This window comes from Balaenoptera physalus (genome assembly GCF_965194825.1).
Source record: "Balaenoptera physalus genome assembly, chromosome: 15".
In the NCBI taxonomy this organism is placed as follows: domain Eukaryota; kingdom Metazoa; phylum Chordata; class Mammalia; order Artiodactyla; family Balaenopteridae; genus Balaenoptera; species Balaenoptera physalus.
In genome coordinates this window covers 91,070,476-91,133,939 of record NC_138894.1, presented here as the reverse complement: position 1 = coordinate 91,133,939, position 63,464 = coordinate 91,070,476, and the positions used below count along the sequence as shown (strand labels likewise).

The 63,464-nt window shown below is 49.6% G+C and overlaps 2 protein-coding genes and 1 long non-coding RNA gene across 4 annotated transcripts in view; 1 reads left to right on the top strand and 2 right to left on the bottom strand.

The window, feature by feature from the left end:
* Positions 1-3,020: 3,020 nt before the first annotated feature.
* Positions 3,021-29,518, bottom strand: CYS1 (cystin 1). Its single transcript, XM_082425879.1, has 3 exons — positions 29,044-29,518; positions 10,452-10,504; positions 3,021-5,818 (listed from the first exon to the last, which is right to left on the bottom strand). The coding sequence occupies exons 1-3, from the start codon at positions 29,377-29,379 to the stop codon at positions 5,713-5,715; spliced, it is 495 nt and encodes a 164-aa protein (XP_082282005.1). The 5' UTR covers positions 29,380-29,518; the 3' UTR covers positions 3,021-5,712.
* Positions 15,517-21,677, bottom strand: LOC309643265. The gene is made up of 2 exons (XR_014253662.1): positions 16,616-21,677; positions 15,517-16,378 (listed from the first exon to the last, which is right to left on the bottom strand). It is a non-coding gene; the product is annotated as an uncharacterized lncRNA (long non-coding RNA).
* Positions 29,519-62,394: 32,876 nt separating the features above from the next.
* Positions 62,395-63,464, top strand: part of RRM2 (ribonucleotide reductase regulatory subunit M2) — a 7,616-nt gene continuing 6,546 nt past the window's right edge. The window contains exons 1-3 of one of the 2 annotated variants that reach the window (XM_082427078.1): positions 62,395-62,695; positions 62,781-62,855; positions 63,210-63,356. In XM_082427078.1, the coding sequence (XP_082283204.1) occupies positions 62,468-62,695; positions 62,781-62,855; positions 63,210-63,356 (450 nt within the window). In that variant the 5' untranslated portion in view covers positions 62,395-62,467. The remainder of the gene's footprint in view (positions 62,696-62,780; positions 62,856-63,209; positions 63,357-63,464) is intronic. The other variant, XM_082427079.1, reaches the window with a different exon arrangement.

The following is a 63,464-nucleotide window of genomic DNA, read 5'->3' as shown; positions in this document are numbered from 1 at the left end:
TCCCAAGCCAACCATCCTGGAATGTGATTCCATAAGCCACGCTAGACCCTGTTATGCGTGTGTGTGTGTGTGCAGGTGTGTGGGGAGGCGGTAAAGGATCACAATGCGCTTTGCATTTAGCAATCCACTTAGAAAAGTCTCTCTAACTCCAAGCCCCTTTGCGCCTAGGTGCCGGCCACACGCCTGTTAGCCTCAACTTTGTGACTCTACCTGCCATCCTCCCTCTGTGTCACCAAGATTTTACTTTCTGGCTGTAATATCCACTGTTCTTTGCTTTCAACCTGCCTCTTTGTTTAGGGACTTTTTAAATTAAGGACTTGAGACATGTTGCTAACACCCAGGCCCCATCCTGGGAGGAAGTCCAGGTACCAAGGACACCGCACCCCAGGGGGGTGAGACACACTCAGTCCCTGCTAAGTTAGGGAGGCTCATTCTCAAAAGCCTCTCACCACTCTCTAGGAAGCCTAGTTGTCCCAGAATTGCCCAGAGCTGGCTCTGCAAACAGGTTTCCTCTCCCCAGCATGTTCTCAGCTCAGCAGACAAACTGGTCAACAGCAAAGATGATAAGAAACAAGTTATAAAATAAACGTCACAGGGATGTAATGTACAGCATAAGGAACATAGTCAATAATACCGTAATAACTTTGTATGGTGACAGACGGTAACTAGACTTACCAGGGTCATCATTTCGCAGTGTAGAAAAATATCAAATCACTATGTTGTACACCTGAAACTAACATAATATTGTAGACTAATTATAATTTAATTTAAAAAAAAGAAGACTGTGTTTAAAAAAAAAGAAACAGGATGCTACAAGTCCAGTGGTGCTGGGGCAGGAGATGCACAGGCAGAGTGAGATGATGAAAAGGTGGGGCAGTGGCAGCTAAGCTCTCACTGCCCAGCTCTGTGATAGCCTCTGGGAGCCTCCCCGGGGGTCCCCTTCTGTGGACTCCTTTAAGACTAGAGGTTCTAACCACTAGGAAGAACTTGCCAGTTTTATTGAATTTGATTGTAAGTCTTATGGGTCCCACAAGACTTGTGGATGGGTGGGTAGGGGTATAGATGGATGGATGGATGGATGGATGGATGTGATACGATTTCTATCGCAGGGCAGCTTACATTTTAGCAGGTAGATTAGACTTGCACTGTTCAGTAAAATATGGCAAGTTCCTACTGGAGTGGTCAGAACCTCTAGTCTTGAAGGAGTCCAGGGAAGAGGGGCCCTGGGAAGGTCTACAAGACTCCTGCCAGGCTGCTTTGTCAGGTAGTGTTGACTTGGCCCGAGACAGGCCTGGGTGCATGTGTGACTCCATCTAGCTATGTGTTGCTGAGAAAGGTACTCTACCTTTAGTCTCCTTATTTATACAGTGAAGACTAGGTAGAGACAGCAGGTAGTGTGCCTATCTCAGGGTCTGGCACTTTTACTTTGTACGTGGAAGAAAACCTTAGTTGTTTTCTACCAAAGGGAGCTAGGGCACAGAAATAACAGAATGGGCTTAGAGTATTTATTCTTGTGTTGCCGGCTGCCATCAAGAGTGTCAGGGACTGTGCTAAACGACACAGGGGCTCCCACTGGCCAAGTTGTGACAGTTTAAACATTAAAGTGCTATAGTATGAATTCCACTTCTGCCCATGATGGAGTAACAGGAAACAAATATACTCTCACACCCAAAATAACGAGACAAAAGGTATCAAATGAGAGTTTTCCAGGAGCTGGACCTTAGGTCATGAAAGACAGTGACCCTGAGAGACAGGAAATAAGTGAATCCTGTGACTGCCCAGATTTGCTGCCTTGAGGAAGTTTCCAGATTGTGATGCAGCGACAAGAACTCAGCAGGGACCCAGAGGAGTCCCAGAGTTGAGGAGATGGAGCTGAGGGTCCAGGGACGCCAAGCTATTGGGGGTGAGAGGCAGACTGCCAAGAAAGAGAGGACGGCCCAGAAAACCCTGGAGATCTCCAGAGGGGGTGCCTGGGGGGAGGGGAACACCCTGAAACCGAAGGCAAGTCCTGTGCGCAGGGGCGTGTGTCCACCTCTGGGCTGAGAAGCCGTCTCTTGTATCACTTCTCACAGGGCCACCCGACGTGGTTAGAGGGCCGCTCTAGAGGATAAGGCGCTCGGAGAGAGCATAGAGGGCGCACGCGGTGGGCCAGGACGTTGGCGGGGCGTCGGGCTCAGTGTGCGCCGTCCCCGACCCCATGCCCACCTGGCTGGATGTTGGAACCCAGGGAGATGGCTCTGTGTGTGGGAATTACACGAGCTGTGACAGGTGGTGCCCAGGCGGTTCTGCTGAGAGACACCCCTGCCAAAGGGCCACAGCGGGGCAGCAAGTCCGCACACGCACCTCTGGGCCCCCGAAGAACCCGGGACCCGGGCTTCAGCAGCCGCGCGGCCCGCCCACCGGGCCTGGGGGCCTACGGTCGGCCTCGAGGGGGCGCAGCCGAGCTCGGCTCCCCGCGCGGGGGACCCAATCCGCAGAAACCGCTCCGGGGACCCTCAGAAGCGCTTCTGCCGGGGCTGCCGGGAAAATTCCTGCCGGCATGGGGCCGGGCTGGAAGCCAGGGTCCCCTTGAGAGTCTACAGACCTGGGTGGGAGCCCCCCCGCCCCCCCGCCCCCAGCTCCCTCCGCGCGATGCGCGCGGGCTCTGCACCCCCGCGACCCGCCCCCCTCTCATCCACGTGGCCCTGCGGGGGCACAGCGCCCGGCGGCCGTTTGTCCCTCAGGCTCCCAGCGACCGGGGCAGAGGAAGAGGCGCCCTTGGGCAGGGAGAAGCTGCAGGGCCTCCCCACGCAGCCCGGTCCCCGCCACCCAAGCTGCCCAAGGACGGGGAGCAGCGAGGATGCTGGACCCCGACGGCTACGGCTCTTCCCACCTCACTCTGCTCACTCGCGTCACATCTTTATTTTATCCCCCAGGGCCCACCTGTCACAGGGCCCGGCCTGGAGCCCGCCCTCTTCTAGTAGATGTTGGCTAAATTAAAAAAAAAAAAAAAAAAGTAACGTGTCTGTAACCTGTGCTACTAAGGTCATATTATTTTTATTTTTCACTCAAATCCTCTCCTCACCAGATTAGTAGAAAAGTCAGCCCCTCCCTCTACAGTTTCTCCCCTTCCCTGCAAATAGTCCTAAACCTCTCGGGCTTAGTTATCCCAGGCTGGGGTCTTTGTATCCACCACTTTCCAGGGGCAGAGACACCCAGTCCAAGCGGACACCCTACTGTGTGGACGCCTTGCTGCCACGTGGTGCCACTGTTGACAGCCGACCACAGGCCCCTGATTTTGGTGGAGGTTTGGACCTTGAAAGCGCAGCCGGGTGCCCTCAGTACCACACGAAACCACACGCTTCTTCAGTCTCGCGTGCACACCCCGGGGCTCCAGCTCCACAGGGTGTCCATCGGATGTCATCTACCTCTTGAGGACTTAAAATGTGTCACCGCTCCTTCCCAGGGTCCACACGTCACAGAAAAGGCAGCTTTTTGTTTCCAACGGGGTTTCATCACACCAGAAAATTGAGCCCCGCCCACCTGTTAAGGTCTGATTTGGTCCCAGGGGGTCCAGATGTCACCACCCCAAAGGTCTGGTTTTACATTGTCTCCTTCCTAGGGAGAGCACAGGACTTCAGAGCCTCAAATGTTATTTGTCCTCTCAAAGGCAACCAAGAAGGCTTTTCTCCTGCCTAACTATCGCCAGCCCAGAAGAAGAACCACATCCCCACTCCACATAGGCTAGATCTTCAGAGGGCTTTTGGCTACAGTTCTTTGACAGCCTTTAGCTTCTCTGGAGTGAATCCATGTTTACAGGTGCGCCACTAGAAACAGCATGTCCTCGCTAGTGGAGACCAGATCTTGCTACACGAACCCTGGCATCCAGCAGAGGGCCGGGCTCACAGCAGCAGGGACTCAGAAGGTGAGAACGAGTGGGGGGGGTTGAACAGAAATTCCCCAGGGGCGTCCACCCAGTGGTGCTATCTCACTGGATGGCAGCCCAGTGAGAAGTGGCTCTGAGACTTTGGAACATCAAAGGGGAGTGTCTTGGAAAAGCTCACCTTAGGTGAGGAGAGGGAGCCTGAGCCAGGCGGGACCCCTTTGAGAACTCGTGCGAGGGGCAGAAGGAGGGCCGTGGCCCGGCTTCTTCCCCAGGAGGACGGACACAACATTTCTCAGAGCTGGGAATGGAGCGTGTTTTCTAAATTCCTGGGCTTTGTAGCATCTCAGAGGAACTCGCCACCACAGAAGCCAGGAGACACGTGTGTGGCACTGAGACTTTTCCAGACATCGATGTGTCCTTGTCACCTTTGACATGGAGACGTTTTTCTTCCTGCCTCTATTTCAGCCACATTCCCCGCCCCCCCTCCCCCGCCCCCCTTCATGAGCAGGTTCCACACTCAGCTCCACAGCAGAAGGCTGGGGCTCAGAAGCAACACCCAGAGACCAAGAGAAGGCCTGGAGCCGCGCTCGGCACCCAGTAGGCCCTCTGTGCACGTCTAGTGCAAGAAGCACTCGCCTCCAGGCCCCGCCTGATTCTCAGGGTGTCAGCTTTCTCATCAGTCAGCTGGGAATGTTCTAAGGCTCTCCTGGCCTCACTGCTGTGATTTTCTACCTTCTACCAGGTGGGAAGAGCCGGCGGCCCTGAAGACCCTTTCCAGGTGTGGCCGGTGCTCACCCGCAGCGGGGAAGGCAGTCCCGTGCCCCCAGGGGACGAGAGACCAAGGAAGCCTGGGGTTGTGCGATCCCTGATGGTCAGAGCTGGGGGATTGGGCGCGCTTCCAGGACTCACTTTCTAGAGAGGGACGCTGAGGACCAGAGGGGGGACGTGACTGCAAGTTAGTGCAAGAGCGAGGATCAGAGCTGGGGTCTCTGGCTCCTGTCCCACCACACCCACTGCAGGGGCACAGGCCTCTCTTTGGGGAGGCGGGTGGGTCGTGGCTCTGGGCCGCCTCCAGCATTGGGGAAGGAAGAGTCAGCCAGGCCTAAAGCTCAGACACCTTGTCCCTGCTACTCCAGGCATGGCCGGGATCCAGCAGCCTGGGTATCACCTGGGAACTGGTTAGAAACGCAGACTCTCAGGCCCTGCTGGAGACCCACAGAATCAGAATCTGCATTTCAATAACATCTCCAGGCGACTCATTTGCAGAACAGAGGGTGACTCCCTCCAGCTCGGTAAGGCATACCTCCTGGGTGTGCCCTCCAGAGCGGAACCTCCCTGGGGCCCTCTGGGACGTGTGTTAGAGTTCCCAAAGTGTCCAGTCTGAGCCACACTCAGCTAAAGAGGCTTCTTCGGAGCAGGTGGCAAGTGGGCCTTCAGAAAGGGGAAGCATTTCAAGATCCAGGAGAACCTTGTAGACGGATCTCCCCAGAGACTGAGAGGAGGGGCAGGTATCTGGCAGGTCATCTGCCCATGCACCTGCAGGGCAGCACCTGTGCCTTCCTTCTGGCCTGGATCTGCACAGCTGATCACCTCTTGCCAGCAAGCATGATGGCCAGCAGCCGGCCACGTTCAGGACTGTGTGAATATGGATTTGAAGAGGGCAGTTGTGAAAGATCTGGGAGTAACTGCATGTTGGAGGTGGCTAAGCTCCAGCTAGAGCCCTGGGCGGGGAAGGGGGATGTGTGCGCCCAGCCTAGGTTCCTAAGAGACCCAGTCAGCTGGGGCTGGGGCTGGGAGGAATGGCGCATTGGCCGCTGGGTGACCACGGGGCTGCTGCAGCACCAGCCTTAGCAGCAGTATTCCTGCTCGATGCTGGCCATCAGCTCCTCCTCGGAGTAGTCGTACGTGATGGCTGACTGCCTCTCAGGCCTCTTGTGGCAGCTGCCTGGGGCTCTGTGGGTGAGAAACATGGACATGGGAAACAAGATGTTACCTTCAAACTCCACATCTCTACTGGACAACCACGGTGGCCCCTGTATGGAATTCTGATCCATCCTAAAACCAGAACTGAAAACCTCTGCCCTGGGAACACCTCCTCAACCTCTTCCATGAGCAGGCCCCTGCCTGATTCTCTGGTTTCATCTCCCCGACGTTACCCAAGACCTTACGCTGTGAGGAAGCCAGTGCCTGTGATGCTTAAGGGTGAGGGCCCGGGGGTGGAAAGACCCAGCTTGAATCCCAGCTCTGCCACTTACTAGCTCACTGATAATTTTCTCTAAAATGGAGCTGTATTCCTAAATTCATTCTGAGGCATAACTGAGATAATGCGTGGACAGCGTGTGACACCGAATTTTGCAGCCTGCACAGCCCTCAGCAAAGGTGAGCTCTGTCTCGACTGTCCATCGGCCTGACTCACTCCCTGTGCCTGCCCCTTGGGTGGGCGGGGGTGTCTCACAGGAGCTGCCGCGCTGGGACAGGATTGGGCGTCAGGAGCCCGTCAGGATCCTGGCCGCTCCCCCAACCTGCTGGGCAGTGTGTCAAGCGACCAAATCCCGGCTCCTCACCCCGCTGCCTGGGCTCCTGGAAGTGGTTCCCACCAGCCTGGACCCGGCTGCCCACCCCCGCTCCGGCTTTCTGGACTCTGTTGTGCCCCCGACTTCCCTGTCCTGCAGGCTGTCCCACGGCGGTGTCCACCTGTGCCTGGCCATGGCCTTGCCCCCTTCAGCACCTTTGACAGGTGGGAGGGTGTGAAACCTGGGCCGAACTGGGTGCTGCCAGCCTGAGGGGCTGCCTCTGAAGGAGGAGTTAGGCCAGAGCTGCCCACTGCCAGGTACAGGACCGTGAGCTCCCACCTGCCAGCCGGAGACGTGCTGCCATGTGAGCTGGGGGGCTGGGCTGGATGATCTCTAAGGCCCACCTGATCACTGCCGTCGCGCTCCTGACTGATGTTCACAGCAGCCTCCAGGGCCCTGTCTGCTGCCCCGGAATGCAGGGCAGGAGCTGGGCTCTGGGCCACCTGACTGTCACCTCAGGGTGTGTGCAGCCTAACAGGCCCCCCAGCGCTGAACAGCAAGGATGAGGGTCTAACGGCGGGACTCCACCTCCCCAAGCCCAGAGATGACACGTGCCTCCCGCATAGCCCTCTGGGGTCAACCAGGCCAGTCCCCTCTCTGTGGATGGGGGAGAAATGCCTTGCCCACAGTCCCATGGTGACCTGGCTACAGACCGTCCTCACCTGGTCCCACAGCTCAGCAAGGCCTTTCTCTCTAGGCACCCAACGCTCCCTGCAGTTGGGACATGGGGGAGAAAGGCGGTGAGGAGGCAGGGCCAGCAGGGGAGGCTGACGGGGAGGCTGACGGGGAGGCCGGCAGGGGAGGCTGATGGGGAGGCCGGCGGGAGAGGCCGGCAGGGGAGGCTGATGAGGAGGCCGGCAGGGGAGGCCAACAGGAGGTGTTGCAGCCCTAGCAGCCGGGGCTCCACTCGGCCTCACGCCACCCTTGCCTGTCTGACGGGCAACACTGTCCACCAGCGGCCGTGGGGCTGCCGGCCTGGGAGCCTGAAGACCGAGATGGGGTCTCCTCCTACTTGGGGGAGGGGAGCACGACATTAAAACGGAGAGATGGTTTCTAGAGGTTCTGAGGAGTAAAGAATTGAATGTTTGTTTAAATTATACTTCACTATGTCAGAGATTCCTAAAGTCATGCAAAACAAAAACCCATTACTCTTCCCCAGAGAGAGCAAATCAATTATAATTGGGCTACAGAGTCACATGCGAAATGAGGCCTGAGTCGTTTGTACTATCTGTTGGGTCTAGAATTTACTGGCCCTTTGACCATGGGCAAATCATACCTTGTATCTGTTTACTCATTAGGAAAATGGGGTGCCTGGCCTAGGGCCTGGCTTATAGTAGTATCCCACAAGCATTTACAGAACAAATAATGAGCAAATTTCAGAAGCAGCTGCAGACAGAAGGCTCCTGAATCCCTGTTTCCCCTCCACAGGCCCTAGGCTTCTGTTACCCAATCCTCACAGACTTCGGGTCAGGCCAGGTCAGGCCAGCCCAGCCCTGTCCTCAAAGCCAGCCCGGCTGGCTCAGCTCTGTTGCTTCCACACCCCAACCCGGGGGGAAGGGCGTGGCCGACATCGAGGATGGTCAGGACTCGGGGGTCAAGGCCCACAGGCCCAGGTTCACACCGAACGTTCCCTTCAGCTGCATCTGTGAAGCACCTGCTCTGTGCCTGGTGCTGTGAGGGCCCAGAGATGTGGCTGAGAGTGAGAAGAGGTAAGACAGGCTGTCGCAGGTACCCGCGGCGTTACAGGTACAGGCGTGGTGTAAACTGGAGCCGGCACCGCTGAAGGAGGGAGACTCCCCAGGTCGACAGGGAGGGAGGGGAGGGTGAGAGTCTCTGAGCAGGAGATATCTGAACTGAGTTTGGGAGGATTTTCCTCTTCAACCTTTTATTACGAAGACTTTCAAGCATACCGAAAAGTTGAAATCATGGATTCAACAATTAAGTAAATATTTTTCTGCTACATTTTGCTGGGTTTACTTTATCACATGTCTACTATTTTATCTGATTTCTGGATGCATTTCAAAGTAAACTGCACGCATTAGGACACTTCTCCCTGAAGCGCTGCTTTGAGGGGTTCTGGCGGCAGAGAAGGGGACGGTGGGCTTGTCTGGGGCAGGAAGGACGGGCGCTGCAGGAACCAGAAGGGGAGGGTGCTGGGGGCTGCGCTCTGCGTGCACTCGGTCTGGCGGGTGGGGATGGAGGCGCACGCTGGGTGTGTGCAGGAGCCCAGGGCTGGCCGCTGGCGGTGAGAAACCACGGTGGACGTGGCGGCAGGACACCCGCCGCTGCCGCCTCAGAGAGGTTCCCCTACAGGCAGGGGAGCCCGAGTTTGGGGAACAGAGGAGGGCGGCTGCTGCCAGCCCAGACCCTGGGGGAGGCCGGTATGGCTTCAGAGGCTGCTCTCGTGAGGCACAGCCCTGATCTTACCTTCGTGACTCTCTCCCCTTTGCAGCCACTGAGCCAGGACCAGCCTGGGACCCACCCAGCCCGGAGTCCAGGGCCTAGCGTGGTGCTCAGGACGCTCCCACTAAAGTATATTGAGGGAGTGAATGAATGAATGAATGAATGAAGTACTCCTGGTGAGGGATGTCCTGGAGTTTGCATGTGAAGTGAAGGGACCTATTCATTTAAAAATAAGAAGAAACAGCTAATTTGTTCGAGGCAGAATGTAATCCTCCTAAAGTCCCTGGGGTGATGAAAACTTAAGAAAGTCACTGCCAGTTATCTTTACAAGCGGTAGAAATGTGCAGGCGGGACTGAGCTCTGCTGGCACCGCGCCGGGCCCAGGTCCTCAGCCGCGCCACGTGCTCGGGCGTCCAGGTCAGTGGAGCAGAGCCGGCCCTGGCGCCTGGCCACTGCAGCGAGACACAGCGCCCGGTCCGGCACGGGAGTGCCCGGGGGCGCTGAGCCCACCCAGAGGCAGCTGTGCTAAGCGGAGCCTGTGATGGTTTGCAAAACAAGTGAAGAGCAGGGGCTGTGAGGGAGGACCGGGAGGGACGCTGCGCTCTGCTGAGCAAGGCTCTGGCCTTGGCAAGGGGCGGAGCCCGCGTGCACGTGCTCGCCGCTTCACCTCCGCGGCCGCGGTGGAGTCCCGGCGCCCAGAGCTGACCCCAGCGTCCTCTGACTGGACGGCAGTGGCCCACGGTTTCAGCTTGGCCTTCAAGGCCCTCCTTCTCCCCCCAGACCCTGTGCTAAATGTCGCCAGCCTGTGCGTGGTGTCCTGTTCAGACCTCTGTGTCTTGCTTGTGGATCCCACCACCTGGAACGCACCTGCCCTCCTCTCTCCTTGGTGAGAATACGTGTCCTGCAAGCCATTGAAATGTCAGCTCCTCCACGAGCCCTCGGCAGTTCTGTCCCCTTTCAGACCTCCCTTGAGCCCATGTGAAGAGACCCCAATCTTCAGGAAAAGGTCTCCTCAAATGTTTGTTAAATAAGGGAAACCCGGCAAAGTTCTGGCCCTGAAGCCGTTTGGAATTGGTAATAAAAACAGCTGTTGAGCCAGAATTTGCACATCTCTGGTCTTGAGCACGACAATCACCTACCTCCCTGTGACCCAGGGCCGATCAGTGACCCAATTAGAGATGAGGAAGCAAGGGCAGGATGAGCCAGAGGCCCAAGGTCACCCCAGCACAGCTTCCTGGTGCCGGCTGCTCCTGGGGCCCTGGAATCCTCACACAGCCCGGGCCGTGCAGACAGAGAAGGCCTGGTCTCGGGGCCTGGCGTCCTCGGCTGACACTTTCCGGGGCTTTTAAATGTGTTTTCCTGCTAACACTGTAATGGGATTACGGGGGACCCACCTGCCATCCTTCTAGGCTGCAAACTCCTGAAGGCCAAGGACTGTGCCTCATTCACAGATGAGCCACTGCAGGTAGTTTCTGAGTGAATGAGTGGGGCCAGGGCCGGGGATGGGGAGCATCCAGAAGGGGCATGCGGAGGCGCGGGGAGGGCGGGGGGTAGGGTGGCTGTGACTCTGGTAGAGATGTGCTTCCCCCCGGCCCCCACCCCGTACTTACTCAGACACACTGCTGCTCTCTGGGTGGTCTTCAGTGCTCCGTTTTGGGGACACCTTGAGAAGGACAAAAGGAAGAGGCATCAGAAGGCCGTCAGTGGCGCAGCCTGCCTTTGCCCTGGCTTTGTGCTGACAGACGGCCGCCACATTCAGCCCAGGGCTGAATAAACCAGAGCTGGAAAGTGGAAAGGCTCCCCTGCCGTCTAGTCCCATCCGCCTATTCTGCGTGTGGGAAGCTGAGGCTGGGAGAGGGGAGTGACCTACACAGCTCGCACCCAGAGACTCCCCACCTCCCCGGCAGCTAACGGCCAGCATGTCCCCATCTCTCACTCCAGGAGTCGAAGTCCTGACCTCCATCTAAGCACTGCCTGGCAGCCTGCCCTGCAGCTCTGCTGTGCCTTCTCTGTTCTAAGTCAAGGGTGCACAGATGTCGCACGTGTCTGTCTGCAAACTCTTCCAATGGTCCATGCCTGTCCTGTGCCAGCACCACCCCGTCTCAGTTACCACAGCTTTAGAATAAGCCTGGACTCTTCCCGGTTCTTTGCACCTCCTTATATGTGTACTGCAGTCAGTTTGTCCCCCTTGGGGATTTTGTTGGGGTTGAATTAATATACAGATCATTTTAGGCAGACTTGATATCTATAATAACAAGTCTTCCAGTTTATAAACAGGGAACATCTCTCCATTCATTTAGGATTTCTTTAATGTCTTTTAAGAAGTCTTATCGTTTTCCCTGTAGAGGTCATAGATATCTCTTTTTAGACCAATTTCTAGATACTTGATATTATCCTTTCTTAAATAAAATTTTATTTTCTTCCTGTTTGTTTCTGCAGATATATGATTGAAATATATGCATTTTATGTTCAGCAGTCTTACTAAACGCTCTTATTCGTCCTAATAACTTATTTGTAGACTCTTCTGGACTTTCTTTCTTCCCGTTCACATTATCTGAGAAAAATGGCCATTTGATTTTTTCCCTTCTGGTCCCTACACACTTTTCACCTAGCCCTTCTGCACTGGCTAAGACCTCCAGTACTACCTTGAAAAGAAATGATAACAGGCATCTCTGTCTTGTTCCTATATTGAAAGGGAAAGTTTTCATTATTTCAAATGTAATATTAGGTTTGCTGTGGCTTTTTCTCAAGTTGTCCTTTATCAGATCCTGTGTAGGTCATTTCTTCAGCTCTGTCCTCCAGGGCACTGATCTTCTCTTCATCTCTGTCTAATTTCCTGTTAATCCAAACCATCAGAATCTTTAATTTTGTTTATTGTATTTTTCATTTCTTCAAGTTCTATCTGGTTCTTTTTAAAATATGCTAGGTCACTTTCTAGTGGTCCTGGTCCTTCACAGGTATTTCCCTTAAATAAGATAAAATAAACATAGTTGATTATAATCTGTGTCTGGTAATCCAAATAAATAACTGAAGTCTTCATTGGTCTATTTTTGTTGTCTTTATTTCTTCTAGTGTTCACTTGGTTCTCTGGCTGATTGGTTATTTTTTCTTGTTTGATGCTCATTATCCTTGAAAACACTTTGTTGGTGGTCTCTGTCCTGAGAGGAACATGCCTTCCTCCAGAGAGGACATGAGCTTGCTCTGTCCAGGCACCAGGGGGCACTCCTGGTCTGGGGCCACTTGAAATTAAATCCATGCATTCAGGTATATTGGACCACCTAGGTGATGGGAACTGGGGCTGCAAACCTTAAGAGGCAGCTAGACTGTGCCTTTTCTACCCTCCTGCACTGTTCTGTGCTGTGACACTTTTCCTTGCAGTCCCCCGAAGGTCCTGGATTTATGAGGGAAGGATCTACTATTACTTTCATTGGGCCCTAAATTCTGTTCCCTTTACTGCTGGACACCATCAGACCCAAAGCTCAAGTTCACCTGAGGCAAATGCAGCCCAATGTCCTATTTCCATCTCTGATTCTGCCTTTCTTAGATCTGGGCTGGTAATTCCTCACTATCTCACCAGCCACTTAATGCTTCAATGACACTCTTACTACATTAATTATATCCAGTATATTAAGTTGTTTTCAGCAGCAGAGGGGTCTGTCTGAATAACCTTCCACACTGTGTTCCCAGCATAAGGCACTTGAGGGCACTGTGGACACCAGCCTTTGACCCATGAAGCTGAGCAAAGCCATGGCCCAGCCAGATGTCAGCCTGCTTTGTGCACGAGATCCCCCACTGGCACAAGCAGTGCCCTCCAGGACAGGCCATGACTGTCAAGAACCAGTCTTCAAGGAGCTCACATTTCATGGGGAGAGTCTCATAAAAATGCAATGTGATGCTATATGATAAATTCTGTAGCCAAGTTATAAAGGGCTGGGAGAGGAGGGGAAACCAACTCTGAATTGGAAAAACACCATGGGAGGTTTCCAAGAAGAGTGGCAAGAGTGACATTTTAGCTGGAGTTTTGAAAGAGTAGGGGTTTACCAGGTGGAAAAGAGGGGAAGGGCACTTCAGATAAGGAACAGCATATGCAAATACACGGAGTCGTCAGAGGTCATGAATAAGCATTCATCAAGTCCATGTGCCCTGTTGTGCGCCATGTTCTATCACCCATACAGGATATGGTCCCTGCCCAGAGCACCTCACAGCTGGGCAGAAAAAAACTAGCGTGATGACACAACTAGAGAAAAATCCAATGCCAGACCCCGAGGTGTGGACTACAAGTGCACAGGTCATCAGAAGTCGTGATTACAATGGTAAACCAAACATGCAGGCCTGCTTCCCGCTTCCATCCCAAATCCTTAGAAATGACAGAAGACACCATAAGCAAAAAACAAAAACAAAAAACAAAACAAAACAAAACAAACAAAACTCACAAATCTCTAACAGTACTGCAAGACTAGAAAGTAGTAGGGGTTTTTTTAATAAATTTTTTAATTTTAATTTTTATTTATTTTTTGGCTGTGTTGGGTCTTTGTTGCTGCATGCGGGCTTTCTCCAGTTGCGGCGAGCGGGGGCTACTCTTCATTGTGGTGCACGAGCTTCTCATTGCAGTGGCTTCTCTTGTTGCAGAGCAAGGGCGCTAGGCGAGTGGGCTCGGTAGTTGTGGCTCGCAGGCTCTAGAGCACAGGCTCAGTAGTTGTGGCACACAGGCTTAGTTGCTCCGTGGCATGTGGGATCTTCCCGGACAAGGGCTTGAACCCGTATCCCCTGCATTGGCAGGCAGATTCTTAACCACTGTGCCACCAGGGAAGCCCAGTAGTAGGGGTTGTTGGAAGACAGACTGGGTTAGATCGATGGAGGAAACCACAGCCCCCAGCACACACAGGAGGGGACTGCTGGACAAAGCAGCAGCTTTGGGGCTCCAAGTTCAGAGGTGACAGACACCAGAGCAGGAGAGGGCCTTGGGGCAAGGGTCAGAGAGGAGCGGCCTGCTTGTGCAAATGACAGGGCACAGAGGTGCATCCCCCAGGCTGGGGCAGGAGAAGGGGGTGTAGCATGGGCAGCCGCTGACACCAGGAAGCATGGGAAACTGTTGCCAGACCACTAACAATGGCCACACTCACCAGGAGCACATCCTGACCCTGCTCTGTGATACATGGAGGCAGGAACCAAACTCATCAGTTCAAAGAATTAAACCTGAGGAAAGAGTTATTAGAGCAGACTGAAAGTGACTTTAAAAGGAGAATGATTCACAGTCTCAGCCAAACAAGAATAAGCTGTTGTGCAAGATAACCAGCTAGAGATTTTGGAAATGCCATCTATGATGGAAGAAAGTAAAATCTCAGTAGGTGGTCTGAAGAGTAAATTAGACACAGCTGAAGAGAAAATCAATTACCTGGAAGATCAAACTGAGAGATTCTCTCTGGAAGCAACACAAAAAGACAAACAAATGGGAGAGAGATACTGATCCTAAATAAATTATTAATCAATAGTCTTACCCTCACGTATTCTGCAGACATTGGGGAGTTGTAAAGGTTTTGTTTTTTCCTTTTAATAGCAGAGCAGGACGAGCTTTCCACTGCGCTCCCTGTGCACACAATCCTACACCGCCAATAGGCAGAACTGGGCTTTTGCCCCCACAGGAAGCTGCTTACATTCTCTCCAAATTCTTTTTTAAAGTCCCCCTCCATCCTCCTATTCTGAGGCTTAATCCCAGGTATTAATCAATCATCAGTACCCCGGTGTGCCCAGTGCTTTGTCAGCTGCTGTGGAGACCCACACCCTATACTTTTGAGGTGCAATGTCACCAGAGAAGTAAGTCTTAGACATGTTAACAATGAGCAAAATGATAAGAGCACAGACTGGGGGCTATAAACCTCTGTGCAATCAGTTTAACCCTCAGTTTACTCATTTGTGTAATAGGTACTTAGCCTTCAGGGCTGCAGAGATATGAAAGATTATCTGTCTCTCTCTCTTCTGTCTCATCCTTAGTATAATGCCTATCCTGTAAGTGACCAGTAAACACCATTACGAACATCTGACCCAACGTCCAGCCCAGAGTAGCCTCTGACACAGCCCTGCTAGAAGAGAACCTGAAGGCGTCAGGAGGAGGAGAGCACAGGGAAGATCTTGGTGCTCAAGGCCTGAGAGGTTCCAGGACAGCACATGCTTCCCTGAGAAACTAGTTCTGATGTGTTTCTTGGGAAATGTTAGTTAGTGGTGGTAAACAGAAGCAAGCTGACCCTGGGTGTGTCCTGCCACACAGGCCCTGTGGCATGGGCCGTGGCAGCCGCCTGCCACTACAGGCACTCCCATGCATTGGCCAGAAGAGCCTGTCCTGCCCGCCTGGCGCTCTGTCCACGTGGAGGTGGGCTGCACAGCAAAGGTGCACAACTTCCTTCCAGGGGTACCTGAGGGGCCGGCTAGCATCTGCTAGTGGCTGGTGATCTTGCCGCAGGGATTCAGTATTCCCTGCATATTCCTTTGAATATTCGTGCCTTTGGGGAGTGTAAAGATGAAGAGGAGATGACTCCCAAGTCAGCAAGGAATTCACAGTGGGAAGAGGGACAGAGGGTGGGGAGGGGCGATGAAGATGAGAGAGAGGAGGGGAAGTCACACGGGCACGCACACGTGTGCACGCACATGTACACACACGCGCTCACCTCCACCACCTCCTGAAGCAGCCCATTCCTGCTCGGGCACCTCAGATTAGCTGAAAACTCTTTTTAATTGTTTTTTATTTAAAAAAAAATTAATTGTGGTAAAATACACACATCTTAAACCATCTTAACCTAAAATTTACCATCTTAACCATTTTTAAGCGTACAGTTCAGTAGAGTGGAGTACATTAACCAATCTCACAAACTTCATCTTGCAGAACTGAACCCCTGTCCCCATTAAACAACTCTCATCCCCCAAACCCCAGAAACCACCATTGTACTTTCTGTCCGATAGATCTGAGTCCTTTAGCACCTCACCTGAGTGGAATCATACAGTATTTGCCCTCTTGTGCCTGGCTTATTTCACTCAGCATAATGTCCTCGAGGTTCATCCATGTTGTAGCATGTGCCAGAACTTCATTCCTTTTTAAGGCTGAATAATATTCCACTGTACATGTATACCACGTTGTGTTTATCCATTCATCCATCAAGGGACACTTGGGTGGCTTCCACTTTTTGGCTATTGTGAACAATGCTCCTATGAACGCGGGTGCACAGGTATCTCTTTGAGACCCTCCTTTCAATTCTCTTGGGCATATGAGAAAGTTCTCTCGTATAATATTGACACCAATCTTCCTCCCTGCAGTTTTCAGTCACTGAGGCTGGTTATTTTCTCAGGGACAACAGAGAAGTAAAGTAATACTTTTACTCAACTACCCTTCAGCTATTTTTTATGAAGTCATCCAATAGGGACCCTAGTTCCCTCTTGTCCATTTCTGCTGGAACCAGCTTTTGCCATCACCTGCTGGCGCTTTTCCTCTCATCACCAGGTTTTGTAAGAGTTGTTACAGATATGCTTTCTCCCATCGGGAGGGCAACTGAGTGAAAGAGCAAGAAATCGGAATCAAACATTTGCATAGTCAGCCGGTTTCCACTTCTCTGCGCTGCTCTACTCACTACTAACGGGCACACACTGCCAGCTGTAGGGCAGCGATGATGTGCTCCATCAAGTGTGTGCACTGGACGCCCCGAAGCTGCACTCACGCAGAAGGCCATACTCTTTCTTTCATAACTTCCCTGACAGCTCAGCTTTGTTATATCTTTCATTTCTTTGCCTGTGTTTCTTTCTGTGGTTTGAATGCGTGGTTCTTCCTCTCGTCAATTTAAGTCTTTAACTTGACTTTCTCAGATGCAAAATGTGTTAGACAGGCCTCCCAGAAGATCCAGCTTGCTGAAGCGGCTCAGGAGCTTGTGAAAAGCAAAGACACAGCAGCCCCTGGTGGCTGCTCCAGGCCTAGTGCAGACACAAGCTCCCAGCCAGCAGGAGGCCTGCCACTCCCGGTCGGTAGGACACATCTGGACCCCGGGGAGGCCGTGGCGCCTGGGCTGGGGCCGTGGGAACCCGGCTGAGCTCAGGATGAGCGTGTGATGTGTCTTCACTGGAGGTCGTAGGGAGGCTTTGAAAAGCCCACACCACAGCTGAACAAGCAGCAGAAAACATCCGAGGAAGAACTGAATAAGATGACTTCTTAAGGTCTTCCCTGGGACTTCCCTGGTGGCACAGTGGTTAAGAATCTGCCTGCCAATGCAGGGGACACAGGTTCGAGCCCTGGTCCAGGAGGATCCCACATGCCACAGAGCAACTAAGCCCGTGCGCCACAACCACTGAGCCTGCGCTCTAGAGCCCGCGAGCCACAACTACTGAAGCCTGCGCACCTAGAGCCCGTGCTCCGCAACAAAGCCCGCACACCGCAACTAGAGAAAGTCTGCGTGCAGCAATGAGGACCAACGCAGACAAAAATTAATTAATTAATTAATTTTAAAAAAAAAGTCTCCTCTGACTCTTACAACTAGGGTTTTTTGAAAAAAAGTGAAGTATCAGTGGTTAATCTTTAGAAAACCCACTGAATATTTTATTTAACAATATGTATATCCTGCTTCTTCTGTTTAAAGAGTTCTCCCCTTAACTCTTAAATGTTAACAGCTTTATAAGTATATATGTACCCGTATCAATAATATCTATAATTGACATGGAACCAGCTGCAGATGTCTGAAGAATGCGATCTGACAGGTTTCGACACGTGCATCCACTGTTAAACCACGTCCATCACCCCCGCGTGATGCTCCCTCCTCCCCTCCTCCGCCTGCCCATCTCCAGGCGGCCACTAGTCGGCCCCTGTCACCGCACACCCGTGTGCCCTCTCAAGAAGCCTAAAGACGTGGGGTCAGACAGCATGCACCCTTTGTTGCCTGGCTTCTTTCACGCCGCACGACGAGCCTGAGATCCATCCACCCTGTTGTGTTTTATCAGTAGACTTCCCCCTTCCTCTCTAAGAATTGTCCTTCTTTGAAGCCCAGGTTTGCTTATGTTTCATTATGGAAACGTTAACACATGCAGTGGGGAGAAGAGTGAACTTGGCCTCCGGGTACCGAATCTCCGGGCCTCGGCAGGTTTCAGCACCCTGCCAGTCAGGTTCAGTCCTCTCACCACCGGGGGCGCTACTGTCCCCACACGGCTCCACTTCATGGCTTCCCAGGCAGCACACGCTGCAGGCCCAGTGGACGCTGTTGTGAGGGCTGCTTTGCGTTCCTAACGTGACAAAGGACTTTTGCAAAAGGAGGCTCTGACTCTGAAGCCACCAGTCCTAGGGCGCCCACCTGCCCTCACCAGGCCTTGCTTCAGGAAAGTGTTTCCAGAGACAGAAGGCCAGGGAGACCTGGAGAAGGTGAAGGGTGGGACTGAAGGAAAATAACAATAACTTACATATCTACGGCGTCGTAACAGCTTATGAAGCACCTGCAAACGCATTTTCACACGGGCAGCCAGATCCTCACGCCCGGAGGCAGATGACCTGGCATGGGTCCGGGTCCTGCTGGGGATTCGGGCAACCACCCTGCTGGGACCCGAAGCCTGGGATGTAAATGAGAAGGTAGCCTGGGTGGTCCCTAAGGTCCCTTCAGCTCCAGCAATCTGTGATTCTCAAGCTGTGAAGGCACCAAAGCGGCCGAGTCTGCTGGGAATCTGAATGGGTAGCCTTGGGCTGGAGGCTGCCTTCTGTGCTGGTGACAGCTTCCAGCACTCGGGTGCTAAGAATCTCCGTCTGCACAAACCACTGCTGACCCTCCTCACCGGAGTCCAGCTGGGGCTCGTCCCAGGCGCTGGGGGGGCCCGAAGCTCCTGTGCAAGGAAGGCTTCCTCAGCATCTCGCTGAGACGCTGCAGTGACGGCCCATCCACCTCATTCCCCCACCTCCCCGCACCAGCACTCAGCAACAGTCGCTGGGGCCTGGCCTCAGGCAAGACGCTGGGAGACCTGCTGCCAACCTTCACTACGGTCAGGCTTCCGACCATGGACAAAGCCCACATCCCGGAACCACGGAGGGAGGGAGCCCTCTGGGGTCACACCTCTGACCCCATCTCCAGGCAAGTGCTTCTGAACACTTTTACATCTGGCTGTCTTCGTACATCTCCTGAGAGGAAGCGTCTTCCTCCGGTTCCTGGAGTTCTCCAGGGCTCCAGCTCAGGACTCTTCTCCTCCCACCCACATGCTCTCCCTCGTCGCCCCATCTAGATGCTGAGGTTCACAGAGTTACATGCCAGCTCCAACCACCTTGCACAGTGGACCTGAGCTTCTGACGGCCCACGAATTTGTCTGCCTCACACCCCAAAGCCAACTTGCACAACACTGAGCGTCACTGTCGACTCTACGACACCAGCAGGAAACCCGGGTGCCTCTGCGGCAGCCCTCCTTCCCTTGCTCTCACACCCAGTGTGCACCTCGCTTTCTCGCATCGCCTCTTACCTGGATTTCTGCAGAATCTCCCACCTGGGCACCCTGCTTCCCGCGCCATCTCCTCTCCTCCTCCACCCTCCTGCCACCCCTTGTCTTTCTAAACACAGGCTGGGGAGGAGACACAAGGACTCTGTAAGGTGGGCGTCTCTGGAGAAGGGAACTGGAGAAAGTGGGAGACAGGGAGGAGGGGAAACTTTCCTTTCAGTGTACCTGTTACATTTTCTCTCATGTGCATGTATATTACCTATTCTGATTTTTTAAATAATCATTTAAAAATAAAAAACACAAAATTTCCACTAGCTCCCTGTTGCCTACAGGATAAAGTTCAACCCTTTAGCCTAGAAGGTTGTGAAACCATGACCCAAACCGATCTCGTTGTCTTTTGCGCTCTGTCCGGCCATCATCAACTTGCTGCCCGGCCATTATGGACAACATGCTGTTCTCCTAAAGCACTTGGTCCCTCTGGTTTTTCTACATGCTGCTCGCTCTTTATGGAATGCCCCCTCCTTTACTGACTGCTGGAAAACTCTACCGATCCTTCACAACCAACTCAGATGTCAGGTCTTCTTGGATGGGAAGACTTCTGCCTTGGATGGGATTATTCAACTCCTTGTATGTAATAATTCCTACTTACCTCCACTCCAGGGCTTCCATGATGAACGCTCACTTCACAACCCTCCCCCAACACAGTATGAGCCTTGGGGGTAAAGCACTATGCTTTACTCTTCTATGACTCCTAGGTTGATCAAATACCACTTACTGCCACTTAAATTTGTGTTCTTTGCTAGAGATCTGAAAGCAGAGAGATGGTAACTGTCTTCAAAATAGCGGCTTTTTGCCAAAAGCCCATTACAGTAGCCATCACTTTCAAATCCCTCTGGTGGCTCTGCTTTCCGGCCACGTAATCATTTTCATGCCTGATTTCACCTTCACATCCCACAGCAGCTGTGGCCCAGGATTACTGCGAAGCCCTGGCTGATGGTAAACGACAAGAAAGAGTTGCCCTGGTCCCCCTTTGCTAGAGCAAAATGGAACCTTTGCAAAAATGGTGGACAGTGGATTCATTCAGCCTAGAAGACAGATAATGATCTTCCCTAGATCTTGAGTGACTAAGATCTATTAGGTGGCGGGGGGTGGAGGGGGGGGAGTATGAATTATCACCTGGTAGTAAAAACACTGAATTTATTTATATCTATTAGACTGAATCAGAATATCCTCTTTAAGGGTGTCCTTGAACTTCACTAGCACATTTAATCCCCCGAACTTCTTTTATCTCGCCCATTCTGGGACTGAGATTTTATGGTTAATTCAGTGTCCTAATGGAGTCATCTTTATGGCTACCCACCAGCACTGCACTGTAAAAAGAACCTTCCTGAAAGCCTTGGCTACTCTCCAGTTCCTTGCCTCTCATTCTCGATGAAGTCCAGCCCATCAGGCTTCCCGCACCGCTCCACTGAAACGGTGCAGGCCAAGGGCACCAGGGACCTCCAAGCCGCCAGATTCAATGGTCAGCTCTCAGACTTCATCTCACTTGTCCCATCGAGCAGCATTTACAAGAGCTGGCCACTTCCTCCTCCTTGACATACTTTCCTCCCTTGGCTTCCAGACCTGCATCCTCTTGGTTTTCTTCCCTTTAGGATGTCCCCTCATCTTCTCTACCTCTAACACAGGTCACATACATAAACACCCAGAGCAGTGCCTGGCACACACTCAGGTGTTAGCTGACCTCAGTATTACTGGTGGTCCGATCTAATCTCAAACCTTCTATGTTTTAATGGCTGCCAAATTTGTAAGTCCAAACCCAGCCTCTCCCCTGAATTCCAAACTCTTAAAAACATCTTTTCAATTGATATCTCTATGTAGATGTCTAGCACGCATCTCAAATTTAACATATTCTAAAACAACTTCCTGATTCACAACATTCAAACCCTGCCCCTTCCACATTTCCCATGTCACTTAATGGCAACTACGTCCTTCTAGCTGCTCAAGCCGAAAACTTTGGGGTCCTCTGACTCCTTTCTCACACAACCCACAGCCAATCCATTAGGAAACTGGCGGTCTCTATTTCTAATCTAGGTCCATATGCCAACCAGTCCTCCCCAGCTCGCTCACTACCACTTTGGTCCAAACCAATCTCTCTTCTCACTTGGATTCCTGCAAAAGCTTCCCAGCTCTGCTCCCAGCTTTGGCCCCGCCATCCCATGCCAGGCTGTCTTCAACAGGGCAGCCAGGGTGAGCCTTAAAGCAAACCAGATCATGTCATCCGCTGTTCAGAATTCCTCCAGCCTTCTCTACCTCATTCAAAGTAAAAGCCAAGGCCTTGGACTTCCCTGGTGGTCCAGTGGTTAAGATTCTGTGCTCCCAATGCAGGCGGCACCGGTACGATCCCACCCCCTACCCCCCCCACAAAAAGCCAAGGCCTTCCGGTGGCCACAAGGCTCACCGTTCTCTGCCCGGGCACCAGGCCACCACCCTGTCTCCCCCAGCTCTGACCTGCTGAGAGCGGGTCCACTGCTGCTCTCCCCAGCCCCTACTGCTTTTTTGTCCTTTATACTTTATTTTGTTCACTGTTGGACTTCCATGACCGAAGGTTAGTGAAGGTTTTGTCTGTTTAGTTCACTTATGTATAACCAGCACCTAGAACAGTACCTGGCACACGTAGGCACTCAAAAGATAAACGTTGAATGGATAGACCAATATTAGATGGTACATTTTTCTAATTAACAGACCACTGATTGAGAGAGATGCTACTGCATTTTTTTTTAAATCACAATTTGATTAAATAACTTAATACAAGACAAATCCAAACCCTTAGATTTTCACACATAATCCTCCCACCCTAAATAGTTTTCAGTTTCAGTATCTCACTAAAATACTGTTGATTTTAAAGTTCTTCTGACTTTTGGAAAGGAATTCTGCCTTGGGCACCTAAGACTGCCCAGGAACAAGCTGAAAATTAGTCCAGAACAGTAATAGATGCTTTAGTGAATTAAAGTACGTGAACTTGATGAAATATTTTGCGTTCATTAAAATAATAATGAAGAATATTATGCAACAGCATGAAAAGCCGCTTATGAGATAGTTTATGTAAAAAAATTTTAAGACTGTTATAATTCAATGATATATATCTTTAAAAGAACAAAAGAAATGAAAACAGGTGACAGCTGATAAGTTAAAGAGTATATTGGGAAACATTTTAAATTGTTAATGATGCAATATGGTCTTTGCCTATACAATTTTCTTAAGATTCTCAACATTACGGGAATTCTCTGGTGGTCCAGTGGTTAGGACTCCACGCTCCCATTGCAGGGGGCATGGTTCAATCCCTGATCGGGGAACTAAGATCACGCAAGCCACGACGTGGCATGGCCAAAAAAAAAAGATTCTCAATATTGGCAAAAAATAAACAAACAAAAAAACCTACCTGGAAACAGCCTGAATATCTCACAATAAGAGATTAATTAAATAACACTACCTCTGGATGGTGGGCAAATTATGAAGACATTATGATGAGAGAAATGCTTATACTATAATGCTAAATAAAAGGATGCTATAAAATTGTATATCTACACTACGCTCTTTTTCTTTAAAGGGAACTTTATTTTTTTTTTAATTTATTTTTGGCTGCGTTGGGTCTTCTTGTTGTGCACAGGCTTTCTCTAGTTGCGGCGAGCAGGGGCTATTCTTCGTTGCAGTGTGCAGGCTTCTCATTGCGGTGCGCAGGCTTCTCATTGCGGTGGCTTCTCTTGTTGTGGAGCACGGGCTCTAGGTGCGCGGGCTCAGTAGTTGTGGCTCGTGGGCTCTAGCGAGCAGGCTCAGTAGTTGTGGCGCACGGGCTTAGCTGCTCCGTGGCATGTGGGATCTTCCCGGACCAGGGATCAAACCCGTGTCCCCTGTGTTGGCAGGTGGATTCTTAACCACTGCACCACCAGGGAAGCCCTATGAGCAATCTTTATTTCCTTTTCTATATATTTTTTAAATATATATTTTTTCTGTTTTCCTATTTTTCTGCAATGAGCATATATTCCTTTACAATTGTAGAGTGAAGCTAATATAGGGCTTATCTTTTTATTTAAAACCTGTCACGTGGGACTCCCCTGGTGGTCCAGTAGGTAAGACTCTGCACTCCCAATGCAGGGGGCCCGGGTGCGATCCCTGGTCAGGGAACTAGATCCCGCATGCATGCCGCAACTAAGAAGCCCGCGTGCCACAACTATGAGCCCGCATGCCACAACTAAGACCTGGTGCAGCCTAAATAAGTAAATGAATAAAATATTTTTTTTTAATTTATTTATTTTTATTTATTTATGGCTGTGTTGGGTCTTCGTTTCTGTGCGAGGGCTTTCTCTAGTTGTGGCAAGCGGGGGCCACTCTTCATTGCGGTGCGCGGGCCTCTCACTATCACGGCCTCTCTTGTTGTGGAGCACAGGCTCCAGACGCGCAGGCTCAGTAGTTGTGGCTCACGGGCCCAGTTGCTCCGCGGCATGTGGGATCCTCCCAGACCAGGGCTCGAACCCGTGTCCCCTGCATTGGCAGGCAGATTCTCAACCACTGCGCCACCAGGGAAGCCCGAATAAAATATTTTTTAGAAAACCCCACATCTCTCATGAGTAAAATCATTTTAAGTTTTTTATTGCAGAGAACGACCAAGAACAATTTTTTTCTCATGTGCATGTATATTACCTATTCTAACTTCAAAAACAAACACCTAAAAGTAAGCATAACCTTTTCTGGGCTGAACACATCTTTAGAGACTGGAACACATCTTGTACACAATCACGGAAGCCAGGGTATGGAGACCTATCTCAGAGAAAAACTGAGCACCAGAGGAATCAGGGAACAAGTGAGAATCCCTCCTGATGGCAAATTCACTCAGTTAAAATTCTAGTATACACAGTGCTCTACAGAGGTATAGTCAGAGAGACTCCGACTGGCTCTTTCAAACTGCACGATACTGGCCAAGTTAACTACCTCTCTGGGCCTTGTACCCTCCCCTCTGACATGAAGTTGGGGGGAGGCGACACTAATTTGGCAGGTACCTATTCTGATGAGGATTAAGTAAAACAATGGATGTAAGGAGCCGGCTGTTAGAATAGCCTGAATAAATAGCGGCTGTATTACAACATCTGAACAATTTCCGAGTGATTGTAAGTGAACTGCAAAGCCCTCTGTTTCATAGGAATCAAAACTGATACAGGATGGGGAATGGACTCTTTCTGAGTCTTTTGCCTCTTTGTTCTTCTGCTTCTGCCCCCGTGCAACCAGCAACATGCTTACACGCAGGGGCTCATGAAAATGCTCAAGTAAAAGGATGCGGTGGCAGATGTAGTAAGTGAATAATTGGGAGTCTCACAACTTTTAGTAAAAACTGTATGACCCCTAAGCACATAAACATCTGAATGAATAAGAAGGCTGCCGAAAATAACATGCACGGGGTATTATGAGGGCAAGACGGGTGGTACTTTTATCAGACAAAATACAGGTTCTTGATGAGTTTGCTTGGGGAATGCTAGGGATTATTGAATGTTAAAAAAAAATCGTAAAGAAAAACGGGCCAGGCATTAGTGCCACTGTGAGCAGAGCACTGGAAGCGCTGGATCTACCTTGTGACTTGGACATCTGGAAAGTGGAAAAGGCATGGAACATTCCAGGTTATCTACGGAGGGGGCTGGACCCCGGCAGGCCTGCTACAAACTCTGCTCCCCCCACTTACTGGCTGTGTGGCTTTGGGTATGTTATCAATTTCCTGGGACTGAGATGGCCTTGTTTGTAAAATAGAAAGCACTATTTATCTAAAAGGCTGTTTGAAGAGGGGAACGTGGGGCAATGACCAGGAAGTACCTAATTCAGTCCTTAACACAGAACAGGTGCCCAACGGACGCAATCCTCCCTCCCCTCCTTTACTGCGCACGTCATCTGACGGGAAACCAAACATCTCACTCTCACGCGCATCTCTGCAGTGAACACGCACCCAAACTTCAAACTGCATGAAGGGAACGACTTCTTTCTAGCTGACCTGTATTGGTACCAAGAGTTTATGGAACTGGACTGGAAACTAGGAATGTCATGGGAATGCTCTTTATTTGGGGAAGTGTCTCCATAGTTATATTTCAGTGAATGTAAATCCACACACAGACACACACAGACTGTCACGGGTTCCCCAGTGGCCTTGGCCTCATTCATCCTATTTTCTCCCTGACACCCTGTTTCTTGGACATGGGGATTCGTAACACAGCCCCAGTGCAGAGAGACTACTGTATCCTTCACATTTGTGTCTTACCTCAAATTTGCCCATAATTTTTCCTAAATTTACAATCCAGAGTGAAAATCCTCTTACCTAGTGTTTCATTACAAAGTATTACGGTTCACAGACAAAAAAAAAAAATATTTAACTGAAAAGTTGCTTCTACCAAAATGGAAGGGAAAAATTTACCTTGATTTGGAACATATACACAATAAGAGCTGAAAAACTCCATGGTTAGAGAGTTTTTTTTAAATAGGTGATTGAAATACTTCTTTAAAATTAATTTTAAAAATTCAAGTTTTAGATGGAATATAGCAATACCTTATTCTTATCCAGCAACCTAAACTGTATCAGGAAAACAACCAAGAATTAAGAAATAAGACAAAAAAAGAACACTTGATCAACTAAAATGATTGCCACAAAGCTCATTCACTGAACAGATGGCCCCTCAGGCCGGGGAGGAAACCTCTCCCAGGCCTGACCCTGGGGGGGTCTGCTCCTCCTTTAAGCTCTGTGCCAGCGAGCATGCTTCCGTGATTCTACCACCCGGGGCAGCTCAGAGAGGTGTCTATTTGGGCGAGGGATACAGAGAAGTTTGGCTGGTTGCATACAGACTGTGACAATGGTAAACAGTGACAGTTGTCAGACTGAGGCTGGACCAAGGACAGAAAGGCAGTAACAAGCAAGTCTCACAGCTGCCGGGGCCATTCTGGTACGAAGGGTGCAGGCGTCTGACTGTCAAGGTTGGGGGGGTCTGATCTCTGCTCTGCCATAACCTTGTGGCTTTAGTCACTTAACTTTCATCTGTGCCTGCTTCCTCTTGCCCATCTGTAAAAATGGACGATAATAATAACGGTAAAAATGAAATGAGTTAATACATGTCTGAGACCCAAGTGCTCACTGAAATATTAGCTACAATTATTCTTGGACGTAGACAAGAATAACACACAAGATTCAGAAGGAGGGTTCAGAGATATACAGAATTCGTCTCTAAGAAATTCTAACCAACAGTGGTCAGAATTTTAAATGTGGGTGCTTAAAGGGATAATTTCACTTGAGTTTGACATTCTCTTATGAAGTATACCTCTCTCCTCCAAAATGCTAGATAGTTATGAACCTAAGAAGGCTTTTCTTCCTTCCTTCCAAAGAAATTTAAAATAGTGTTTATTTACATGCTCAATCAGGCTTTTTCTCTGTCCATGGGAACATCATTTCTAACATTTTGAAGAAGGGCCAACTTCTACATATAGGTTTCAACACCAACTCATCAAAATCCCCATTTTTTTCCTAGGTTAATGGTGTCTTGTTAACACAGAGTCTTGTAAAATGTACAGCTGCCAGAGACTCAGCTGAAGGGTGTAAACTGTAAAGCAAAAAGGCACAGACTCCACACTTGCCCATACAGGCAGTTAGCCTTCTACCTGTGACCTCTAGAGCCAGGAAATTAAGAGGCTTCAACCTTTTTCCTTCATCTCCCCAGACCTGAAAAGAATGAACTGGACTCAGGAGCCTCCTTGCAGCTCTAATAGTCTAGGATTCTAGGATTCATTCAAGAAGCATCTATGGTACAGAAGATACATACACTCCACATCCAAAAGAGCAACCACAGCTGGCTGACTTCACCTCCTAACCTCTCTCGACTCCATCTCCGCTTCAGCCCTCTCGTTGCCCTGCTCCCCTCAGGACCTGCGCGTCTGGACCACTGAAGCAGCCCCAGTTGGACATCTCGCTCCTAGTCCTTACTCTGCCCAGTTCATCCTCCCCATGGCTGTTGGTCCAACCTTCCTAAGACACAAAATGTCACTCCCCTTAGTCCTTCAAAGACACCCACGGCTTTTATGGTAAAGTCCAAACTCCTCAGCAGGGAATACTCCTAGCCTGACATTCACCCTTCCCAACCTCTTCAACTCCAGTGCTCCCACCCACACCCTGGGTACCGTATGCCCCGGCCGCCATTGCCTTTGCATTCAGGCTTCTCTCTGCCCAAATGCTCTTTGCTGCTTGTTTGCCTGGCTAGTGCCATAGACCCTTCCAGATCCAGGTCAATTGCTGTCCTGCTGGGATGCCGACCTGACTTCTCCAGAGGACCAGTTGCTCCTCCTGTGGACTCTCTCTACAGACTGCCCACAGGTATTCTACTTTTTGTTTGCAGATCTCTCTCCCCCATTACACTGTCAACTTCTTGAGGGCAAGGACTGCGTGCCAGCAGTGTTCATCTCTAGGACCCAGAGTGATGCCCGGCACACAGTAGGTGCTCAAGCAATACCTGAGAAATGACTGAAAGAATGAGTAAGGCAGCCCATGCACCCTAGGAGTTGCTGTGATACTCAGCGAATGGGGGTGGGGACGGGGGAGGGAAATCCATTCCTTCTGTTTTCTTTTCATCTTCGCTTCTGACGTTTCCAAAGCACTTGACAACTGATCCCTAAAAGATTGCTTCCATGCCGTCTCAGAATTTCCCCCAAAATTTCTCAACTGTTTATCCATTTTGAGGGTTATATAATGGAACTCTGATGTAATCTTAAAGGAATCTTGTTATATAATTGGGTCTCACTTGCTGCAGCTCACTTTGGGAGGGTAGCAGGGGATGGGCAGGAGGACAGGCGAGGAAGGCCCTGCAGTGTCCGGGCTGGCCCAGTCCTTTCCACCCACCCCTCCCCACCTCACTGAGGAGCTTCCAGGATTCCACTGCTTGGTGGCTGCCCCGGAAGACACCTCCCTCTGGTCCCAGCAGTTGTTAAGCAAAGCCTGCAGGACTCCGGGGAAGGGGGGAACTGCCTTGGACATCCTCCTCAAGCCCAGGAGCTGATATCACAGATCTTGTTCATTCAGCTCTGCTGGAGTGAAGGCTGTTGCCATACGAGAGTGCTCACTTTTATTGTTTTTCTAGAACAGCGGGGATGTTATTACAAGTGTTCTGGAAGAGAGAAGAGGGAAGCCAAAAAGAAATTGCACAGCATCTTAAAAATAGCCAGTAGTATGCAAATTGCTTGACCACAAGGCAAAGATCCTGTTGTGTCTGACGCGAGGGGCCTTCGTAAATAAACACTGTTTGGCTACCGGTCCCACCTCCTAGCATCCTCCTCCGACCGTGCCCGGGGAATGGCCAAGGGGGAGGTACCTGAGAAGAAAGCAGCCCCGCTGGCCAGCCCCTACCTAGGCTGGAAGGAGCCACAGTTCCAAAAGGAAAAAAAGGCAAGCTCTGGCCAGAAGCAAGCCTGGGAGATGCATTTCTGCTAAGGTATGTCTGTCTCCCTGCCTTTTAAGGCTGCTGCCAGCACTGTCACCCCCAAATTGGAGGCAGTGAGACCAGCACCCGGAGGAGGCAGAGAGGGGAAGGGGGCGAGCAGGGAGAGCGCGGCGGGACGGCCGCGGGGGCTGGGGGACAGGGCAACAGGGCGGCGGCCCCGGAGGGACAGGGCGCGGGGTGCGGGCCGGCGGGGAGGGGGCTCCGGGGCAGGAACCGGCGCAGCTGCCCCACCGGCTCCGCGGGCTCCGACACTCACCGGGCTCCCGGCGCCGGCTGCGGGTCGGGGCCGCGCCGGGCCCCGCGGGGCCAGCTCCCCGGGGCCCCAGGCCGCCGACTCGGCCAGCAGCTGGTCCAGCAGGCGCAGCGTCTCGTCCCCGCCGTCGGGGGGCGCCGCGGGTCCGGGTCCGGGTCCGGGTCCGTCCGCCCCCTCCGCCGCCACCTCCCGGGCCTCCTCCCGGGCCGCCGCCGCCGTCGCCGAGACTGGCAGCCCCGTCCCGCCCTCCGGGGCTGCCCCGCCGGGCCCCGCCGGCCGGCTGTCGGGGCTGCGCAGCCGCCTCAGGGCGCGGCCGCTCCGGCTGCTGCCGCTTCCCATGGCGCGCCAGCCAGGCAGGCCTGTGGCGCCGCCGGAACGCGGCCCGGGGGCGGGGACGCGGGAGGGGGCGCGGACCCGGGCCGGGCGTGAGCGGGGGGAGGGGGAGACCCCGGGTCTGGGACGCGATTGGGGGCGGGGACGCGAGCCGGGCCTGGGGGAGGGGCGAAGCCACCGGTGTGCGGAACGTGGGGCGTGGTGTCGCGGTGCGGGAACTAGATCCCGGGACAGCGGAACGTGGGAGGGGGCGCGACCGGGGCCGGGGTGCTGAGCCCGGCCTGGAGGTGGGGGCCGAGAGCCGCGGGTGAGGGCTCTCGGGGAGCCGGCGGCCGGGGGCGGGGAGCGAGGGCCGGGTATCCGGGCACTGGATGGCGAGGGCACTGGGGCGCGGCGTCCCCTCCTCCTCCGACTCCTTCCTCCTCCCTCCGGCCCGCCTCGGGCCCCGCCTCTCCTCGCCGGGTCAGCCCTCCAGGCTCTGGCTCCCCGACCCTCCGGGTCCCCGCCGCCTGGAAGAACTGAAAGCACTGGGGCTCCTGCAACACGCCCAGACCGGCCTGCGTGGGGTGGTGATGAGTGCGGAGGTGACTCCACAGCCGGGCCCCTCCCGAGCTTAGAGCGCGATGGGGACTTCACCTCTCCCAGCCTCCTATTCCTCACATGTTAAGTTGGGGGAAGGGGCCGGACGGTAAAAATACCTCTGAGGATGGAGTAAGATGATGAAGGTGCCGGGCCTCCCACCCTTCAATTTCTGCCCTGCTCCGTCGCGCGACCTAAGACAGGACAGAAGGACGGAAGGGGGCGATTCTCCCGGACCGGACTCCCCGCTGCAGCCTTTCCGCAAGGGAGCCGGCAGCAGGCAGTGGTGGGCCCTGGGTTTCCCGTCCCTCTCCTCTTGCCCCAAAGGAGATCTGGTGCTTGAATGCCGAGCCTCATTAAAAAAGTAACTACTTTGGGGAAAGAAAAAATTTGAAAGGAGACAGAGAAAGCATTCTCTCCCCAAGGAAAAAGCCAGTAGGTACTGATCATAATTAATTCTAGCTTTTGGTCATTGGATACTAAAAAAGAAAGAAAGAAAAACGTTTATTATTTTTAAGTGAACCAACCCCCAAATAAGAAAAAGAAAAAGGCCGAAGCTGTCTAATTCAAACCCGGTGGTGTTATTGTTGGTTGTGCTTGCATTTTAAGACTTGACTTCTTTCTCTCCCTTCCTCGCTTACTTAAAAAAATCTAACCTTTCCAAAGCAAGACAACTCAAACATCCGGGGTTTAACTCACATCTTGACATTAACCTGAATCCAGATGGGATTGCAGAATAATTGTTAAAATGAAATTTTGGCTAGGACTTCCCTGGTAGCGCAGTGGTTAAGAATCCGCCTGCCAATGCAGGGGACACGGGTTCGATCCCTGGTCCAGGAAGATCCCACATGCCGCGGAGCAACTAAGCCCGTGTGCCACAACTACTAAGCGTGTGCTCTGGAGCCCGCGAGCCACAACTACTGAGCCCACACGCCGCAACTACTGAAGCCCGCGTGCCTAGAGCCCGTGCTCGGCAACGGGAGAGGCCACCACAATGAGAAGCCCACGCACCACCACAAAGAGTAGCCCCCGCTCGCCACAACTAGAGGAAGCCCGCACGCAGCAACGAAGACCCAACGCAGCCAAAAAATATAAATAAATAAATTTATTAAAAAAAAAAAAATGAAATTTTGGCTAAACTTTCCCTACCATAGACTTGAAATTTTACTATTTTACTATTTTATCACTTCAGGAGTAGGCATTGAAAGCTTAATGCCCAAGACAATGGAATAAACATGGGATTCAAGTCTATATCCATTTGTTTTATTATCAAGAGACTAAGGAAGTATTTGTAACTCTTTATTTTTTTTTTTTTTTACAGTTTTTTGATGTGCTGTCTTAACCATCCAGATGCAGGAGATGGGCCAAATACATTATTTGGTGTCATTTGGGTGTTCTGATTCCACAGATGTGTCTAGTTTGGAAGCTATTGATATACGTTTTCTTTTTAAGAAAACAAATCTCATCTTGAAACTCTTTAAACCTGGTAGAAGAACATTCACAGGGAAAAGAAATCTTTCTTGTACTAAGTTCAACTAAGTTTAATCATTTAAAGGAAAACATGTTTTACTACTGCCTAAGTAGAGTCTAGTCATGTGACTCATCGTTTAAATATATCCAGAGCTCCCTGTGTTCACCTCCCAGGGCAACTGATTTTTCTGACTGCTCTTGATTCCAACCCTGTTTCCGCAGACTTGTCTGGCTCACTCAGCTTCAGTGAGCGTAACTGCCAAAGCCTCTGTTCTTTCCACTCTGAGAGTGCATTTAAAATCAGCTACATTTGGGGACCTGGCTTCCATCTACTTGTGCTAAAAACCCAGATTGCTTTTATTAGAAGCTTCCCATGACAAGCAAACAACCTGAGTTTTGCCACATGACCAATGCCACCTAAGATCATCTCTAGAAATAAACAAGAATCTCTTTGTCCCAAAGGGTTGGCAAAGTCCCGGGAATATTGGGACCTTGAAGATGGGGTCTGATCCCTCTTAAGGAAGCAGCCATACTGGCGGCCACACTTCTCCAGCTAAAGGACTTCTTTATGCAGCGACTGGGGTGGTGGCTGGTGAGGGCAGTGGACGATGAGGCCCAGGGTGGGAGCTGTCTGCTTAAACTCCTGGAAAATAAGAACATCCTGCAATGAATAAATTAAACTTTGCGAGAGAACTACAGTTGTTGATACTTTCGGCAGGAGATGTGTCCTGAGTGATGTTTCCCTTGGCAACAGGGCTAGCCTGGCATCTGGAGATGAAGCAGGTCCTTTCCTTACCGCATCCTGAGGACCACCCTCATTGCAGTGGGCGGGCAACCTCTGCCCCCCCTTGCAAAGCCCCACTCAAGTGCCCTTCTTCAGGAACCCTCTAGATCTCTCTGCTCAGAACCTCTATGATTTCCCACCATCCCTGACCCATCACTAGCTATTACATAGGAGAGAGATATTGTATAGGTGCAGGTCATTATGAATATGCAGAAGGATAGTGTTTGTATTCAGATGAGAAATGAGATAGCATTTGAAATGTAGGCAAGCCATGTTTCTATTTTTAATGCTTAATCAGTAACTTGAGAGAGCCACAGTGCTATCAATTATTGCTGATACCTTCATACCTTTTGAAAGCAGTATCTCATATAATTGCTATTGTCTTCTTGCAAAGTTCCAAGCTTTTGCATTTGGTTTCATGGCTTCACCACTGAGAGGGGTGGGAGAAGTTGTAAAGGAGAGTCAACACCATTCATTAAGGACTGTTATTGAGTTACAGAACTCCTTTGCAAGATTTATTCAGAAATAACGTATCTTGGACTTCCCTGGTGGCGCAGTGGTTAAGAATCCTCCTGCCAATGCAGGGGACGTGGGTTCGATCCCTGGTCTGGGAAGATCCCACATGCTGCGGAGCAACTAAGCCTGTGCACCACAATTACTGAGCCTGCGTTCTAGAGCCAGCGAGCCACAGCTACTGAGCCTAGAGCCCATGCTCCGCAACAAGAGAAGCCACCGCAATGAGATGCCCCCGCTCACCACTACTAGAGAAAGCCCGCATGCAGCAACAAAGGCCCAATGCAGCCAAAAATAAAAAAATTTAAAAAAAGAAAAGAAATAACGTATCTTAAGTCTCAGAGTTGGCATGTTTACATCATGATTGATTTGGCCCATTCTATAACATTGTAAAAGATCCTGACCCTATGCGGTAAAACATGGATGACTTATACCCCATTTGAACAAAAGATGGAAAGTGGGATTTGTGACGCAGACTTTCCATTAGTTGACCAGTTCTCACTGCTTAGAGAAACAGCTACGGGCTTCTGGTTCAAAATGACAGATCAGGCAGACTTTGCTTCTCTTGTTACTTGAGACCCCCCTAAAATTAAGATATTGAAGTTTAAAAAAGGAAGTTCAGAAAAGAAAAAAGGGACGGGGAAGGAGCTGTAAAGGGGAGAGAAAATCACAAATGAGAGATTTCAACACACTTCTGGAAGATGGAAAGCTGACAGTAGAGAGTTGCCAGATGAAACAGGAAGAGAAATTACAACCTAAGCTATGATGTCAGGGGCTGGAGAGGAAACGGGAGTCAGCCTTCTGACAGATGAGGCTCTGGGACCCTTCCTACAGACAGTGCGTCATCCCCCACCCCATTCACACGTAAGGAGAAAGGACCAGGTCACCGGTGTGGCTTACTCTGCTACTGTGTGAATAAGACTTTTCCTGCTGAGTTTTTACTTGGAGTGGGGAGCTGTGTGTGGACGGGGCGTTTGCTGGCTGCTCTGGAGTTGCGTTCCTCCAGGTTCAGGTGCTCACACCTGCCCACTGAGCTGTGGTGATGGCTTGTGTGGAAAGACTGTCCTTCCCAGGGGCTGTGGACAGGGCAGGCATCGTGACTGTGCAGTACAGTATCCATGGCTGCTGGCCTTGATGAACCCGTTCTCTTCTCCTTGCAGAGCCGCTGCACAGAAGCCATAGGCTGAGTGTTCTTTCCACGAACCCACAGTTTTGAGTTGGAGATTTGGAGGCTACTCAAAGCATACTCAGATTCCAGGCTTTGTTAGGGTTATTTATCACCCCGAGGAAATTGTGTAGCAGGAGGGGAGAGGGGAGAGGGCAATGGTGAGGAGAGGGCAATGGTGAGGAGGGAGCCTGTGCACATATGGCCATTAACATGCTCTGTTTATCACAGAAGTTAACCTTTGCAATACCACTGGCTAAAAAAGAGTGTGTAACATACATGAAATGTCGAACTTTAAGCTCAAACGTCCTCACCATGAGTGGCAACTCTGCAATGTGGAAACTGCCCTGTTTGGATGGTCACTTCTGCACAGAAACAGCCTATGGTTCCAGAGAGCTGGGAAGATGCTTACAGTCCCACTTCTTGCTGGAGACCTAAGAACTAACTAGTGAGATAATCAGCTGAAGGCACAGAGGTCAGGTCTCCGCTTAAAGCTCAGGTTAAACGTTAAGTCTCTTGACTCTTTTGTTCGCAGCTCTTTAACTTGTGAAGTGGAGTTAAAGTCCTAGCCTGCTCACAACTGTTCCTGATGAACGCCTGTGAGCTGTTTGCACAAGTCCTCCTGCTGGGAAGGATCTCTTGTCCTCTGGAATGTACCTTCTTCCTCTGTGCCATCAACTACCGTTTCCTGAGAGGCTGCCCTGGTTCCCTTACAGGCTGTAACTCATTGAAGGAGCCGATCAACACATCCTTCTGATGTGGATATCAACTTCCTCCATTTTACGGATGCAAAGCTGAGGCTCAGGAGAGCGGGGGACCTACCTAAGGTCTCAAAGCTAGTAAGTAACAGAGCTGGGACTCAAACCCAGGGTCTTTTTATTATGCTAGCTACGCCCAGATAGATGAGAAACCTAGTGGAATAGACAAGCTGACCTCTGAGTATAAGGAACTACTACCCTGCTACCCAGGGCTACCATGCAGGTGGGGTGACCAACCATTCCTGCTTGCCTGGGTCTGGGGGTATTCCCAGGTCATGGGACTTTCAACTGGATGAGTAGGTTGCCCTACATGTAGGGTTGTACAGGTTGCTCACTGCACAAAAGTATCTGACCAAACAGCAAGTCGAGGCTGCAGTCCACCCACGCTCCATTCACCAAGCTGCCCCTGTAGAGCAGAGCTGTATCCCCCTAGACGAAGGGCAGCATGGGCTCACCAAGGCCCCGCTGGTTCCTCTGACACTATTGACCCAGAACTTTAAGTAATTCAGTGATTAAGGTAACGGCTTCATTTTAAACTAACCTTTTTACACTCTCTTGCCAGAGAATTTCTCCCAATCCCTGTACACACACACACACACACACACACACACACACACACACACACACACAGAGAGGATCAAAACACAAAGTCCTAATCATGTTCTTACAAACTAGTCCTGTCACAGATGGGAAACGAAGCTGGAGAAATACCATGACAGATCTAGAACACTGCGTCTGATGGTCGTGAGTGCTGCTTTGTGAACATTTCTTCCTGGATGTGTGGGAGGGATGTACTTCCCCCCTGGGGATTGGGTGGTCCTGGAGCCAATCTCTGGCCAATAACTCGTGAGCAAAAGTGAGTGTGTCTTCTGAACTAGAGCAATCAATCTTGCTGAAAGAGTCCCTCAGTGACTGGCTGTGTTAAAGATGGTGGCAGCTCTGTCAGCCAGGGTCCTGGAGGGGCCAACTCATGATGGACGTGGAGCCTGGGTAAGAACTAAATCTTGGCTGTCCCAAGCGAGTTCTACTGGGTGTGTTTCCTACTGTGGCATAATCCAGCCTACCCTCGCTGATACTCCATGGTAAAGACAGTGACACTCGATTCTGTGAACCATGCGGGGCCCTGGAGAGTAAGAGAGTCAGGTTTGCAGTTTTCAAAGACCACCCTACTCTATCTCACTGGGGATTTTAAACATGAATAAGTTTAATAATAAGGTTAGTCTTAAATATATTCTTTTTTTTTTTTTAGTAAAAGTTACTTTAATGGTAGATGTGTGGTTAATTTTATGTGTCAACTTGACAGAGCTAAGGGATGCCCAGATTGCTGCCAGAACATTATTTCTGGGTGTGTCTGGGAGGGTGTTTCCAGAAGATATTAGTATTTGATTCTGGACTCAGTAAAGCAGAGGCCCTCACCAAAGCGGCTGAGGGCCTGAAGAGAACAAAAAGGTGGGGAAGGGAGAATTCTCGCTCTCTGCTTGAGCTGCGGCATAGTCTTCTCCTGCCCTTGGACGTCAGCCATCCTCATTCTCAGGCCTTATACTCAGACTGGATTACATCACCGGCTTTCCTGGGTCTCCAGCCTGCAGACGGCAGATTGTGGGACTTCTCAGCCTCTCTAACCCTGTAAGCCAATTCCTGGAATAAGTCTCCTCTTACATACATCTCTATATGTATCCTATTGGTTCTATTTCTCTGAGAATCCTTACTAATACAATAAGCCACATAAAATCTCTGAGTAATAAAAGAAGCAAATTTACTTTCCTACATTTCTAAGAAAGTTAACACTTCTAGTGTATGAAGGTTTGAGTAGTTGCTTCAGAGACCATTTGTCAAAAAAAAAAAAAGGGAATTCCCTGGAGGTCCAGTGGTTAGGACTGTGCACTTTCACCGCCAAGGGTGAGGGTTCAATCCCTGGAGACCATTTGTCCTATGAAGCCTAAAACATGTACCATCTGGCCCTTTACAGAAAGTGTGTGGAGCCCTGGTTTAGTTGAAAGCGCTCTGAGTTTCACCCATTAGTCCTGGATGATAGGGTTTATTCATGAAAGAAAAGGAAGTTAATATTAACCACCTACAATTTTTAGTAACTTATTTCTGCCTTCATACATAACTCAGTATGCTCACCTGAGCCCCCAGGTGAGATTGCTGAGTTACGAAACCCAAAGTAAAAAGGTTCTTCTAGACAAATCAGCCTTCCCAATGTTTAAATTCCTTCTTGTGTATGAACCAGAAACTAGATCTGAAAGTCACCTTTACTTTTCTACTTCTAGATTGTATTTTTTCCTTACAGATAAAATATTAAGAGCATTTCCCTTCCTTGTTCGCTCTCTTATTTGGATACAAATAAAAATCTTTTTGATTTTTTGCAAGTATCAACACTAGGAATATATTAAAAGTTATTTTTGATCCACTCAAGAATACTTATCCAGGGGCTTCCCTGGTGGCGCAGTGGTTGAGAATCTGCCTGCCAATGCAGGGGACACGGGTTCGAGCCCTGGTCTGGGAAGATCCCACATGCCACGGAGCAACTAGGCTCGTGAGCCACAATTACTGAGCCTGCGCGTCTGGAGCCTGTGCTCTGCAACAAGAGAGGCCGCGATAGTGAGAGGCCCGCGCACCGCGGTGAAGAGTGGCCCCCGCTTGCCGCAACTAGAGAAAGCCCTTGCACAGAAATGAAGACCCAACACAGCCAAAAATAAATAAATTAATTAAAAAAAAAAGAATACGTATCCAAATATGTTTTGATTATTTAAACTGAAAGCACACTTACACCAAAATGAAATCATCAGAAAAAAAAATCTGTTTGAACAAGGATACACCCCTTGTATGTAGATGCAATTTAATTCAACTCTACAAACATTTGCGAAGCACTTACCATATGGTAAATTTGGGGAATATACAAATAAATGATCCATAATCCATGCCTTCCAGGAGCTCAGGGACCAGCGAGAGAGACAGCTGTGTTGAACAATTAAAATAAAGAGAGAAATGTGAAATAGGTACAAAATCAGAGGAAAGACAATTTACGTGAGTTAAGAAGGAGAAGTCAATAAAGCATCATGGAGAAAACACCAGAGCTGGGTTTTAAAAGAGGAGCAGGGCTTCCCTGGTGGCGCAGTGGTTTAGAATCTGCCTGCCAATGCAGGGCACACAGGTTCGAGCCCTGGTCCAGGAAGATCAAGATCCCACATGCTGCGGAGCAACTAAGCCCGTGCACCACAACTACTGAGCCTGCACTCTAGAGCCCGTAAGCCACAACTACTAAGCCCACGCACCACAACTACTGAAGCCCGCGCACCTAGAGCCCGTGCTCTGCAACCGGAGAAGCCACCGCAATGAGAAGACCGCACACCACAATGAAGAGCAGCCCCCGCTCACCGCAACTGGAGAAAGCCCGCGCGCAGCAACGAAGACCCAACGCAGCCTAAAATAAATAAATTTATTTTAAAAAATAAATAAATAAAATAAAAGAGAAGCAGAAGGAGAGTCTCCAAAAGCAGAGGCGAAGGCACCGAGCTGCGAAAGGCACAGGACATGTGGGCTCGGGGGTGAGGCAGGGAAATGAGAGCTCGTGCCCTCTTCCAAACCCCCTCCCAGATACTTAGCTTACTGCTATAGTGGGGAAAACAGCCACCTGATTTTTAAAAAGAATCCTGCATTTGGTACGAATGAAACCCTAAATTAAACGATGACTTCTCCAGCCCCAGCCCATCTCCCCTCCCGGAGCCGACATCATTCTGCCACTCGGAGCATAGCCCGCGTGGTCTTCCGTGTGTGACAGCCACAGTGAGGAGGCGCACACAGCGAACACAGGGGTGTGGAGCCAGCAGTGGAGGGAGCCCTGGGTAGCGCATGCTCAGAACAGAGTCCTGAAGAAGGAAAAGTGGCTCGTCCAGGGTCCCCTGGCAAGGATTTCAGAGCTATCATTTATTGAGAGCTACAATCTCCTGGGCACTCTGTGAGGTTCTGATGGTTTAACCCTCGGCAGCATCATGGGGTATATTCTGTGGTCCCCCATTTGATGGACAGGGCACTGAGGCTCAGAGAGCCCAAGACACTTGCCCACAGTCACACAGCTAATCAGTGCTGGAGCCTCCAGTGGTCTCGCTGCAAAGCTCACACCCCCCAACACCTGTCCTAATGGTGAGTCCAGGTATCCTGGGCCCTGGCCATCCCTCCTTCACCCAACGAGCCACCCTAACTAGCAGAGCAGCAGACAGTGACACAGACGGCTTTGGTGACCCTGTTAAAGCATGTGCTCCTGTCCTCTGAGGAGCCTCTTTCCTAGACCAGGACTGTGTCAGCATCTTCGTGCCTAAGGAGATCCCAGTTCATCTTTCAGTTTGTGTGAGCTGGCACCCACCCAGCGGCCACCGCAGTAGAGCTTCATTTGAATGTGCCTGGAGCTGCCACCGTCGTGACGTCATGCATCTCTAAGTCCAAATAAGAGCTGAGGGGCTTCCCTGGTGGCACAGTGGTTAAGAATCCGCCTGCCAATGCAGGGGACACGGGGTCGATCCCTGGTCCAGGAAGATCCCACATGCCGCGGAGCAACTATGCCCGTGCGCCACAACTATTGAGCCTGCACTCTAGGGCCCGCGAGCCACAACTACTGAGCCCGTGAGCCACGACTACTGAAGCCCATGCGCCTAGAGCCTGTGTTCCTCAACAAGAGAAGCCACCGCAATGAGAAGCCTGCTCACCTCAATGAAGAGTAGCCCCTGCTGGACGCGACTGGAGAAAGCCTGTGCTCAGCATCGAAGACCCAACACAGCCAAAAATAAATAAATTAAAAACACACACACACAAGAACAGGGCACAAAGTAAGTGATAAAAAAGTGCTATCCGCGGGGCTTCCCTGGTGGCGCAGTGGTTAAAAATCCACCTGCCAATGCAGGGGACAAGGGGTTCGAGCCTTGATCCGGGAAGAGCCCACATGCCTCAGAGCAACTAAGCCCGCGTGCCACAACTACTGAAGCCCGCTAGCCTAGAGCCCGTGCGCCTAGATCCCGTGCTCCACAATAAGAGAAGACACCACAATGAGAAGCCCATGCACCGCAACGAGGAGTGGCCCCCGCTCGCCGCAACTAGAGAAAGGCCGCACGCAGCAACGAAGACCCAACACAGCCAAAAATAAATAAATTTTTTTTAAAAGTGCAAACCCCCCCCCACACACAAAAACAACAAATAAGTGCTGAACACCAGCTGCCCTGAAAGCAAACTTTGGTTGCCATGGTAACGGGGCCATCAGCCTCCTCCTGACTTGAACAGTGCCAGCAGCATCACGGTGGTCTTCACTCCAAACTGTGCCTCCAGCGGCTCACTCTCTGGCTGCACGCTGCGGAACTCTGGGTCCCTGGTCGGGCGAAAGGGGGTGAGGGGGTGAGGAGGGTGGGAGGGACGAGGAGGGGCAGACGGGCCTCTCCTTACTGGCTGCAGTGTTCTTCAGCTTCAGGGCAAATTTCAGAGTCAGTGTTTTGATCCTGACAGAATTCAGGAGGGCCCACCCTTTGCGTAACCATCTGTGCTCTGTTGGGGAAACAGGCAACACAAGGGGGATGTTTTGCTGCCTCCCAGGCCCAGCTCTGTTGATCAGAAGTGGCCGTGGTGACCGGGGGTTGGTGGTCCCTGGGCTAGGAGCTCCAGTGAGCTGCGGACCAGTGCAGTGGCCCAGGCCAGGGAGAGACCCAGCTTGGGCTGCTTCTCTCTTGGGCAGGCTCCCTGGGTGGGCAGCCAGAGCTTCACCCCGGCCCCAGACTCCTGCCCAGACCTGGGGCCCAAGGAGAAAGGAGAAAGATGCCTGGCAATTGCCAAGGAGACTGAGAAACTGTCTCAGTTTGGAGGAGAGTAAGGAGACATGACAACAAAACACAGGGAGGAATCCTGTATCACAGAAACAACAGTAGGGGGGAAAACTCGGGAAATGTGAGTAAAGCCTGCAGTTTTTAGTAGTATTGCGCCAAAGTTAATGTCTTATTTTTGTAGCTGTACTGTGGTTATGCCATATGTTAACAGTAGGGGGAGCTGTGTGCAGTATGGACACTGTACTATCTTCTATAAGCCTAAAAGTATTTCAAAATAAAAAGTTTAAAACATCGTGTATTTTCCTTCATGGAAATAAAAGGAGGTGCTGGCTTCCATATCTTGGTACACTGTAAAATAGTTTTGTCATACTGCTTTCTGTCTTTACCCCTATAACTCTGGCACAGGCATGCCACCCAGACCACTGGGCAAAGGTCCACAGAGGCCATGGGCTACAGAGAAGAGAACAGCTGGCCTCTTCTTGATGCTACAGCATCATTCTAAATTCTTTATTATTCCAGTCACTCAGTTACTTGGGGTCCTCCTTGACTCCTTCTCTCACATCCCACCTTCAAACCACCAGAGATTCCCTCAGTTCTGCCTTCCAACTATATATCTAGAATCTGGCCACTTTGACTGTCTCCATTGCCCTTTCTTATCTCTCTCCAGCCTCGCTGGAGTCCTTGCTCAGCCTCAACAAGACACACACGCACCTCAGGCCCTCTCCACTGACTGTGTCTGCGTCATTCTTCCAGAAAGCTGCATGGCTCACATCCGCCCCCAGTCTCCCCATCATTGCAGGGAGGCTTATTTTAAATTAAATCTCCCCTCTTATACTTCAGCTCCTCTTTATTTTGCTCTATTTTCTTTCCATAGCCCGTTCTCCTTCTAACATAAATTTGATATACTTATTAATCATGTTGATAATTTGCTTCAGTTTTCCTCCTGCTAGAATACAGCTCCCAGGGGCGGGATCTTTTTTCTGTGTTGCTCCCGGTGATGACCCCAGCATCTAGAATAGTACTTGGCCCTTGGTAACTATTCGTTGAGTCAGTGATTAGTGTGAGAGAAGGGGTATGTGACAGCCACTTTTTCTCTCCAGGGACAAGCATGGGCAAACTGTCCACAGAACTGTTCTGTTGTGTTTGTTTTTCCAGAGCAGAAAAATGTCACATGCACACCGTCCAGCCAAGGCCAACACAGAAGTGGGGTCTGTTCTCAAGTGTTAGCTTTATGGAGCAGTGGCACCTTGGAAATGGAGACACTCGGGTGTGAATCTTGTCTGCACCATCTGTGTAGCTTAATCTCACCATGCCTCAGTTTCCTCATCTGTCAAATGGGGATTAATAACACCTGCCTCATCGTGTTGTTGTGAGAAGTGAATAAAATTAAATGTGGTGGGCTTCCTTGGTGGCGCAGTGTCACCTTGGAAATGGAGACACTCGGGTGTGAATCTTGTCTGCACCATCTGTGTAGCTTAATCTCACCGTGCCTCAGTTTCCTCATCTGTCAAATGGGGATTAATAACACCTGCCTCATCGTGTTGTTGTGAGAAGTGAATAAAATTAAATGTGGTGGGCTTCCTTGGTGGCGCAGTGGTTAAGAATCCACCTGCCAATGCAGGGGACACGGGTTCAAGCCCTGGTCTGGGAAGATCCCACATGCCGCAGAGCAACTAACCCTGTGCACCACAACTACTGAGCCTGTGCTCTAGAGCCTGAGAGCCACAACTACTGAGCCTGCGTGCCACAACTACTGAAGCCCGCATGCGTAGAGCCCGCGTTCTGCAACAAGAGAAGCCACCACAATGAGAAGCCTGCGCACCACAACAGAGAGCAGCCCCTGCTCGCCGCAACTAGAGAAAGCCCGCGCGCAGCAACAAAGACCCAACGCAGCCAAAAATAAATAAAATAAAATAAAATAAAAATAAATAAATTTATAAAAATAAAATAAAATGTGGTAATGCCTGTCAAGCCATCAGCACAGAACAGCGTCTAGCCCATAACAAGCACTCAAAGAATGTGAGCTCATTATGCATTTGTAAAAGGCAACTGTTTAAAATCCAAAATACATTTTTCCAGAGAATGAATGGAAAAAGATGATTATTCCCTAGAGCTCGTGAGGAAAGTTTGGTAATTGAACTGAGGGTGTATAATCAGCTAGAGGCTGATATCAGTTCGGTGAACATTTATTGGAGACACACCGTCCAGTGCAGTGGTGACAGGTAGGACTTATTTCTCACGCACTGCACAACCTGGTTTTACCTTCTGGCTCTGGACTCATCAATAGGATTAGAAAGCAGAGTGGGACAGAGCTCAAAGGACCCTTAGCGATGACACAGTCTAAATGCCATCCTTCAGGATGAGCAAGCTGAGGCCTGGAGAGGGTGTAAATACCTTGCCCAGGGTCACACAGCTGGCGTGTGCCTCACACCATGGCCCTCCTCCAAGTCCTGCCCTAAGGACTGAACAAGGCGCGTGGACGAAGCACCTTAGTCGGGTGGCTGTTACACTGAGTACACAGCTTCCCAGGGTCGCACCAGCCGATGGAGAAGAGGAACTCAACACAGGTCTGCCTGCTTCCGAAATCATGCCCTCTTTGATGCTTATCATGACTGTATCAATAACTATTTTATGGATTAAAATGTCTCCTTTGTAGTAAACACGCAGCCTGGTGTCTTCTCTGTAATGAACAACGGTGCCACTGCTCTCGGCCTCGGCCTGTGTGGCCCGAGCTCCCTTCTCCAGCGTCGCTTTCTTTCTGCCATATTTCATAACACAGTCACTCTCAGGGCTGCTGGAGAGCAGCGAGGCTGCCTTCTGTTTGGCTCTCAGCCTTGAGGGAAAGAACTCATTCGTGTCACAAAGGCTAAGCACACCCCCTGCTGACCACTAGTGGTAAACGTTTTCCAGGACAACAATCCCAGTTCCAGCAGAGTATGGGCTCCCAGAACCTCTATATGGGAGGGGCTGAGGGGCACCCACCTGCCCTTACGTGGAGGAACTTGGAGTGGCTACGGGCCTTGACCGATGCCCTTTGGAAAATGCACTGTTTGATTTGAGTTGTATGTTTATTTGAGGAGGGCTTAGGAGACATGCCCCATCCCCCAAATTCGCACCACTGCTGGCTTGTTCCTTCAGCGTCACTTAACTAAATTAGTATTCATCAGGTGCTACCAGGGGCAAGGCACTGTGCTCAGGGCAGTAGGAAATACAAAGATTCATAAGACGTATATTCCCAAAGATGAAAACACAACACAGTGCTCCATTCGGCCTCTGGAGCACTGCTATGGGCTGAGGAGTGGGCTCTGCAATCGTTTAAAGGCAATAAGGTTGGGGCCTGAGCCAAGAGATGGGGCACACACACCTCACAGCCTGTGCGCAGTCAGCGTGAGTGGTCATCAGCTCTACCACTGCTCAAGGATGAGTGGACACGATGGAGGTCCCAGAGTGGGAGATGGGGCTTTCAGTGGAGTGAAGGGTGCATATATATACATATATACACATACATATATACACACACATATACATATACACATATACATACTAATATACACACATGCACACACATATATGTGTATGTTTATAACTCTTTTGGTTCAAATGCTTTTTCTCTCTTAAAGCATCCATGGTGCTGGAAAAAAGAAGTTGAGCTTGAACGGTTTCTCCGTCTTCCTGGAAAGGCCAGGGGGAGTGGAGTGAGGTCTTCTTCCCCACACCCACTCCTACAGCTGAGGAAGATCTGGAGGATGAAGACCAGGCGGTGGTCCAGGAGCCCAGGGTACAGGCCACCAATTTTAGTCTCGGCCACTGAGGTTAATGGAGTTCTCTCCTGCAGGATTCTCAGGCCTTTAATCTGCTAACGTGACCTCCAGGAGGGAGATGAGGAGGTAACATTTCCCAGCATCCTTTGTCAAGGAGCATCTCTCAGGGACGAGTGTTCAGAGGGGGAAATAGAGTCCCCGTGGCCTTGTGGGGACCCTGTAAGGCCAACCAGGTTGGAAGTTGTCCTCGGTGCTTCTGAAATTCAGCCCTGGCCCCGTGCAAGCCGCCCCAAAGAGCCATTCTCCCAAGGCTCAGGAGCAGCGTCTCAGACAAAGGTGACCAAGGGGTCACCCTGAAAGCAGGATGGCCTGTCCAGGTTCACTGTCAGTGGGGTCTCTTCTTCCTTTGCCAGGCAGATCTGACAGTCAGCTGAAATCTCAGGGCGCTGGGTCATTAAACACAGCAGCGATGTAACCAGGGGCCGATAGATGGATCTGTTTCTTCCTTTGATAGAAAGCTCAAAACAAGCCACTGGAAATAGATGCAGTTGAAGCAACCCATACAAGGGACCCAAAGGCAAACAAATAACATTGGGTTCTTAAGTGGTTTTGCTTCCTCAGGTATGAGGAGTAGCCCAGGGACTGAAGTCAAAGCCATTATTCCTGCCTGTGGCATCCAGACAATGACACTGTATCTGGAATTCCTTGAACCAAAGTCTGAAGGAAGAAAGAGAGCTGCTCTAATGGATGGGCTGCTCTAACGCCCTTGCCGAGCCCCCGGCGTTAGGGAAACCCAGTCAGAGAAAGGCCACAGCAGATAGGGCTCTAACTCGGGATTGTTGATGGCCAAGGCTACAGAATGAATTAATTCTCCAAACACTGAGCATCTGGCTGGCCCCTGAGGATGCAGACCCAAGATCTAAGGCTCTCATGGTCTAGAGTGGGGGGACAGACCCTTAAGAAGAGGGTTGGGATGCCACCGATGGGGTCTCCTGGGAGCATTGTGGAGAAGGGGTGGCTTGCTCCAGTGAGCATGCGTCAGGGCTGTGGGTTGCCAGCAACTACAGCCCGTAAGCAGAAAAATAATTCATGAAATGGAGACTGGAACTGATAGGAAAATTGGAGAGCCTGGCTCCCAACACAGCAGGAACTGAGGTGGGCAGGACAAGAGCCCTCCACAGGGTAAGAGGAGGACCGGGGCGGCTCCCTAGAAATGGTGCCTGAGCTGCGTGCTTGAAAACGGGTGGGAAACTCGAGGAGGAAGCGGGGAGGCGTGTGCGAGGGCGTCCAGGCAGAGCTGGGTGGTGAGCACGGGACAAGCGGGTCCACGGTGCTGTAGCAGAGGGCGGAGCGGGGGGCTGCGGCCTCAGGCGGCTGCAAGGGGCTCAGGGCCAAGGTAAACTGCGGGGCTGCGCCTGGAGCTGGGGCGGTGGGTTTGAGGAGAGGGCTGGTGCTTCAGTGAGCTGGATCACTCTGGGCCTGCGAGGCACATGGAGTGCAGGGGCCGGAGTGGGGAGCCTTGGGAAGCTCCTGCCACAGCCCAGGGCCTGAGCAGGACGCGGCACCGGCAACGGAAAGGCAGGAGGAGGTTCGAATATGGAAGGAGGGAGGATAGCGGGACTCGTGAGTGACTGGAGGGTGACCTCTGGGTGACCCTTTAAGGACGGATGAAAAGCCCAGTGTGTAGGGCCCAGCTAACTGGGGAGAGTGGTCAGCTCGGGATGTTACAATCCCAAAGGGAAAATACGTCGTGCTGACCCCATAAAACAATCCCCGAGGCTCAGCAGGGTCTGGACCACCGCAAGCAGAGACCACTTCCCATCCCCGCTCGTGGCTCCACCGGTGTCAACTCACAATCTGGACCTGCTCGTGGGAGGAAACACTTCTTCTAATTTTGGTCTTGTAAGATTATTGTAACTCTGGGAAGGCATCTAAACAGGTAGAGAAGTTAGTGAAGAAGTCAGTTGAAACCCTGGGGCTATCAGCCAGTGCCCGGGCGGGAAACAGCTGGCACGCTCCAGGGGGTTCATCTGAGAAGAGTTGAATAAGGGAATCCTTTGCGGCTGGAGGTGACGCCAGAGCCCCAGAGCCAGAGCCCAGGGCTGGGAACAGCGGGTGGCGTTCCACCCCGACCTCTGAGGGGAGGGAGAGAACGCCGTTACCAGACCCAGGTTTGGGCCTGCAGGGAAGGCTGCCCGACAGGAGCTGGGACCTCGGTCAAGGTCAAGAGCCTGTGGTGACCCTTGAGGGAGAGAGCCAGGGGGATAACTACCCCACCCGTCTCCTCCCTTCTTCCAGCGTCCCATGATGCTCCCATCGGCCAAACCCCTGAAAGCCAGACCCAGGGAAGCTCTCAGATGCCACCCACGCAGGGAACAGGGCAGGGTGGGGGAAGGGTGGTGAACTGCAGGACCTGCATGAGTCAGTTATGATATGTCTGTAAATACAGCTTAAACCCCTTATGGGAATTTAAATACATGTGCAATAAAATGTCTTAAATACTTAAGAACACATGGTTTTTAAGGTTTTGTTTTTTATGTACCATACGTATGTATGATTTTACATATGTGTGTATATACCTTTTTTAAGGGAATATTGTCTAAATACCAAAGAGATGTCTTTTGTTGTCGAGCCCTATTTTAATCACTAGGCTCTTTTTATAAGGAAGTAAGTAAAAAGTTCAGATTTTTTTAAATTTATTTTTTTGGCCATGCCACGCGGCTTGCGGGATCTTAGTTCCCCAATCAGGGATCGAACCCGAGCCCTTGGTAGTGAAAGCGCGGAGTCCTAACCACTGGAAAGCCAGGGAATTCCTGAAAAAGTTCAGATTTTAAAGAACTAAATGTCAGTTGAATTTTTTTTCTATTCAAGCTAATGTTAAGTGGTGTTTAGACCTTTCCTGCACTGTTTTGAGCTCTCCTTGAATAGTTTCCTGTGTCAAAGCAGAGCTGGAGGGTCTCACCCACACATCCTTGCCTTAGGAGGGGCAGGGGGGACAGAAAGGTGGGGCTGCCACCCATAGGAATATGCTCAGGAATTAAGCCGACATGGGGGTGGGCAGGAGCACAGCCAGATGACCGTCTCAGAGTCGGGGTGGAGGACAAAGGCGGGGGCCAAGCTGATGGCGCCACAGGTGCTGGGGGCAGACATGGCGGGATGTCTACTTCGGACCGTTCAGGCACATAAACCAGTAACACCCTTTATGCTTAAGTGTCCATCACTTGCAGCCAAAAGAGTCCTAACAGTCTCCCTCTCCATCTCTGTTCTGTTTTCCTCTACGTTGATTCCACTTCCCAGTCTGTGCTCCCAAGAGCCTCAGGCTTAATTCTCCAAGCTCCAAATGCAGCAAAAGTCAGAGCTTCTCTTCGCCCTCCCCCTGTCCCCCACGATCAGCCTGAAATCGGGCTTCCTTAGGAAGGTTTGAGTTGGTTGCCGTTCCTGAATGGGTCAAGAGACTAGAAATTACCAAGGTCATATCCCTGTCCCACATCTTCAAGGGCAAGGAGGACAGGTGGGGAGCTGACCCGCTTAAACCTCATGAGCCTTGTGGGCCTTGTAAGGACTTGCACTTCTGCTTTGTGTGGGACGAGACAGATGAAGGCAAAGTGCATCAGGACCAGCGCTGAGTGTGGAACCCAGGCATCTTGGCCCCCTGTCCACACTCTCTCCATGAACTCATCCTGTCCCTCTACTTCCTGGAACATTTTCTTGCCACTTTGGGTTGTGTCAACCCACCCTAAATGTGATTCTGCAGGTTTTTTAAAATGTGCATCTGCCAGGCCCAGCCACCAACCTGTCTAATCTCCCTGCACCGCACGGGGGCTGAGCCAAGATAAGCTTCCCATCAGGCACAGGCAGAGAGAGAACAGCGACACCTCTGCCGGGTCTCCTGAAGCAACGCAGTGGTGGAGCTTTTGGATGGGGGGTATGGGGTGGGGTCTTGGAAACCCCTGGAGCAAAGCTCACAATCATCATAACAGCTACCATTTATTGAGGATCACGACATGCCAAGCACTGCGCTAGATCTGCCATGAATTCTCATTTAAGCCTCACAACATCCTACCACAGCATGAATCCCCATTTTACAGATGAGGGAGGTAAAGCTTGATGAAAAAGCAACTTACTCAGTTACACAGCTAGGATGTGGCAGGGAGGATCCACCTTGGTGTGTCTGGCTCCAAAGGCCATGCACTAAAGTCACGGCACCTCCGTTTCAATGTCCCTGCTCAGATGAATCTGGTCTCTTGTTGAACTTTTTCAACCTTTTTCACTAAGTAGGGTTATGTGATATGCAGCAGATAATAGTATCAGTTTTATTCCAAACTCTACATTGTCCACCTATTAAAATACTCCTATAAAAGTTAATGATGGAAATGTACATCAAAGCCACAACGGTTATTATTTTCTAAAAAACATAGAATAACAAATGTTGGTGAGGAGGTAGAGAAATTGGAACCCTTGTGCACTCTTGGTGGGAATGTAAAATGATGCAGCCAGTGTGGAGAACAATATGGCAATTGCTCAGAAAATTAAAAATTAGATTATTCTCCATACTTAACAACATTTTTTTAATGAGAGAGAAAAACATGCCACATTTTCTGATCACAATGCAATAAAAACAGAGAGTGGAAATCAAAAGATACCCCAAACTGAAATCAAACCAACATGGATTATTAACATTTTTGACCTTCTATGTAACTCAGATCAAGGTGGAAATCAAAACCAAAAATTCAGACTATTTAGAAAAGTGCAAAAATGAGATCACTACCTATTAAAACCTGTGGGATTTGCCCAAAGCATACTCAAAAGAATGCGCAAGGGCGTTAATGATTTCATTTTTAAAAATTGCTAAATGCAACGGGGGATCCTGGATTGGATCCTGGAACAGAGAAAGGACATTAGTGAGAAATCTAATGGAATCTGAATAAAGTCTGTAGTTAATAATTTGGTGCCAACATTAATTTTCAAGTTTTAATAAATGTAAGATATTAATATTAGCGGAAGCTAAATAGAAGTCAATACGGGAACTTTCTGTAACATCTTTGCAAGTTTTCCGTAAATCTAAAATTATTCCCAAATACAAAGTTCAAAGTAAAAGATAGCAGTTTATAGCTACATGGGTGTCAAGAGGAAGGGCATAGAGCATCCAGCTGGTGGCAAGCAGTGCGGACCGGAACCCTGCAGTTGGGCACTGGCTTCCTGATACCAGTCTGCTGACCAAGGCACTGGTGGAAGCTCCCGTGGGGAGATCTGCAGTGTTCTGGGACTTGCCCCTGGCGCCCACCCCTCTAGCCCTTCCAATAATTTTATAAGCACTAATTCCCCCTAGTAAACCCTTTTCTGCTTAAATTGGCTATAGTAATTTCTGTTATTCTCAACTGACCCCTAACTGAGGTGCAGATAGAAACACTGAATCTATTCACCCCATAGAAGGAAGTGAAAAAGTTGTCAAATATTTAGCTCCCTCTGCCCAAAAAAAGGTGATAATCCTTGATAGTTTTTACAGGCAAATTCTATCAAACTTACAAAAGACAGATCATTTCAACTATATCAGAGCAAAGAAAATATGTTAAAATTCTTATTTTATTCTAATGAAACTACTTGGATTCCAGACTATGTGAGAATAGAGAACATAATAAAAAACTAACAATTTTATTTATGAATGATGCAATAATCTAAATAATCCTACTCATTGTAGTAGAGGAATAAAAGAATAAAAGACCATGACAGATACAGACTAACTTTGTAGTTAAAAGCACAGATTCAGGAATAAGACATGGAGGTTCAAACCTGGCTTCACCAGTTTGATTTTGGGTCAGTTATTTAACCCCTCTGTTTCACTTTCTTCATATGTAATATGGGGATGACGATGTACCTACTTCATGGGGTTGTTATGAGTTAAAATAAGTAAATGCAAAAAGTGCTTAGGTGGCTTCCCTGGTGGTCCAGTGGGCAAGAATCCGAGCTCCCAAAGCAGGGAGCCCAGGGCTTCCCTGGTGGCGCAGTGGTTGAGAATCTGCCTGCTAATGCAGGGGACACGGGTTCGAGCCCTGGTCTGGGAAGATCCCACATGCCGCGGAGCAACTAGGTCCGTGAGCCACAACTACTGAGCCTGCGCATCTGGAGCCCGTGCTCCGCAACAAGAGAGGCCGCGATAGCGAGAGGCCCGCACACCGCGATGAAGAGTGGCCCCCACTTGCCGCAATTAGAGAAAGCCCTCGCACAGAAACGAAGACCCAGCACAGCCATAAATAAATAAATAAACAAACAAACAAACAAAATAATAATAATATAAAAGCATGGAGCCCAGGTTCGATCCCTGGTCGGGGAACTAGATCTCACATGCCGCAACTAAGAGTCCACATGCTGCAACTAAGGAGTCCGCATGCCACAACTAAGAACAGGTGCAGCCAAAATAAATAAATAAATAAATAAATAAATATATATATATATTTTTAAGTGCTTAGGACAGTCCTGGTGTAGAGTAAATGCTGTGTATGAGTTGGCTATTATCATTAATATCATTCCAGGATGCAATGAAGCAATTGCATCAATAAATTAAAGGAGAAAAGTCATACCATTTTATTGGCAGATGTCAAAAGAGTTTTTGATTAAATTCAACTTATAAAAACCCTCTGTGATCTAGGAAAATATTAAAATTTATTGTAAAAATGTGTGTCAAACATCAACAGATACTGCTGGGTAAAGAGAGTGAAGTGAAGCCCAGATCATAGACTCACTTGATTCACTCTCCTGTCATTCATTCAATGAATATTCATCAAGAACATACTGGGATCCCGCGCTGGGGATGCAGCAGTAAGCACAGCTCGCGGGTTCCTCGCTCTCGTGAGCTTACATTCTAAAAGGAAAAAATTCAGAGACTGACAAGTACTGTGTAAAACACTGAAATAGGGTGGTGTGTTAGAGCGTGACCGAGCAGGTGACAGGAGGCTGATATCTGAATGAGAAGAGTGAGTCAGCCATGAAAGAGGCTGGGAGAAAGGGCATCTCAGGCCCTGAGACCAGCTACTGCAACAGCTCTAAGTGGGAGTCAGGTTGTAATGGCCTTGGGACAGAAAGAAGGACCATGAACTAAGCTATAAAGATACGGAGAATTAAACCCTACAAGAAATATGCAAAACCTACAAGAAGAATATTATAAAACTCTACTGGTGGTCATTGGACAAAATCTTAATGAAGGAGTATACTATGTTTATGAACAGGAAGATGCACTAAGATATTATCTTCCCCCAAATAAACTATAAAATCAATGCAATTACAATTTTTAAGTTCCATTAGTGGTTTTAATTTGGAACTTGACAAATAAATTGTAAGATTCACCTAGACAGGGTCTTCCCTTGTTGGCGCAGTGGTTTAGAATCTGCCTGCCAATGCAGGGGACACGGGTTCGAGCCCTGGTCCGGGAAGATCCCACATGCCGTGGAGCAACTAAGCCCGTGAGCCACAACTACTGAAGCCCACACGCCTAGAGCCTCTGCTCTGCAACAAGAGAAGCCACCGCAATGAGAAGCCTGCGCACCACAATGAAGAGTAACCCCCGCCTCCCGCAACTAGAGGAAGCCCACGCGCAGCAACGAAGACCCAATGCAGCCAAAAATAAATAAATTAAATAAATAAATTCAAAAAAATAAAGAAGAATATGGAGCAGCTCTGTGATAGATCAGTGAAACATAACTGGGAATCCAGAAATAGACCATGTACATACAGAAATTTAGTGTTGTACTCTAAAGGATAAATATACATTTAAAATCAGAATAGAAAGGATGAATGGATTACTCGATAAGGATATTGGAACAATTAGCTATCAATTAAAGAAAAAAAGTAGAGCTTGGTCTCAACCTTATTCAGCAGATCAGAGATTCAAGTGTAAAAAATAAGCTATCAATGTTATATGAGAAAATGTATCTTTGTATGGTGTTCGAGCAGGACAGCAAAACCAGAAACCTTTAGAAAAGGAAAACTTTAACAGTTCTACCACAGAAAAATCTGTAAATTTCTGAATGGTAATAGACACCATAAATGATATTAAATGATACATGAACAAGCCACAGACTGGGAGAAAATATTTGCAAACCATATATCCAACAAAGGACATGCACAGAAAAAAAAAAAAAACAACAACAAACCTCTCTAAACTCAACAGGAAGAAAAGAACCAAAAATGTCTCCAGACATTGCTGATGTCCCCTGCGGGTTCAAATCACCCCTCGATGAGAACCACTGAATTAGAAATCAGCAAAAGACTGGAACAGACAAAACCATGAGAAGGAGACAAGGATTGAAAATAAATGCACATGAAAAGATGTTCAATATCATTAGCCATAAGGAAAAAAAAAAAAGCTGTGATAAGATAATGCTACACGCCTATTAGAACAGCTAAAATAATAAAACACTGATAATACCAGGTGTTCGCGAGGAAGGGGAGCGATTGGCGCTCTCATTCATTGCTGGTGAGGATGCAAATGGTACAACCACTCTGCCAGACAGTTTCAGTTTCTTGTAAAGTTAAATATCCCCTCGCCACATGATGCAGCAATGACACCCCAGCGTATTTATCCTAGAGAAATAAAAAAGAATGTTCACACCAAAACCTGTATGCAAACATTCCTAACAGCTTGATCTGTCCTAGCCCAAACCTGGAGAAGACCCAGATGTCCTGCACCAGGTGGCACACCCATACCATGGACACCACTCGGCAATGAAAAGGAACAAACCACTGATCCACCCAGCAACCTGGGCCATCTTAAGGGAACTATGTTGAGTGAAAAAAGCCAATCTCAAAGGGTACACACCGGGATTCCATTTATATGATATTCTCTAAATGACAAAATTGTGGGAATGGAGACCAGGCGGGTGGTTCCCAGGAGTCAGGGTCGTGGGAGGGTATAACTATTAAGGACTAGCACAGGGAGTTTCCTTCTGGTGATGAACTCAAATCTACATATGTGATAATATTTCCAAGAACCATGTGTACACACACACACACACACACACACACGCACACACACACACGCACGCACGAGTGCGTGTAGGAACTGGTGAAATCCAAATAAGGTTGATAATTAACTTAATAGGATTGCATGAATGTCAGCTTCATGATTTAAACAATGCACACGGTTGTGTAAGTTACGAAGGGAACCTGGGTGAAAGGTACATGGGAACTCTCTGTACTAATTTTGCAACTTCTTGTGTGTCTTAAACTCTTTCAAAATAAAAAATTATAATCTAAAAAAAAAGAGAAAAAAGACACAAATGAAAAACCAGGAAACGTAACTGCAACATATATAATAGAAAAAGAGGTACCATCCAAAACGTATAGAGCTCTTATAAATGACTATGAAAATAAATAGCTCAATCAGTAAGTAGATAAATATCAGGAAACTCAGAGAAGAAATATAAATGTCCATATGTCCATATTCAATCTCACTAATAATCAAATACGTTCAGATTAAGGCAAGGAAATGTGAGTTTCCATCCATAAAGATTAACGGCCAGGATACAGAGAAGGGGCCACTCCTAGACACTGCCAGTGAGAGTGGAGATTGGCCAGCATTCTAACGTGCAACTTGATGGCACCTATCCAAATTTTAAATGTTTACACCATTGGATCCAGTAACTCTACTTCTAGGAAACACAAAGATGTACATTGCAGCACTGTTTTTGGTTTGTCTGTTTGGCTGCACCATGCGGCTTGTGGGATCTTAGTTCCCCGACTGGGGATTGAACCCCAGCCATTGGCAGTAAGAGCATGGAGTCCTAACCACTGGACCTCCAGGGAATTCCCACAGCATTGTTTATAATAGTGAAAAACTGGAGATGGCCTGCATACCTGTTACAGAGGGCTGGTTAGACAAATTATGATAATGGCACCTAATATTTACCTGTTGCTTTCGATGTTCCAGGAACTTTCATGAGTATTTTACATGTAATAACTCAATTTAATCCTCACAACCACCCTATGAAGTAGGTTCTAGATGCTGTTATTATGCCTGTTTTACAACTGGGGAAATTAGCCAGTGGGTAAGCTGGGATGCACACGCAGGCAGCCTGGGTCTGCACCCTTAACCGTATACCACATCCCCAGGTGCTAACATGGAGGGATGTACAAGGCATACTCCGTGAGGAAAGCAAGCTGTAAAGCAGTACATGTAAATAGGATCCCAGAGAGTGTGCATATAAAACGAAAGGTCTGACAAATTTTCTATGGAGCTTGATATTATGGAAAACATTTACTCTTTTGTTTATACATCTTTATAGTGTCTGGCTTTTTTACAATTCAAAAATGCATCATTTTTATAATTAGGAAGACAATAAGGATATTTAAAGGTAACAGACCAAAAATTTAAAGGAGAGAGAAAAAAGAAAAAACACCACATAGGTTGGTAACTAGACTTATCCTGGGGATCATTTTGAAATGTATAGAAATATTGAATAACTATATTGTGCACCAGGAACTAACTAGTGTTGCAGGTCAGTTATACTTCAAAAACAAAGAAACAAACAAACCCATAGAAAAAGATCAGATTTGTGGTTAACAGAGGTGGGGGGTGGAGGGAGGGGGAGTTGGATGAAGGTGGTTAAAAGGCACAAACTCCCAGTTATAAGATACATAAGTACTAGGGATGTAATGTACAACATGATAAATACAATGAACACTGCTGTATGTTGTATATGAAAGTTGTTAAGAGAATAATTCCTAAGAGTTCTCATCACAACGAGAAAAATTTTCTGTTTCTTTTTGTATCTAATGGAAGATGATGAATGTTCACTAAACTTACTGTGACAATCATTTCATGAAGTATGCAAATCAAATCATCACGCTGGACACCTTAAACTTACACAGTGCTGCATGTCAACCATATCTCAATAAAACTGGAAGAAAAAAAACACCACATAGGAATTGCACAGCCTGGGGCGCTCCGCCCTCCTCAGCAACCCTCACCCAAGCCAGGGATGCGTGTCTTGGGAGGGGGCCCCTCGGGCTGGGGCTCTTTTTTCCCTCAGGAGGAGGTGAAGCCTCCAGGAGGGGCCAGGTGGTGGGCTGCCCTCTCCAGAGCTCTCCAAGGCCAGGTCTTCCCTGAGGAGCTGATACTGCTCCCAGGGCAACGTGAGATCCCCGGCCAAAGTAAACCGATTTCAAAAGAAAAACTGTACACTGGATTACAAATACCATCAAAACTGGAGATTAGAAGGGATGGACCAAGAATTTATACATAACAAATTACAGAAGTCTATGGATCTGAGGTTCTAAGAAACACACTGTCTGCTTTAAAAATGCTTATATTTGCTACATGGGGGAAATGACATCCCCTGCACATAACTTTAACTTAAGATGAAAATGTTTAAAGGTCAATTTAAACGTGTACAAAGGGACACACTACTTTTCAACATCATTTTAGGGGTTACTTGAGCAAAAAGAAAACCCCTGATGGCAGCCCTGTGCCGTGCTAGCTGCCTGATCTGTCTCTGGATGGCTGACGCCATGAATCTGCTTGTTCTGAATTTAGGGCTCTGCCAGGCAGTGGAGCAAAAACTGCCTAAATTCTTCTCCTATCTTTGCTGTGGTTAACGCCCACATCAAAGGCTCCACCTGTTTGGGGCTGGGAGGGGCCGGGTGCTTCCTGCTTAACCATTTCTTGCCCACTTCTGGGTGAGCTACACATAAACTAATTACAAAGCTTTAGCTAAAAGGGCTGGAGCAAAGCAGGGAGCTGCTGCCTAGACTTCTGGATGTAATGCTGCCATGCCGATGGCCCCCATCTATGTCTGAGCCCAGTAATAATTAATTTGATTTTTAAAACAGATTTTTAAAGAGCTAACATTTAATCCAAGAAGAGACGCTCTCTTTAGCAAATGCTACTACCCTCCGAACAATGAAAAGGTGAATTTCAAAAATGTCCTCTCGCTCATCAAATATGAGAAAATCTGGGCTTTTGACCCAAGCTCCCCCATGAATCTCATTGTTTTTGAGGGCCAAGGCTGTGCTTGAATCTGGTCCAGTGTAAGGTCGTGTTTAACCTAAGTGTGCAGGATGATGTGTAAGAGTTCTCTGGAAATACTTCCTGGTGTAGCTGGGATTCATAATCTAGGTTCCAGACCTCTATGCCATGATGCGCCTTCTTCCTCATTCTTTTAATTTCAACCAATGTGTGCGCACTCAGGGGAACTGCCTCCTTCCTCCCCCTCCCCACACTCAACCTGACTGCCTAAGAGGGCGACTCAGACAGAGGAGACAATGACTAGCCCAGGAGTGATGGGGCAGCCCCACAGCACAGGCACCAGGACTGGAGAGAGTAGTCAAGGTGCCGCCCCCGGGGCCAGGCACATACTGTGCAGCTGGTGTGTGGGGGGGTGACACCCTTTAGCACGGATGTTATCTGACCTGGATGTTATTAGACCTAGCTAGTTAGGACAGGCCTCGGGTCAGAATGTCAGGGGACTGATGCTTCCATGGGAGTAGGAATTAGGCCAGGAGGCATGGGGTGTTTGTTGAGTTGAGACACTTGGGCCTGGTCCCCTCTTCCTAGTGAGTCACCCCTTCGTCTCCTTGGAGGAAGCCTGGCCCCCCGCTTGTGATGCAGGGAGTGCAGCAGGGCCCTCTGGCTTGGGTGGTAGGTGCTGCTTCTGCTTTGCTCACCGGCATGAAGTGAGCCATGTGGTGGTGATGGGCAGGAGACAGAAAAGAGATGTGGACGGAGGAGCTGGAATAGTGACTCCAGGGCTATAGTTAACTGAGGACCTGGACATGAACTGAAGTAGGAAACTAAGAAAAACACATTGGAGTAACTTGAGTTTTGTATTCTAAAGGACTAAGAGAGTTCAGCTAGGCTAGCTAAATAGAAACGATTGAACTAAATATCCTACCCCATTTAGTCCTTAGGCTCACCCTGTGGTGTAGAAATTCTCACAACCATTTTATCAGTAAAGCAACAGGCTCAGAAATATCAAGTGACTTGTCCAAGGTCATCTAATAAATAAGAAGTGACAGGAATTCAGACCTGAATCCAGTGTTGGTCCCTTTATTCCACTACACTGATCTAGTCTAAAAGCAGCTTAACTCCTAGGAAGTGAATCATCAGGGCTTTGCAGGGTTGATTCTCCTGGGCTTTGCTTCTCCCCCTCCTGAAGTTATTATTTAGCTAAGATGGTGGGCGGTGGCCTAGGGAGATTTATCTCTACGCTGGAGCTGATGGTGCTTTTCCCTCCTCCCCTCCCCAGCCCCCTACTCACTCACTAAAAGAAGGAATTGCGTCCTATTTGCATAGGTTGCTCTATGTCTACCAGTTCAGAATAACATTAAAGTTGGCTGCACCCCCATTCCCCAAAACACACACACACACACACACACACACATACCCATACACACACACACACACCACTGTACTTAGAAAGTAGTTGATATTGTGGTCTCCTTATCCAGGAAAGGAGGCTATTAGTGAAGAAATTATTCAGTAATAAGTCAACAGGAAGCTGAACTTGGTAAGGAAATAAACTAACCCTGGACCTGCAAAATCCTGGCCTTACATTCCTATTTTTCTTTCTTTTTCAAGTCAATCCGTGGGAAATCCTCTCCTTCAGACATAGCCTGGAAGGGGTAGAAACACAGCCTTCAGGGGAGGGACTTGACCTGGGCCCAGGAAGACCAGAGCAGGGCTGACAGGAGAGCAAGGAAAGGCCCTGCCTGGAGGAGGGAGGGAAAGATGGGGACACCGGGGTAAGCAAAGGAGGAAATAGATGTGTGGAGGGGGAGGTCCCTTGGCAGAGAGACTGGAGGGCAGAGGGAGGCGGACCCAACCCACCCTCAGCCCACTGCCTCGCTCTGGAAATTCCACGGCCAACAAGTCACGCTTGGAATGAAGTATTCCATCTTCCTGCTTCCCGAGAATGCTTTTTCCTCAACAGAGAACTTTGAGCATCCTGAAGGTCTGAAAGGGGAACATCAAGTTCAGAAAGAAGAAGGAGATGCTCTGGAGTCACACAGGGAGTAGCTCAGTTTAGAGGAGGGTTGACCTTGCTTCCTAGTAGTTGGGAAACAAAAGAACTCCATGGAGGGAAGGGGCTGACGGGTTGCAGAAAGGAAATCTCATAAACAAACTGTGGGATATCCACACAGTGGAATATTATACAGCCTTAAAAAGGAATGAAATTCTGACACAGGCTACAACATGGATGAATGCTGAAGACATTATGCTAAGTGAAAAAAGCCAGACACAAAAGGACAAATAACGTAAGATCGCACTCGTACGAGGTACTCAGATTCACATAGACAGAAAGTAGAATGGTTTTTACAAGAGGTTGATGGGAGGGAGGAATGGGGAGCTAGTGTTTAATGGGATGATAAGAAGTTCTGGAGACGGATGGTGGTGATGGTTGCATAAAGCTGTGTATGTGCTTAATACTGCGCACTTGAAAATGGTTCAAATGGTAGTTTTTAGCTTATGTACAAAAAAAAGATAAGCTAAATTTAATAAAGCCTTTAGATCTAACTTTCAGTTTACAGTAAAAACAGGGATTAACGGAACAAATTAAGTGACGCTGTGAAGACACATCAGGCAAATGTAGAATATGGGACATTCTACAAGAAAACTGGCCTGAACTTTGAAAAGTCAACCTCATGGGGGAAAAAATGGAGTAGTTGTTTGAATTAAAAGAGACTAAAAAGGGACTTCCCTGGTGGCGCAGTGGTTAAGAATCCGCCTGCCAGTGGAGGGGACATGGGTTTGATCCCTGGTCCGGGAAGATCCCACGTGCCGCAGAGCAACTAAGCCCGCGCGCCACAACTACTGAGCCTGTGCTCTAGAGCTCGCGAGCCACAACTACTGAGCCTGCGAGCCACAACTACTGAAGCCCAAGCGCCTAGATCCTGTGCTCTGCAACAAGAGAAGCCACCGCGATGAGAAGCCGGTGCACCGCAATGAAGAGTAGCCCCCGCTCGCCGCGACTAGAGAAAGCCCGCGCAGCAACGAAGACCCAACGCAGCCAAAAAAAAGAGAATGCCCCAAGGCAAATAAAACTCTGTGATAAATTCAAGAACTGTATTAAAAAAATAAAAGACTAAAAAGACACAATAACCAAATGTAATGCATGCGTTTAATAGGATCCTGCATCAAAAATGAACAAACCAAATTAAAAGACATATTTGAAATGACTGGGGAAATTTGATTATGGACTAGATATAGGTGATATTAGAGACATAATGTTAGTTTTCTTAGGTCCGAATATGGTACTGTGGTTATGTTAGAGAATGTCCTTATTTTTAGGAGCTACTTGTGCAATACACTGCAATATCTTGGGGTGAAGTGTCATATCTACAACCCACGTTCAAATGATCCAAGAAAAGGGCTTCCCTGGTGGCGCAGTGGTTAAGAATCCGCCTGCCAATGCAGGCGACATGAGTTCGAGCTCTGGGCCGGGAAGATCCCACATGCCACGGAGCAACTGAGCCCGTGCGTCACAAGTACTGAGCCCGCGATCTAGAGACCGTGCTCTGCAACAAGAGAAGCCACCGCAGTGAGAAGCCCCCATGCAGCAACGAAGACCCAACGCAACCAAAAATAAAAAATAAATAAATCAAATAAATTTATTAAAAAAAAAAAAGATCCAGAAAAAACAAAAGCCTCACACACCGTAAAGAGGGATAAAGCCAATATGGCAGAAGGGAAACAACCGTTGAATCCTAGGTGGTGGGTGAACACTGTAGACTTCTTTCTATTTTTCTGTATGCTGAAAATATTCTTAATAAAACGTTGGGAGAGAAAAGTTCCAGCTGCGCAATGTAAGGAGCTGTGTGAACTTGGGCACCCTCCTGGCCTCTCATGCCTTAGTCTCATCTAAAGAACAGAGCTAGAAACACCTACTTCACACTGTCGTCTGGATTAAAAGTGTAAATCACCTGGTCCAGTGGTCCAGGTGCCCAGTGGCTGTGGAGTTATCGTCATTAGTATTATTGTGACAGTCCCCAGCACGGTGTCAGGTATACAGAGGGATGAGTGGCTTTGGGAAAATCACTTGAGCTCCCCGGGCCTCAGTGACGCCGCCTGGTGTGGGGTGAGGGGCCCCGTAGAGGTCACCGCACCCCTCCGCGCGAGATGGTATAAGTGCAACTGCTGGGGGCGTGGCGGCCGGAGCGCGGGCTGCGGAAGCGGGGGCGGAGCTTCTGGTGGCCCGGCGTGGGATCCCACAGCCTTGAAGAGCGCAGCCTCTCGGAAGTTGGGGGCGGAGTCTCTGTCTTGCGGACCAGTAGCGGAGTAGCTGTCAAAACGCACCCCGAAGGGAAAAGGAGAAGATCGCAGGTGGATCCCAGGGCTTGGCGCTAGGCCGCTGCGGGCAGCGTCCTCTCTCCCCCGGACTGGGCCGCCTGGTCCGCCGGGGCCCTTTGCGTCTCCGGTACCCAGGCAAAGAGAGGGGGAACTGCAGACCAGAACCCCGACCCGGCTGTCTCCTCCCGGCGTGACCGCTCGGCAGAGCCACGTAGACTTCTGCTCCTGCTTCCTCCTTTGTAAAATGAGAGCAGTAAAAACCCGATGTAGGGGGAGGACGGGACATGCCCGAATGACTCAGAAGTGGGAGGCGGTGAGGGGGAGGATGGCGGCTTTTACCCCCTGCCTCATGGCAGTTCAACCGAAAGTGAAGTAATAGCTTCTGGCTGGCTCACAGAGTTATACTTTACAGTTCCTGTACATACAGAGTGTAGCAGGAGCTGAAAAGTACATGATGCCTGGGACAGCAACCCAAAGGAGTACGTCGGGTATTGATTACCCGAAATTGGATGTTAATTAGGTATTAGCGGATACCAAGGAATCACTGATAGTTTTGTTAGTTTTATGACTGATAAAGCCATTATCACATCTTCAATAAAAGTATCCATTTTCTGGAGGTGCATGCTGAAGGGGAAATTGACAATGTCTGCTAGTTGCTTTAAAACAAATGACGGTAGACCAAAGTTTTAGTTGTTGCTTTGTCTAAGAGATGTGATGGTCATTGATCTTTCTTCTGAGGCTAGAGAATACGTTAAACACAGTACTTTAAGAGAAATAGACCTCTGTGGGGAGGGTATCTTCTCTACCCCCACCTCTTTAAAGCATTATATCTAGAAAAGACATTGTAAAAAGGCCAGTCTCACTCAGAGACAGCCCTGACTGTGTACAGCTGTTGGAGCTTTTCCTGGTTAATCATTTTTTTCCTGGATCTTAACACTTCTTTCTCCTCAATCATTTTTGGCGTTTTGCCAGATGCAGAGCAGAAGTCTCTGGCAAATCTGAAAGACCGCGTACGAAGTGAAATGAGAACTGTTACTAAGTTCGTGTCTCCACCCTCACCCGAATGGAGGTTTTCAACCCCCCCCCCCCTTTAGGGTGTTTGATGCCCAATAAGCAGTAAATGAATTCCTAGTTCTTCAATCATTCTCTGAACTTTTTCTCAGGAATTTTTGCTCAGTTTGCAATTTTTAAAACAGTGTTGACATAGAGGACAGGGGTCCGACAGCAGACACGATTTCAGGGGGAAACTGCACCAAAGGTCCTCTCTCTGTTATTAACTTGAAAGTTTGCAAAGGACTTCGCATTTTACGTGAATTATCTCATTTAATCCTTTCATTTTATTAGTAATCCCACAGGTCAGGTATGGCTACGAGGCCCATTTTACCGACGAGGGCACCAAATCTTTGTCAGATGACGTGTCCTAGTGACTCAGCAGCCCGCGCCCCTAACCGTTTGACAGTACGGTCACCACCGACTACCCCACACATTTGCCCGACCTCAGGGACCCTGCTTGCACCCCCGCCCAGGTACACGTATCTAAATCGCCGCAGCCACGTTCCCTCGCAGCCAGGGGCTTTGTACAGGCATTTGCACCGACCTCATTTGCAAAACCATTTACCCGGAACCGCGAAACGGGTTCAAGAGACGTTTTCAGAGAGGTGGGGCTCGGCAGGGTGGGGAATCCTCTCCCGCTCTCCGGCGGGCGGGCTCCAATCGCGTTGCTTCATTCAATCCCAAACCTTTCCGGTACGAGCGAGTGCCCGCGCGCGCCAGGGCCACCGGAGCGCGCAGGGCCTGCAGCCTTTGTCCGATGGGGCTCTCAGGGATATGGGCGGTGGCGCCCCCAGCGCAGCCTGCGGCCCACAGAGGCCCGGGAGGGGTAGGTCCCGAGGGTCCCAGGAGAGGAGGGCCGACCGGCGTTCGCGGGCGGCGCCGGAATCTGCTACGGGAGGCGTGACCAGCGGCCGGCATCCATCCAATGGGGAAGCGGCCACGCCCACTGCGCACGCCTATGCGGGATGGTTTAAATTCCCGGCGCCGCCGTGCGGGGCCTTCCAGGACCTGCGCGCAACCCCACCTCACCGAGCCGTACGCAGCCATGCTCTCCGTCCGCGTCCCGCTCGCCACCATCGCTGACCCGCAGCAGCAGCATCCCCTCCAGCTCTCGCCTATGAAGGGGCTCAGCCTGGCGGACAAGGAGAACACTGTGAGCGCGCAGGGGCGAGGGGCGGGGCAGGGCGGCGGGGTCCTGTAGGGCGCGGGCAGGCCTCTCACCACGCGTCTCCCTGCAGCCCCCGTCCCTCAGCGGGACCCGCGTACTGGCCAGCAAGACCGCGAGGAGGATCTTCCAGGAGCCCGCCGAGCCGGTGAGTGGGCGGGCTGGGGGCGCCCGGCGAGGGGGCGCTGCAGGACGGCGGTGCAGGAGGAGCCGGCTCTTGGCGCCAAAGCCGCATTGTCTCCTCTCAGACACTACCCCCTCCCGGGCCCGCGCTCCTTTCCCGCCAAAGCCTCTTCCCGATCCTTTACTACTTTACACATCTGGACCTTTTCCTATTATGTCTCTACTAGAGTCCTGCTCTGTTACGTACAGACCCATGTGTGACAACCGACATACATTAAACCGCATGAAATTCCCGATAATTGGACATACTTTGCTTAAAAAAAAATGACAATTTCGTGGTTCGCCCTATACTTAACATTTTCCTTCCTTTCTCCCCCAGCAGAACCCTAAGCTATCTGCCCCCAGTGTGGAGGAGGAACCACTTCTGAAAGAAAACCCCCGCCGCTTTGTCATCTTTCCTATCGAATACCATGATATTTGGCAGATGTATAAGAAAGCTGAGGCTTCCTTTTGGACAGCTGAGGAGGTAATCGGATTCAGGAACTAGGAGACTTAAAAGACAGTTGGAAGCATTGCCCCTAACTCTAGAGGAAGACCCCTGCAGTGCCGGTTATAACTTGTTTGAAATGTGCTT

Coding starts and splice junctions, on each gene's coding strand:
- CYS1 (XM_082425879.1), bottom strand. CDS start 29,379: ATGGGAAGCGGCAGCAGCCGGAGCGGCCGCGCCCTGAGGCGGCTGCGC. Junction 10,505..29,043: donor CAGCCGGCGCCGGGAGCCCG/GTGAGTGTCGGA, acceptor GTCCTTCTCAAG/GTGTCCCCAAAACGGAGCAC. Junction 5,819..10,451: donor GAGAGCAGCAGTGTGTCTGA/GTAAGTACGGGG, acceptor TCTCACCCACAG/AGCCCCAGGCAGCTGCCACA.